The 70290-nt window shown below is 43.5% G+C and overlaps 7 protein-coding genes across 7 annotated transcripts; 1 reads left to right on the forward strand and 6 right to left on the reverse strand.

Moving 5' to 3' along the window:
- Window positions 1-10719: 10719 nt before the first annotated feature.
- LOC6041396 (ubiquitin carboxyl-terminal hydrolase 38) lies at window positions 10720-15145 on the reverse strand. The gene is made up of 7 exons (XM_038255026.1): window positions 14909-15145; window positions 13125-13470; window positions 12853-13058; window positions 12637-12792; window positions 12437-12574; window positions 12185-12369; window positions 10720-12124 (listed from the first exon to the last, which is right to left on the reverse strand). The coding sequence occupies exons 2-7, from the start codon at window positions 13456-13458 to the stop codon at window positions 10822-10824; spliced, it is 2322 nt and encodes a 773-aa protein (XP_038110954.1). The 5' UTR covers window positions 13459-13470; window positions 14909-15145; the 3' UTR covers window positions 10720-10821.
- A 3454-nt stretch (window positions 15146-18599) lies between these two features.
- LOC119766283 lies at window positions 18600-20096 on the reverse strand. Its single transcript, XM_038250733.1, has one exon. The coding sequence runs from the start codon at window positions 20094-20096 to the stop codon at window positions 18600-18602; it is 1497 nt and encodes a 498-aa protein (XP_038106661.1).
- Window positions 20097-20109: 13 nt separating this feature from the next.
- Window positions 20110-21650, reverse strand: LOC119766284. Its single transcript, XM_038250734.1, has 3 exons — window positions 21371-21650; window positions 20890-21315; window positions 20110-20381 (listed from the first exon to the last, which is right to left on the reverse strand). The coding sequence occupies exons 1-3, from the start codon at window positions 21648-21650 to the stop codon at window positions 20110-20112; spliced, it is 978 nt and encodes a 325-aa protein (XP_038106662.1).
- A 21-nt stretch (window positions 21651-21671) lies between these two features.
- LOC119766285 lies at window positions 21672-22100 on the reverse strand. Its single transcript, XM_038250735.1, has one exon. It carries the CDS (start codon window positions 22098-22100, stop codon window positions 21672-21674), a length of 429 nt encoding a protein of 142 aa, XP_038106663.1.
- Window positions 22101-22139: 39 nt separating this feature from the next.
- On the reverse strand, window positions 22140-24052 carry LOC119766286. The gene is made up of 2 exons (XM_038250736.1): window positions 22870-24052; window positions 22140-22807 (listed from the first exon to the last, which is right to left on the reverse strand). Exons 1-2 carry the CDS (start codon window positions 24050-24052, stop codon window positions 22140-22142), a joined length of 1851 nt encoding a protein of 616 aa, XP_038106664.1.
- Window positions 24053-28936: 4884 nt separating this feature from the next.
- Window positions 28937-37673, reverse strand: LOC6041395 (small subunit processome component 20 homolog). The gene is made up of 8 exons (XM_001850607.2): window positions 37500-37673; window positions 37107-37393; window positions 35937-37048; window positions 34551-35881; window positions 33427-34483; window positions 30632-33143; window positions 30404-30569; window positions 28937-30342 (listed from the first exon to the last, which is right to left on the reverse strand). Exons 1-8 carry the CDS (start codon window positions 37542-37544, stop codon window positions 28999-29001), a joined length of 7854 nt encoding a protein of 2617 aa, XP_001850659.2. The 5' UTR covers window positions 37545-37673; the 3' UTR covers window positions 28937-28998.
- Window positions 37674-56312: 18639 nt separating this feature from the next.
- LOC119767481 lies at window positions 56313-57531 on the forward strand. Its single transcript, XM_038256169.1, has 2 exons — window positions 56313-56450; window positions 56516-57531. Exon 2 carries the CDS (start codon window positions 56659-56661, stop codon window positions 57343-57345), a length of 687 nt encoding a protein of 228 aa, XP_038112097.1. The 5' UTR covers window positions 56313-56450; window positions 56516-56658; the 3' UTR covers window positions 57346-57531.
- Window positions 57532-70290: the final 12759 nt, after the last annotated feature.

The raw sequence follows: 70290 nt of genomic DNA on the forward strand, positions 1-70290 counted from the left end.
TGTTACCTGTTGCCGACTGAGCCATCTTCGCATTTTACAAACGAGCGGCTAAAGCGGTATACGCACTTCGGAAGGAACCGCTCAAGAAAAAAATCAAATGGGCAGCAGCGGCAGCGTAAGCAAGTCAGAGAGGGTGAAGAAAAGCCCCAAGAAATCAATCCCTCTCCTTTGTTCTGCTGTTCGTAAAGCTGTTTCGTGACCCCTTTCGTTCCGATCTGCAGACTAGCCTTAAAGCATTATACAGAGAGTGAGTTTACATAAGAAACAGCAATTACGTGGGGAGACTTGATCCCCATTTTTTTGTATCGCACATAACTCTGTCAGTTTCTCACAAAACTTTGAACTTTTTGCATGAATTGAAAGCTTAAACATTTAACTATGTTTGGCTGATAAGGGTATTTCATCAGATAAACTCTTCGAATCATGCCAAGCGTTTTAAAAAAATATTTTAAATAGGCATTTTCTAAATGTTGGGGGTAATTTGATCCCCCTTTCAACATTTTTATGAAATCTTAAGCAAAATATCATCATCCAAACTGTTAATTTTCTATAAGTTACGGCAATTTCACATTAAACCTGTACGTTTGTGTTCAAAATATAACAAGTTTAGCATGTAAAATATTTAAAAACTATACATTTTCTTTATTAGTCCAAAATTGAGCATGTTAACAAAAGTTGGTAATTTTTGTTAACAAAACTTTTGAAAATGGCTCAAACTGCAGTAAGTTATGTACAAAAAAAAAAGACTACACGCCGAGCAAGATGTGTTGCGAATAAAGTGCAAAACAAATAAACATCAAAGTGGAATAAATCCGTTCTCGTCGCGTTCGAATTTGTAACCGACTTAATCCTGAAGTGCCGTCGCGTCCCCGAAAGTGTTATCCAGCTTATCCGTGGTGCTTCCTGACCGGTTCCGGCGTTGAAAAATCTGGGCGCCGTGTGGTGTATCAAGCCGTCATTTTTCGAGGCATCCAAGTGTGAAACAAAAAGTAGCTTTTGCTCGCTCACACAACTACACCCCGTAATGGAACGAACACCTCCTGCCAACCCTACCCACGAAGCCAATGTTTTGAAACGAAGTTGGACGGACGGCGATTCCTCATCGATGGATTCTACCACAAATCTCCTCAACTTCGAAACTCCCGTCCCAAAGCGGGGTAGGATGGAAGGTGCAGATGATGGTGTCTGTGCGAAGCTGGATGCTGCCGTGAAAATGTTTATGGAGCAGTTTACCGAAACCAAAACAATGATTCACGAAATGCGCACCGACCTCAACAAGAAAATCGAAACCATCAAAACTGATCTGGAAGGTAAACTTGAGGCTGTGTCCAAAGACATAACTTCCCTCCGGTCCGATTGCGCTACGAAATTCCTGCAGATCGATGCCAATGTTGACGCCCTAAGCGATCGTCTTGATGGTGTCTCCCACGCGATCGACAGTTTGGAAAGGTGTGACGACATGATTATCAGTGGGGTACCGTTCGTTGAAGGTGAGGATCTGCCAGCTTACTTCACGGCGATGCTGAAGCATGTTGGACTGGACGGTAGTGTCTCCCCGTCGGTAGATATTCGGAGGCTGTACTCGCGGTCACCAAACGGAAGCGACGGAAGTTTCATCAAAATCCAGTTCGCCCTGAGAAACGCCCGTGACGACTTCTACTACGCTTACCTGGGGACACGACTTGAAGCTTTGCCACCTGGGAATCGACTCTACTCGCCGTTTTTTTTTTTTTTTTTTTTTTTTCTTTTTTTTTTTCCATATACATTCATTCAGTTAAAATATTATTGAGTGTCCAATCACAAACGATGACTTTTCACCTCAATTTTAAATACTAGCAACTTTCATTTATTCATGAAATATTGTAGCTTTCGCTATTCAGTGATTTCAAATGTAGGAGGTCCTACATGTACAAAAGGGAAAAGGGATACCTTAAAACTAACTTATAAACTATATAAAGAGCGGATCAATGCAGCTGAAGACTGCAATGATTTTTGTCGAAATGCATCAATTATCTTATTGGACATAACATCCAAAGTGTCAACTTCGGCTAATTGATGAAGTTCACTGGTGCTGAACCAGGAGGAAGTTTCAGAATCATTTTCAGAATTTTGTTCTGAATCCTCTGAAGTTTTTTCTTCCTGGTTAAGCAACAGCTTGTCCAGATCGGCACAGCATAAAGCATGGCAGGTCTGAAAATTTGTTTATAAATTAACAGTTTATTCTTGAGACAAAGTCTAGAATTCCTGTTTATAAGTGGATACAAACATTTGATATATTTGTTACATTTAACCTGGATACTTTCAATGTGATCCTTGTAAGTAAGGTTTTGTCAAAACCAAGTCCAAGATATTTCACTTGATCCTCCCACTTTAAATTTACCTCATTCATCTTTATAATGTGATGACTTTTTGGTTTAAGAAAATCAGCCCTTGGTTTGTGAGGGAAAATAATAAGTTGAGTTTTTGCAGCATTTGGAGTAATTTTCCATTCTTTCAAATAAGAATTGAAAATATCCAAGCTTTTTTGTAATCTTCTTGTGATGACACGAAGGATTCTGCCTTTGGCGGAGATGCTTGTATCATCAGCAAAAAGTGATTTCTGACATCCTGGGGGCAAATCAGGCAAGTCAGAAGTAAAAATATTGTATAAAATTGGACCCAAAATGCTTCCTTGAGGGACGCCAGCACGTACAGGTAGTTGATCAGATTTGCAATTCTGATAACATACCTGCAGAGTACGATCCGTCAAATAATTTTGAATAATTTTCACGATATAAATCGGAAAATTAAACCTTTTTAATTTCGCAATCAAACCTTTATGCCAAACACTGTCAAATGCCTTTTCTATGTCTAGAAGAGCAGCGCCAGTAGAATAGCCCTCAGATTTGTTGCTTCGAATCAAATTTGAAACTCTCAACAACTGATGAGTAGTTGAATGCCCAAGGCGAAATCCAAACTGCTCATCAGCGAAAATTGAATTTTCATTAATGTGCGTCATCATTCTATTAAGAATTATTCTTTCGAATAATTTACTAATAGATGAAAGCAAACTAATGGGCCGATAGCTTGAGGCTTCAGCAGGATTTTTATCCGGTTTCAAAATCGGAATTACTTTGGCATTTTTCCAACTACTGGGAAAATATGCCAAATCAAAACATTTGTTGAAAATTTTGACCAAGCAACTTAAAGTTGCTTCTGGTAATTTTTAATTAAAATGTAAAAATGCCATCCTCACCAGGGGCTTTCATATTTTTAAATTTTTGATAATAGATTTTATTTCATTCAGATCCGTATTAAAAACTTCATCTGATGAAAATTCTTGTTCAACAATATTCTGAAATTCTATTGAAATTTGATTTTCAATAGGACTCAAAACATTCAAGTTGAAATTATGAGCACTCTCAAACTGCTGAGCAAGTTTTTGAGCTTTTTCCCCATTAGTTAATAGAATATTATCACCATCTTTTAAAGAAGGGATTGGTTTTTGAGGTTTCTTAAGAACCTTTGAAAGTTTCCAAAAAGGTTTGGAATAAGGTTTAATTTGTTCGACATCTCTTGCGAACTTTTCATTTCGCAGGAGAGTGAATCTGTGGTCAATAACCTTTTGCAAATCTTTTGAATTCGCTTCAGTGCAGGATCACGAGAACGTTGATACTGTCTTCGGCGAACATTTTTCAGACGAATCAGAAGCTGAAGATCGTCATCAATAATGGGAGAATCAAATTTGACTTGGACTTTAGGAATAGCAATATTCCTAGCATCCAAAATTGCATTAGTTAAAGATTCCAAGGCTGAATCAATATCAGCTTTGGTTTCTAAAACAAAATCATGATTCAAATTATTCTCAATATGATGCTGATACCTGTCCCAATTAGCTTTGTGGTAATTAAACACAGAACTATTGGGTCTGGTAACTGCTTCATGAGAAAGTGAAAAAGTTACTGGAAGATGATCAGAATCAAAATCAGCATGAGTCACTAAAGGACCACAATACTGACTTTGATTTGTCAAAACCAAATCAATTGTTGATGGATTTCTAACAGAAGAAAAGCAAGTTGGTCCATTCGGGTATAAAACCGAATAAAGACCAGAAGTGCAATCTCTGAATAGAATTTTACCGTTGGAATTTACTTTTGAATTATTCCAAGATTGGTGTTTGGCATTAAAATCACCGATGATCAAAAATCGAGATCTATGCCGAGTAAGTTTATTCAAATCCCCTTTGAAATAATTTTTATTTTCCCCAGTGCATTGGAAAGGCAAATATGCAGCTGCAATCATAATTTTCCCAAAAGAAGTTTCAAGTTCAATGCCCAAACTTTCAATAACTTTTAACTTAAAGTCACGTAACGTGCTATAAGTCATACTACGGTGGATAACTATTGCAACTCCACCGCCATTTCGATTCATTCGGTTATTAGTTATAACTTTATAATCTGGATCACTTTTCAAATAAGTGCCAGTTTTTAAAATGTTTCGGTTATAACAGCAACATGCACGTTATGAACTCGTAAAAGTTGAAAAATTCATTTTCTTTCGCTTTTAAAGAGCGAGCATTAAAATTCATAATATTGATGGAATTACTTAGATCCATGATTAAACTTCAGGGTAAGAACAACATCATTCGCAAATTTTAATCCAATCTGGATAGCTTCCATCATGGATGTAGCATTACTCATTGTTTGAATCAAACCAAACAGTGAGTTTTGCAAAAAAGTCATTTTTTCAAACGTAACATCGCCGAGATCAGAAGATCCCAAAGCGTTGCCAGCAGAAAAATTTTCAAATGAGATTTGAGGTACCTGCCCAATTTGAAAATTGGTAGAGGATTTAAAATTCGTGGATGAACCCGAACCCGAAACGACGTTAGCATAAGAAATGCCATTGTTGTTACCTAACTTTTCCACGGTAGGGGTATTTCTAGCATTGTTCGAGTGAGACAGCACGAACGTTTGATTTAAAGATGCAGGTACAACCTGACTTTGAGAAAATTTCGGTTTGGATTTCGGCTGATGCTTAGCACGAGAATCCAAAACCTTTTTCTGATGGGGCAATCCCAAAATTTGATTTGTGATTTCCACCACAATTTGCACATTTAAATTGGGTGACTTCTTTCACGGGACAATTGTCCTTGTCGTGAGAAGAATCCCCGCAAACCATGCATTTTGGAACCATGGCGCAATGATCAGTACCGTGACCGAATGCCTGGCAACGCCGGCACTGGGTCAGATTCTGGCCATTACCGCCATGTTTCTTAAAATGCTCCCACTTTACCCGTACATGGAACAAAAACTGAACTTTGTCCAAAAGTTTCAAATTGTTGATTTCATTTCTGTTGAAATGAATCAGATAAAATTGTGAAGTCAAACCAAAGCGAGAAATATTCCCGTTTGATTTTTTCTTCATTGGTATTACTTGGGATGGGGCAAAGCCAAGCAACACCTTAAGTTCGTTTTTGATCTCATCCACCGACAAGTCGTTGGAGAGACCTTTCAAGACCGCCTTGAATGGCCGAGCATTCTTGGTCTCATACGTGTAGAAATTGTGTTTGTGGTTTTTCAAATAACCAACAAAAGTTTGGTGATCTTGTAAAGATTCCGTCAACAAGCGACATTCTCCTCTTCGACCAAGCTGGAACGAAACTTTCAAATTGCAAGTTTCCTTGCAATTCTTCAGTTGCGTTCGAAAGCTGGCCAAATCGGAGACGGAAGTCACTACAATTGGCGGAGCCTTTACTCGTTTCTCGACGGCAGAAGGCTCAGTACGAGGAGAAGGTTCCATGTCTTCAGTTTCGGATAAAACACCGAAACTGTTTGTCAATGGAATTGGAGTATTGACCTCACATTCAGAATCAGAATCAGACCTCAGAAGAGGCTGTTTTCTTTTTCTGTTTCCAATAGCCGGTTTAGCGTTCAAACGCTTCACCGACGTAACGACCAAATCTTCAGAAGATTTGCGTTTACCTTTGTTTTGACGCATTTTGCAAGCAAAGTTCTCTTAAAAAGATGGCTTCGTTTGCAAAATACAACAAAATTTCAGGCGGGGTTAGTCTTGAAAATACTGTTTAGAATTTTGGAAAAATAACTCAGGTAGTCTTTAAAAAGACTGTGAATTTTGTTTTGAAATAACTCTGAGCTTAGGTAGTACAAAATACCGCAGCTCTAGTGTCCGTTCACCACGAAGGTTCGCAAGACACTGGGACTCTACTCGCCGTGTGTACGTGAACGAGAGCCTCACAGATGCTGCGCGAAAGGTCAGAGCCGCTGCCATACGCTTGAAGAAGGACGGGAAGCTGTCGTCGGTGTACACCAAGCGCGGGGTAGTCCATGTGAAAAAACTTCCAAACGCGAACCCTGTCGCTGTACTGTCGGAGGACCAGCTTCGTCAACTCGCTAGTTAAGTCGAATTTTAACCGTTCCTTTTGATGTTTATTGTAATTGTAATTCTTATTATTGTATTGTGAATTTGTAAAATTTTGAACGAAGATTGTTTATGACAAAAACCAAAAAAGTCTGTTGCTTGTCTTTTCAGCCCTCTAAAAGTTGCTTCCCTCAAAATGCCATTGTCAACAAACCGCACCCTGACGAACATTCCTGCAGCCGTAATGCATGCCGTTCTTGCTCCTGGGAAACTCAACATCTGCCATGGCAATGCACAGAGTTTATGTGCTAGGAAGGGTACTAAGTTGGATGAAATCAAGAGCAACCTACAGGATTCCAAAGTCACCATCGCCTGCTTTACCGAATCCTGGCTGACAACAAAGAACACTGATCGCAGCATCGCTATCCCTGGGTTTGCGTTCCTCCGATGTGACAGGAAGTATCTGTCGAGGTGGCGGAATCGTTATCTACTACAAGGAGCACGTGGGATGTAAAGAAGTTTTCCGGATCGAGCCAACTGAACAATCTGCAGACAAAACAGAATGTTTAGCCTGTGAGCTGCGTTTTGGATCGGAAAAAATTTTTGCTGGTGGCTGTCTACAACCCCCCTGGGAACGACTGCACTGATATTCTGGCTGAGAAATTGGACGCTCTCATCGGCAGCTTTGAGTACGTTGTTCTGATTGGCGACTTCAACACAGACCTGCGCAAACCAAGCAACGAACGCGCCCGACTTCAGTCACTGATGAGTACGTTTGCCCTCGTCTCTGTTGGAGAAGAGCCGACGTTTTACCACCGTCACGGGTGCTCTCAATTGGACCTGCTCCTATCCAGTTGCTGTGAAAAAGTCCTGCGTTTCAACCAAGTCGCCTTGTCCGGACTTTCGACGCACGATCTCATATTTGGTTCGCTGGACTTTGACGTTCTCCCTCCAGTGCGAAGCAATACATACCGGGATTATGTACACTTCAACGCTAACGATGTCGAGAACGAAATAAATTCTGTTGATTGGTCCGAATTCTACAACCTTCACAATCCCAATGCGATGCTCGACTTTTTCAACAGTCATGTCAAACGGATTCATGACCAATGCATTCCACTTCGCACCTGCTCCAACCGTAAGAAACTCAACCCCTGGTACAACAACGAGATTAAAAGGTCGATGCTGGAACGCGACATGGCGTACGACGACTGGCGCAAGGCTCCGCCGGAGCGTAAGACTTTGGCCCACTTACGATACAAGACGCTGAGAAACAAAACTAACGCACTTGTCGACAGAGCCAAATCCCAACACACTACACGATTCCTGGACAGCACACTTCCAGCCAAGACCCTTTGGAAACGTGTGCGCAGCATTGGCGCAGCAAAGGACAAAACGCCAGCCATATGCAGTTTTCATCCAGACGACGTAAATCGCACTTTTCTGTCGAGTTTTACCGCCAAGGACTTTCCAAGACGTTCCGGAGCTGCAACTACTTTCCGTTTCTCGTTCAGGACTGTTCAGCAATGGGAGGTGGTGAACGCCATCTGTGACATCAGCTCCAACGCTACGGGTCTGGACGGTTTACTTATCTGCTTCATAAAAATAATTTTGCCACTTGTGATTGCCAAGTAACGTACCTGTTCAACAAGGTGATTGAGACATCGATTTTTCCCAGTTTTTGGAAGCAAGCAAAGGTGTTACCTCTACGAAAAAAGCCGCACATCAACACCATCCAGAACCTCAGACCGATCAGCATCCTGTGCTCCCTGTCTAAGGCTCTCGAAAAGCTGTTGGAAAAAACAAATGTCGTGCCACCTTAGTGAAAACAATCTGCTTTCACCTGTCCAAGCCGGGTTTCGCAAAGGCCAAGGGATCCACAAACTGCTGCGGTACGCGTGTACGACGAACTAGCGGGGATCTGCTTTTCTGCTGCTGTTGGACTTCTCCAAAGCGTTCGACACGATACCCCATGGCAAACTTTGCGCAAAGTTGGAGACGCAATTTTACTTCTCTTGACCTGCTGTGAACCTTGTTGCGTCATATCTCGATGGACGAACTCAAACCGTTTTTTGCGACGACCAGTGTTCCAACAGCGGCGAAGTTTCATCAGGCGTTGCTCAAGGGTCGGTGATCGGTCCATTGCTGTTTTGCTGTCACGCCAACGATCTCCCCACGGTTTTAAAACACTATTCCATACAAATGTATGCCGATGACGTACAGCTGTTCGTTGGACGGAATTGGCCATGCGCTCGCGAGCTCGTCAGAATGGTGAATGAAGACCTCGCCAGCATTCACGAGTGGTGTGAGCGAAACAAGCTTGTGGTGAACCAAGCAAAAAGCAAGGCGTTATTCGTGAAAGGTGGCCGACGCAACGTTGCTCCCAACAGCTCGCTCCCAAGTCTTCAGTTAGACGGTGAGCGAATAGTATGGACCGAGTCGGCAAGCAATCTGGGCTTTGTTTTTCAAGCGGATCTCCAGTGGGACGGACTTATCCACCAGCAGTGCGGCAAGATATACGCAGGACTACGTACTCTCTACAGTTCCGCGAGAGCCGCGCCTGTAGCAACCAGACTGAAGCTGTTTAAAGCACTCCTTCTCCCACACTTTCTGTTCGGCGACCTTCTTTACGTCAATCCCAGCGCCGGAGCAATGGATAGATTGCGAGTCGCACTCAACAGCTGCGTGCGATTCGTTTACGGCCTGAACCGGTACGCTCGTGTAAGCCACCTCCAGAAATCCTTAGTTGGCTGCCCGCTGGATAGACTGTTCCCTTACCGTTCCTGCCTCTTCATCCGGAAACTGTTCACAACGCGCTCCCCACCACTACTGTACCAGAAACTAGTACCCTTCCGAGGCCGTCGCCAGCAAAACCTGATCCTTCCACGTAACAACACGTTGGCCTACGCGAGTTCGCTGTTCGTCAGGGGTGCGGTATACTGGAACATGCTGCCTGCTGAACTGAAGCGAACAACTTCGGAAGCAACTTTTAAGAGCGGCTGCTTGGCTTTCTGGAACCGATCGCAGCCGTAGTAAACGTGTGTAACCACTGTCGCGCCCGGAGGTCCCCCTAACCACAAGCTATAGGAAGAGTGGCATAGGGACAACCCTCCGGCTCCTCCGGGGTGCCTGGTAGACACGACACGCCAGCTGAAAATCCACGGAGGTGCTCAAGTGACCCGGGGCCCCCCTAACCACAAGTTACATGAAGAGTGGAATAGGGACAACCCCCCGGGCATTTGAGCCCCCTGGATGAGGTCGCATAAGGGGCAAACCCCCATCCCCTCGGACGAACCCTGGACTACGCTGGAATATCAACGCTGAGACGAGAAAAGGCGAGACGACAACGAGAAAGACGACATCACCCTGTGGAGAACCCGTAAATTTAGTGTAGTTTTTCTTTTAATTGTATTTTAAACGTAATGACACCGGAGGTAGCAATTTGAAAAGGTGTAAGCCTTACGCTGCTGTATTTAATAAATAAACAAACAAACAAACAAACAAACAAACTATACTAAAGGAAACTATGTTAGAAAACCCAGCCAAATTATTTAATCTTGAGACTGATTCCAGAGACTGTAAAAATGCAGGGATCAAGTCTCCCTAAACGGACTTTTTTAAACAATTGATTGTAAAAACATTATGACGATAAATTTAACGTCAAATGCGTAAGGGTTTTGGAGTTGATATGTTTATCAAACAATTCACGTATAAAACATATTTTTTTTGAATAATTTTTGAGTGTTTTCTATACTCATCAAAACAAAGAAAAAAGATCTCTTGGAAGTTTTTTGCAGCACTTTTTAGAAAAATGTGTGTAACTCAATCTAAACATTTTTTAATTTTTTTCTTTGTTTTCTACAATGAGTTTTAGTCACGTTTTAGTCAATTTCGCACAACTTTCTAGAACAAAGCTAATTGTTTTACCCACATGCTGACGAGATACAGCCTTGGGATCAAGTGTCCCCACTCTCCCCTACTGTGGTAATTTACTTTTTTTTTCTGTGTAGGTTTGTTAGGTTTGATCTGTCATTGCAGGGCTGGACAAAGGGGCACTCAGTGGAGTGCGCTCAATTACACCACAATAGGGTGATCTACACCACACAGAATTGACTTTATGAATTTGAGGAAGGCACCAACCACCTAAAGGTGGATTAGTAACGTTTTTGTATGGTCACCCTTCGTACATGTTATTTTTGCTACCATTCTAGTGGCTTTTCATGCCAAAAAAAAGCAATTCAAGTATTCAACATGCATATCCAAACTACCTTTAAATTGTAGAGTAGCAACCAAAGGCCGAGAAAGCTAAAACCACATGTTTTTATCTGTTTTTATCATACCAAATAACAAAACATTTTATTTTTTTCAAAAGTTTATTTACCATCTGAATCTTTGTTGAACGACTGCAAAGTAGTACATTTTCAAAACGCTTAAATACTCTTCTGATCGTGAAGTATTCCACTAGTAGATAAAGCGATTACTATAATCGACCGAACTGCCACCGCACGAGCTTGGAGGTGGATCGTCCTTGTCCGAATCGTGGTTCCTGGGTAGCACAAACTTGTTGATGCCAAGTGCCCGTTGTTGAATTTTCTTGCGGCTTTCACTCCGGATTTCTTCATTGTACGATTGATTATCACCATGAACGATTTCACGTAAATGCAGTGGAAGATCTTCTAGTTCTGGGAGCTGACAATCCGTACCAGCTGTTCCAAGACTTACGCTCGGCTCCATATCATCGTCCAAATCCAAACTGTTGGAATTTATGCCACCGCCAGCAGTAGGAATCAACTGATAAAACAGTATGTACGGTGTGTTTGGGCTGGCCAGTGTGTGAAGTTCGTCCACGGAAACTTTGGTGACGAAATTATCGTTGAACTTGTACCAACAGTCGGGCTTGTCTTGTGCATAGGTGTAGTAGTGTCCAGAGTCCATGCTGGTGCCCGCATGCACGACTGCAGCGTAAAGCGAATAACGTACGATCGAGGCCGGTTCCAGCTCCGGAACGACTCGCAGCGAAATTATCTCGTCGTGCAACACCTTGTTCATCAACTTTGCCCGGGTGTGTCTCTGTTGGTCATACTGAAAGTGTTTGAGCGTCAGAATCAAATTTTTCGGCGATTTTATGATCCGAATCGATCGCTCTCCATCGCACAGTTGCTTGCAGTTATCACAGTAGTATTGGTTATCGCCTATCAGCTTCTCGGAGGAACAATAAAAGTCCAGCAGCTTCTGTACAGTGTAATTTGACATGTTGGTCGGCTCTGGAAAGGACAATTCGAACGATCGGAACGCGTCAAGGTTGGTACTTTTCGAACCGCATACTCCACACTGGTATGTAACGAAAAGTTTGCCGTCGAAGGTCTTCTGAATCAATGTTGGTGGGAACGTGGTCTCGCTGGCCTGTGGTATAGCCGTCGGAGGAGGAGAGGGAGGATAGCAGTTTGACTCTTCCCCACTGCTGCTGTTGGTAGTACCACTTGCTTTTCCGGCCATAAGTTTTTGAGCACCTTCGTGCGTGTTCCATGGTTTTTTATCTATGTACATTTTCCTCTCTTGCTCGTGTAATTTCTCCAGCAAATAACCGAGGAACTCTGACGAATCCTGCTGATAGCCGGGCACGAAATCCGGAGGACGTGCTGCCACCAGCAACGCTCGCGGCGTCAACTCCGGTCTGTCCGAGTGTAAAAGCAAAGCCAGCAGTTTCTGAATTTGGTAAAACAACGGCTCGTCAATTCTGGACAGCAGAATTTCTCGGCTGAACCTGGAAGCAAGAAAGTACGGAAGGTGAGATGAGCTTTCGAGGAAGGCAAAACAATCTTACTGTTTCGTCATGACCAATGCCTGCAAAACGCTGTTCATGTAGCACGTGTTTCCCAGGTTTACTAAACCGACTTTGGCGTTTGTCGGTACCACCGCAATGTTCTGGAAACTGTACTGCTTGTATTGGGGAACATCCAACGCCTGGCGAAAATTGTCCGACCGAGGATACTGCTGCAGACATTCTTCCTGTAATGAGAAACAACATAAGATTGTTTCGTCTCTGCACGGGAGCATGTTCGGCTGTGTTACGCACCAGTTCCTTGTAACGGTTATCGTAAACTGGAAAATGAAGCATTAAAGCTGACAGTGTATCCACGAAGCATAGCAATAAATCGTATGAATTGGGGGATTTGTTTAGATCATGAAGTGCCTTCGGTGCCTTAGGTACAATCTGAAATAAATCAAAACAGCGTTATTCTACCCAGTTTGATGCCATTGAACAAATCAGCTTACCAAATGGAATACCGCGGGGGTGTGGCGAATCGACTTCAAAATACATAGGACAACAGGTCCAAGTTTTGGTTGGAAGAGTGGAATCGATAACTTTTTAAAGTACGAGTGGATAATATCCAACGATAGCTCCAGAAATATGTCATTTTTCTGCTGATCCTGGAATTGGCAAATTGTATCAGTGATCATAACAATGTAATACGCTCATCTAAAACATACCCGCAGTCCATTTAAAATCTCAACGACCCACGTTGTTAAATCAGGCGCGTAATCGATGGTCTCCAGCCAGCCCGCAAGAGTCTTGAATATTTTCTTGATCGCGTTCGAATTTTCAGCTTCCTGTAGAATCCATTGGACACCCGGTTTGATTCTTGCCTTGTCGATCAAAACCAGAATTGCCGATCCGTAGTTTGATACCTCATCTTCTATAAGTGGAAAACAAACTCTTTTAATAACGAATTCCCTCCCCCAAATTAAACCGGTCCTTTTACCCGTAATGATGTGCTTGTAAAGCTTCTTCAAACAGGTGCTTACGATGTCGCCGTAGTGTTCCGGGGTGCGATGCTCAAGATCTCGAAAGAATTGACAAATTTTCCCAATTTCCGACTTCATCAGCTTTATTTCCTGTACCTCCCTGCTGGCGGGCGTGTGCGTCAAGTGAAGTACAATCTCCTCGCAAATCGCCTTAAGCGAGGTTGCGTTCGACGGGATCGAGTCTGGATTGGCCTGCAGCATTGCGATCAGCTCTATCATCTTCGACATTGATTCGATGTCGTACTTGGGCTGGCTGTGGCCCAGCTCCGTGACGTGCTGTTTTACTGCCATTTTAAATTAAGTCTAAAATTAAAAAGCAAACGCTTATAAGTAAATTTTACTTTTTAGGCTCTGCTGAATGACGGCATCAAAACATTTGCAGCCAGAGATTCTGCTGATTCGGTTCGATCCGGATCAAGATGGAGCAAGAAGCCACACGCGATCTATCAGTGAGTCTGCCATCCAGGCGATCCATGCCGGGATGTTATCATAGAGCTTTATGACGTTTCGCGTACGCACACTAGCGCACCATTAGATTTTGCTGGCCGGACAAAATTTAACCTCACTTTTTTTCGTGTACGTACACGCAATACATGCGCACGTAGATTACTCTATCGAGCTGTCAAATCGCAACATGGAGTTAAACTTTCTGTGCAGTTGCTGTGAAGCTTAACATGGCTTTTCAAAAAGTTTAACTCCATGTTGCACGCACACACTCTCACTTTTAATTTCTCGATTGGCTGCATCGTGAGTGTCGATGAGTAGCGGGAGGAGAGCGCGTACGACAAGCATCCAGTCAGACGGAATAAGCTGCCCAGGTTTGGCCGGGCGATTACTCCGGCAAAGTTTGCCATCTACTTCGGCGCGTTTGGCCTTTTTTGTTCAGACGGTTAAATGTTAATTCATCTCCGATTGGTAATTATTGAACAGCCAATAAAAGCATGCTGTTTGAATGTTACAAATTAATGTGTTTTTTTTATCATCCAAAAAATATAAAATTTGTTGAAAAATAAAATTCTAATTTATTTATTTACAAGCTTATTCGCGTTGATATCCAATAATCTATACATTTACAAATATTAGAAATACCCATGAAAGTTAAGTGTAATAGCTAATGAAAATGACATGCTAGAAACAATCCAGCATCTAAAAGCCAAACACATAGAATTTATGTGTTAGACAAATTCGGCGGATTGATGTGGGAAACACTTACGTCAAAAGTGTCGATTTTTTTGCAGTGTACACAAAACGTTGACTCCCAGTCACAAAATATTCTAGCAGAGCTGGTTCTTCCAGATCCTGTTACAACGGTGGAACATTTCTGCTACAATACTGTAAGAATATCCAGCTCTGTGAGAACTCTGCTAGAACGTCGTGACTGGAGTGTATCCAGCTCACTCCGATGGACATTGCCATAAGATGTGAAAGGGATAAACTCAATGTTTACATTTGTTTATAGAACCTAATAAAAAAAACCAAAAGTATTCGCATTTCGAGTCAATCGAGCTTTTCCAGCTCTACTTTTAACTATACATTACATTACATTTCATTCATATGACCATTTGGAAAAATATCTCAAGGTTTCCCTTTTACAACACCTTTTGTGGACCCAAACAAAAAACGTTCTTCCCGATTTGCCCTCTTGTCTACCAATAGTGAAAACTGTTTTTTTCAAGCAACTTTTTCCGTAGTACAGAACAATTGGGTATTTTTCATCCAAAATCAAAACAAACATCACCACCTTTTGAACTGCTATTGTTTACGACTGCTGCTCGAAAACTTGCTCCAGTTTAATGCAGACGATTTCCACTCCGTTTGATACTATTAAATAAAAGCTCTACTATGCGAAGAAACACGTTTTCTTCAAGTTATACATGATTTTGGCACTAACTTTTGTGAACTAATGTGGACCAAATTTGCACAAAATTTAAAGAAGTTTTAATTGAGGTTGGCGGATGACACATCAAGGATGCCATAAGTTGCATGGATGCCAGATCTACTGACAAATCTGCAGAACTCAGACTTCCACAGTCACAGATTTTTGTAAGTCGTTAACAAAATAATTATTAGGGTGGCTCGACGTTGTTTGGTAAACCGTAAAAAAAAATCCAATGCCATCTAGTTAGCCCCAGTAATTCACAAAATTTGACTCTAACTTTTGAAATTGAATGAATGCTTTTGTAAGAAATTTGTTACAAATACCATAAGCACCACATGACCTATTAAACAAAAATCTAGAAGTAAACAATTCAAAACAATTCATCGAGCAATATATCTGGAGTTTTTTAAAGGTCCTTTGAGCTTGAGCAAATCAAGGTTTGTTTCAACGCATTTTTTTGGATTATATTTCAATTGTGTTTTTATTAGAATTTAACTGTTCTGCTCCAGGATGTTACATTTGCAATTCAGAGATTTGGAGAACCTTTCAACTGAGATCAAATCATAAGCCTTTGCAGGGAGGATACATAGGGGAAATATACCCATTTTAATCACACTAAGCCGTTCGACCAATTCTCATCACTTTTGCCGTTTTCCGCTATTAAATCAACATTTTCAGATGTATGAACAATGAAGAGTTGCTTCGACGACGTTGCTTGCTCACTTTTATTTAAGCTATTTATTACTCTGGAACTGTCAAAAACACTTTGTTTAAGCTGCAATTCATGATCAAAGTGCTGATAGGCCGATAATAGAAATAGGCTGAGAAAGGGTATAGTTCCCCTATTTCTACGTTTAGATTTTGCTAACTGGGTGTTTTTTTAGGGAAAATAAATTTTGAGAAAAAACCCTAGATCTATGTTTGGCGTAAAAACTAATATCACAGCTGTTGAAGGAGGAGTGCTTCGATGAGCGGATTCGTTGACATCCCACACGAAGTCCTGAAGGTTCTCGTTGTCCTTTCGATGCTTGCGTCGACGATGTCGACGCCGGCCAGCTTGTGTAGATCGTCGGTCGGGTACCACGGGTCCAGGTTGTGCACCATCTTGAGCAGCTTATTCTGCTTCACCTGGAGTCGCTTTCGGTGCGATTTGGCGCAGTTGCCCCAGACCGCAGCAGCGTAGGTCAGCATTGGACGGATGATGCACTTGACCACAAGCGACTTGTTCTTGATGCTCAGCTTCGACCGCCGATTCAGCAGCGAGTAGAGCGCTTTGGTGGACCGATCCACCTTCCCGATGATGTAGGTAATGTGCTTGTCGTACTTCAGCTTCTTGTCATGCACCACGCCCAGGTACCTGACCTCGTCGTTCCACGTCACAGGCTGGCCGTTGACGCTGATCGATCTCGATCTGCGAGGAAGGTGCCGAGCCGCACGCCTCCTGGTGAAGAAGATGGACTGGGGTTTTCCAGCATTTAGCCACTTCCGCTGAAACTCCTCAAGGTTGTTCTGTGCCGCTTGGAGGTGAGTGACGACGATCTTCGGGTCCTTATCCGATGCCAAGTATGCAGTGTCATCCGCAAAGAATGCGTACGACACTCAATCGATCATCGGCACGTCGGAGGTAAGGATGTTGTAGAGAGTCGGGCTCAGCACTGATCCTTGGGGCACGCCGAAGGGGATGTTGTGGACGGAGGAACGCTCGCCATTCACCGTCACCGTAAACGACCGCTTTGTCAGGAACGACTCGACGATCTTGACCAGGAACGGCTGGAGGGTTGAGCGGAAGAGCTTGTAGACCACGGCGTCCTGCCACATGGAGTCGTAGGCCTTTTCGACGTCGAGAAGGATCATGCCGGTCGACTTCCCCGCCAGGAAACCGCGCTTCACCATCTCCGAGATACGGGCGAGTTGGTGCACCGTTGAGTGCCCCGGCTTGAAGCCGAACTGCTCGTGTGGAATGAGTTGCTCCGTCTCCAGGTGACGGTTTATCCGGGCGAGGATCACCCGTTCCAGGAGTTTGCTCAGGCTGCTCAAAGGCTGATCGGGCGGTAGTTACCTGGATTGGTTATGTCCTTGTTCGCCTTTGGGATGGCGATCACGTTCGCGTGTTTCCAGCCGGCCGGAAAGTAGCCCAAGGCCAGGCAAGCGTTGAAGATTTTGGTCAGGACGACCAACCCTTTTCTTGGCAGCTGCTTGAGGCACGTATTTCGGATTCCGTCTTGCCCAGGAGACTTCCGATTTTTGAGCGTGCGGATGATCGCCTTGACCTCTTTCGGCTTGACAAGGGCGGCCGGAGGCACGGGAGGAGTTGTCTCTCGGATGTGGCCAAGCGCGTTCTCCACAGCGGCCGATGTTTCGGGATCACCTGGTTGCTCGTTGTTGTGGGCAGCGGCGAATGCACTCGCGAGCGCTTCGGCTTTCGCTGAAGGGCTCGCTACGAGGTCTCCGTTGACGTTCAGCGGGGGACTGTACTTGACCGTGTTCCGGACGTTGCGGGTAAGCTTCCAGAACTTGTTGCTGCCGTTGTCCAGCGTCCTTAGCAAGGAGCCGAAGTTTTTGTAGTGGTGTTCGGCGCTTTTGGTACTGATGACGTTGTCCAGGTGGGTCACCACCGCTCCGATGAGCGGGTCCCGTCTTCGGATGAACTACCTACGCCGCACGTTCCTCAGCCGGATTAGCAGCTTCAGCTCGTCGGGAATGTCTTTCTTCTGAGGTAGGATCCTACGCGAAGGGACAGCGGATCCCTCAGCAGCTTTCAGGATGGTGGTGAACTTGTCGATGGCGTCGTCGATTTTCTCCGAGCGATCCAAATCGTTGATCCAGCTTGCGTTAAGGTCGACCTCCCGCTCGATCGAGCGAGCAAATGTGCTCCAGTTCGCTCTGTCGAAGCATCGGACGAGTCTTCCAGCCGGGGCGACTGGAACGTCAGCGTCGATCGTAAAAGTGACCGGCAGATGATCCGACGACAGTTCGACGTGCGTTATCGGCTTCGACATCTGCACCAGGTTGTTTGAGATGACCAGGTCCAACGTGGAAGGCCTCCCTCGTCCAGCGGGGCAGCGGGTGGGAGTATCCGGAGCGTGTATGTAGATGTCCTTGGACTCGTACTCTTGGTGCAAGATTTGTCCTGTTTTGTTGGCCCTGGCACAGTTCCACATCCTATGTCGCGCGTGCAGGTCACCCACCAGGAAGACTGACCCATCCATTCTGCTGAGCTGCCGTATTTCGCGTCGGAACTGACAAAGCGTTGCCCTGCGGGTCGAGCCAGGGTAGTAAACAGCAACGATGTTCACTGGTGCGGGATCACATTGATCATGACCCCTGTTCTCCAAAAACTTCGTGAATTTCAAGCGGACTGTATTTTTCAATTCAAATTTTCGTCAGAGAGAAAAAACGCGCGTGCTTTCTGTGCGAGCGACAAGTAAAAACTTAAGGTAGCTTTATTTCAAGGTTATAGTAAAAGGTAGGAACAAAAACAGAAAAGTTGTGTACGCTAAACTGGAAACCCTAATTTTACGACTAACATCCTCCCCCATTGAAATGGTGCATTTCAATCATCCTCGGTCGTCTCCTTGTCCAGCGGAAGCAGGCAAATCTCCGTCACGCCTCGCTTGCATTCGCCCTTCGCCGTCCGTAGTGTCACCACCCTGGTGACGTCGTCCTTACCGGGATGCAGTGCGATAATCCGACCAAGTTGCCACTGCATCGGCGGAGCGTTCGGGTCGCTGATCAGCACCAAAGCGCCCGGTTGAATCTTGGTGGTTTTGAACCACTTCTGGCGGTTCTGCAGCTCCGGCAAATACTCCGCAATCCACCTCTTCCAAAACTGCTGCTGCATTGCCTGCACGTGTTGCCAGCGGGACAACGTCGACTGCTTGAGCTGGAGATACGACGGCTCTGGAACCGTTTGCATTTCTCGTCCGATGAGAAAGTGGGCTGGAGTCACGGCGGTCAAATCGTTCGGGTCGTTGGAGCACGGCGTCAACGGCCGCGAATTCAGCACGGCTTCTATCTGCACCAGCACGGTGGTCAGTTCTTCGAAGGTGAGTTTCTGATTGCCGACTACTCGCTTCAGGTGATGCTTGACCGATTTTACTCCAGCTTCCCAGATCCCACCGAAATGCGGACTGCGCGGCGGGATGAAACTCCAGGTGATTCCGTGACTGCTGCAAAATTCCTCCACCTGCTCGATGTGCTGCTCCTCGGCAAACAGCTTGGCCAGCCGCTCGAGTTCTGTCTCCGATCCAGCGAAATTGGTCGCATTGTCAGAGTACATCTTGTTCACCAGGCCCCGCCGTCCAGTGAAACGCCGCAAGGCAGCGAGAAACCCCTCCGTCGTCAGACTCGAGACCAGCTCCAGGTGTATGGCTCGTGTGCTCATACACACGAAGAGGGACACGTACCCCTTCGTCATCATCGGCCTTCGTGCTGCGGTCAGCGACTTGACCAGGAACGGCCCAGCGAAATCAACTCCAGTGTTGAAGAACGCCGGCGCGGGTTGTACGCGGTACGACGGGAGATCTCCCATCAGCTGAACCGTCTTCGTTGGATCGACTCGAAAGCACGTCACGCATCCCCGAGTCACCTTCCGGATAGTCGTCTTGACGTTCATCGGCCAAAAGCGTTGGCGTATCAGCGCAAGCAAGCCCTTCTGGCCCACGTGGAGGTTCTTTATGTGCTCGTATCGGATGAACGATTCCGTGACAGGATGCTTGGCAGGCATCAGGATCTGGTGCCGGCTGTCGTACGGCACGAAAGCTTGTTTGATCCGACCGCCAACTCTCAGAAGGCCGTCGTCAGGATCGATTAACGGGTTCAGTCCTCGCAGACGGTGCGAGTGGTTCTCCTTCAACGCCAACAGCTCGGTCTGGAACCGCACCACCAGGATCATGCTGCGAAGCAGTCGGCGGAAATCTCCGAGCTTGTCAAAGATCCACAATCGCTGAATCGGCGCCGCCAGTGCCAGACACTTCGAGGATCGCAATCCCGGGAGGTCCGCGCCGTCGAGAAGAGGGGGTTGCACAACCTCGATTGTGTGATTGTTCATCGGCACCGGCCCGTCATTCCAAATGACCCGAGTTTTTGGGCATCACCCCTCTCGAAATCAGGTCGGCAGGATTGTCATCCGTCGGGATGTATCCCCATCGGTACTTACTGGTCAGCTGCTGGATTTTCCTTACCCTGTTGGCCATAAAAAGTTCCAGGTCATCGGGCTTCTTCGCGATCCAGCTCAGCACCACTTGCGAGTCGCACCACAAGTTTACCGAATCGAAGCAAACATCGACAACGTTTACCAGCTTGTCAACCAGTTCAGCGGCCGAGCTCCTGTGGTCTAATGGTTACAGGTTTCGCTTTATGAGCGGAAGGTCGTGGTTTCAAACCCACATGGCTCGGCACATCCTTTCCCCTGTACTCTTCACATGTATAAGGACCAACTGTTCTCTGTATAATTGCCCTGCAGAGCTCCACGGCCCGATCGCAAAAAGTGCTTTGAAGGGACGAGTTTTTCAGAAACCAGAATTTAAGGGCTAGCTGGGTATAAGTAAACGTAAAATGTGCACTTCGGTTCTAGCGATACATTTGGACAGTACAGAGTGGAAAGGCAGAGCCAAAGAGGATTGAAAAACATTCAAACCTCTTCGGCGGCGAAGTTACGGCAGTGGATCGCTCGACACACTCGCTCAACAATAGCGTGTGTGCGTGTCCCATCTGCCTAATAACAGAAGAAGCCTTTGTGATTCTATAAATAGAATTGCAAGTCCGCAATAGATCTAATTCCTGGTCGCAGTGGATAGTGGCATCGAACAAAAAAAAAGCCAGTTCAGCGAGAAGCAGCGCACCCTCAAGTTCGCCTTTTGGGGTGCTGAGTTCTTTCGGGACGTTCTTGACCTTCTTTGGGAGGAGCTTGGACTTGCTGCAAATTAACCGCATCGTGATCTCGCCGTCCGGGTAGATGTTGCGTGCGTACACGCTGGCGCCATACGCATCGTCCGACGCGTCGGAATAACCGTGGAGTTCCACGCGTTCTGCCCCTTCATCGTAGACGCACCGGGAAACCCGAAAGTCATTCAGTGCAGGCAGCTGCTTCCGGAATCGACGCCACTCGTTGGCCACACTCTCCGGGACCGGGTCCAGCCAGCCGATGTTCTTCAACGTGCCGACCTTCCGCAAGATCAGCTTCGCAGTTGTCACCACCAACAGGCCAAGTGGATCAAAGAATTTGGCAATTTCGCTGAGTACTTTCTGCCGCGTCAGCGGCTTCGTTTCTTCCTCAGGTGGTAGCACGGTGAAGGTGAACCAGTCCTGCGACGCGTTCCACGCCACACCCAGCGTCTTCCGGAACTTCTTCGAGAATCGCTGGATCGTTCGCGCACCATTTGTGCGCGTCAAGGCCGCCGGTGTTCAGCAGCTTGCGCAAGTCTCGACACAGCAGTCGGGCTTCTTCTACACTCTGCGCTCCGCAAAGTCCGTCGTCCACGTAGAACGATTTCTTCAGTGCCGCCGAGGCCAACGGGAACTCCTTCTCGCCATCCTCCGCAATCTGGTTCAACGCCATCGTCGCGTGAAACGGAGATGACGCCAGGCCGTAAGTCACCGTCATGAGCTCGAACACCTTCAACAGCTACGATCGGTCGTCACGCCAAAGTATGCGCTGGTACGGCGTGTCTTCGGGGTGAAGCTCAATCTGGCGGAACATCTTCGGGATGTCCGTGGTGAAGACGTACCGGTAGCAGCGGAAGTTCAGCAGGATCGACAGCAGGTCGTTTTGTACCGTGGGGGCAACCTTCAGTGCGTCGTTTATGGACACTCCAGTCGACGTTCTCGCCGAGCCGTCAAACACGACTCTCAACTTCGTTGTTGTACTGCTGGGCCGCAAGACGCAGTGATGCGGCAGGTAGTACGCGGATCCAGGTGGTTCGGACGGTCCGACATCGACTTCCTTCATGTGTCCAAGCTGCTCGTACTCGTGGATAAACTTGGCGTACTCTCGTTTCAGGTCAGGTTGCTGATCCAGCCGCCGCTCAAGGTTCAGGAACCGACGGATCGCCATGTCTCGTGACGCGCCCAGGTCACTCTTGCGCTCGTTGAACTAAAGACGAACAACAATCCTCCCGTCTGGCTTCCGACTGTACGTGCTCCGGAAGTGCTCGAGACTTTCTTCAGCCGTCGACGTCACCGGTCGCCGCAGATCTTCGACTCCTTCGATCTCCCAAAACCGGTTCAGCAGCTTGTTCAGCTCTTCGTCCTCGTGCACGGTGCAAAACGTACGAGCGATCACTGGTGTACATTCTGACATCACACCACCGACCACCCAGCCCAGTTCCGTGTCTCTGAGCGATGGAAGGTTTGCCGCCAGCGTGATTCTCTTCGCCTTCATGAGATCCCAAAATATGCCAGCTCCGAGCAGCATGTCGACTCGGCCACGCTGGTTGAAGTTAGGATCCGCAAGTTCAACCTCTGGTGGCAAGTTCCACCCAGCGATGTCGATCGTCTTCACCGGCACGTCGCCAGTGATCTTCGGGGCCACCAGGAGCTCGAGGTCGGCAGCAAAGTTGCCAACGCTGGACTTGACCTTCGCGCGCACCAGGTGACTGATTCTGGTCGTTCCCCCGTTCAATCCGCTGACCTGGTAATCAGCCCGTTCCTTTTTGCTCGCCAACAGGTTAGCGAAGCGCTCGGTCACGAAATGGTTCTGTGAACACGAGTCAATCAGCGCCCTACACAGGTAGGGTACGCTGCCAGCGCCGTAAACCAGCACTACAGCCGTCGAGAGTAGAGTTTGCTTCCTTGGGCCTAGGATGTGGTGCAGAGTGTCAGACCTTCGCCAGACTGGGACGATCCCGCCGTGGCTGGTGGAACGGATTGAGTGCGGCCTTCTGCGCTGGGATTCTGGGCAACTGTTGACGCCGTGTTGGCAGCCGGTTCCTGCTTCTTTGGCCCGTCGGTGTGAAGCAGGGTATGGTGCCGCTTGCTGCACTTCTGGCACGAGTTCGTCGACGTGCACCCATCGGTGCGGTGCCCCTTCCTCAGACAATTAAAGCACAGGCCATGCTTCCGCAAGTGGCTGTACCTCTCGTTCACACTTTTCAGCTTGAACTGCTCACACTTAATCAATTCGTGATCCTGGTTACACACTGAACACTTTGCTTCGCTGGCCACCACCAGCGTTTTCGTTTTCGTTACCGAACGTTGCGGTTTCACTTTATCACTTTCACTGTTCTGCTCCAGCTTATCCGTGAGTCTGCGCTTCTCCTTCAGGAACGTGATCGTGGCCTCGTACGTCGGCAACACACCCGCCTTCTGGGTTGCTTCCCATGCTCTGCGCGTTTCCTTGTCCATTCTGGAGGCCAGCAGGTTCACGACCATCTGCTCCCCCAGTCCGTCGACCGGGAGGTTCAGTTTCTTCAGGGCTTCAGTGTTCTTCACGCAGATGTCAATGACCTTCCGGAGCTCTGCGGCGTTGTCACGGGTGATCTTCGGCAGCGCGAAGATGTTGTCAATGTGCCGATCGATGATCGCACGTTTGTCCTCGTACAGCTCCTCCAAGACAGCCCACGCCGCGCCATAATCATTATTGTTAATCATTTCCTGATCGATGACGCCAGCTGCCTTGCCGATCAGCGCGTCCCGGAGATGGTACAGCTTGATCGCCGGTGCCTCGTTGGTGTATCGCGCCATGATGTTTTGGAACATGGACTTTAACGAGTACCACGTCTCATAGGTACCGTCAAACTTCGGGAGTGGCACACTCAACGGCGGGAGGTAGTTTTGCAAAGCGGCGTTCGCGGCAGCAACCGGAACCAGGGCAGCATTCGCTACGGGTTTGGACACTTCGTCCAACAAATTGTTGAGCTCGACGACCAACATATTGTGCAGCATCTCGAACTCCTCGTACTGGCTCTCGTGTACCTTTTTCTGATCTTCCGAGAGACCCAGCGCGTAGATCTCGTGCTGGAACCCGTTGTATTCGGAGTAGCAGGCCTGGTCGGTTTCCAGGTGCATCTTGAGGAAGTTCACTTTACGCAAGTTCGGGTTTATCGTCCCGGCACGTTGCGTAAGAGCGGTCTTCAGGCGCGTGAGCTTCCCTTTCAATGCCCTCTCTGCTGAACGAGCACCTTCAACCTTTCCTCCATTTCTCGGATTTTCTGTTTCCGACGCTGCTCTTCCAGTTGCTTCTTCACTGGGGTCACTTCTTTTTTCGTGTCGTCACCGCTTTCGTGTTCTTCCTCTTGCACTTCCGGATTCTTCTTGGGCGTTTTCTTCTTCTTCTTTTTCCCGCTTTTAGGAGTACGCGGCAGAGTCATGCTTTTCCATGCTCTTTTTTTCACAAGAAAGGTGCTACGCCCCAAGCCGGAAGAGTCTTTCTCGTCACGTGGCTACTACGCGCAGCGAACCACTCCGAGTCGTTTTTTCGCACGCGGATCCCAAGGGCCGGTTTTCGCACTTTATTTCTTCCGGAATCGTCAAACGTTTCTTTTCGGACTGCTCTACTGCCGCCCGTCCACTGACTTCCGGAATAAAGCACTTTCTCGCGCGTGGGTGCTACGCTCCGCGCCCCACGCCTTCACTCGCAAACACTTCGCTCGCGAAAGTTCGATTCGGATTTCCCCACCGGTTAATCCGTCACTCCCGGACACTACTTCAGCTATCCGGCCATGAAGGACCAAAATGTTCTCTAAAAACTTCGCGAATTTCAAGCGGACTGTATTTTTCAATTCAAATTTTCGTCAGAGAGAAAAAACGCGCGTGCCTTCTGTGCGAGCGACAAGTAAAAACTTAAGGTAGCTTTATTTCAAGGTTATAGTAAAAGGTAGGAACAAAAACAGAAAAGTTGTGCACGCTAAACTGGAAACCCTAATTTTACGACTAACAACCCCAACGGACTCGATTGCCCGGGTTTCGAGCTTGGAGTACTTTATCCCGTTACGCACCAGAAGTGCAACTCCTCCCCCTCGAGCAACATCCGGTGAGTTACGGTCCGCGCGAACAATGGTGTAGCTTTCGTGGTACACCGAGTTGTTGAGCTGCAGCCAGGTCTCCGTGATTGCTGCGATGTCGATTTCGCGAGCTTCGAGGAAGTGGAAAAATTCCACAACCTTGTTGCGAATGGAACGGCAGTTCCAATTCATCACCTTCAGCGAGCTAAGGTTGGCCATTATAAACAAACTTGATAATGAGCTCGCTGAGGGCGAGGAATTGCATGGCCTTCGACTGGCAATTCGAAAGCCTAGTGAAGAGTTCACTTGCTAGGAACATGAATTCCTCGACGGTGAACAAGGTTGACGACTCGGGCTGGCCCTGCACGGCTTGCGAGTACGAGACCCCAGGATTCGCGATGCTGCCGAGCAGCTGGCTCAAGTCGCCACCCTGTGGCCTGGGGGCAGGCGCAGGAACTGCAGCACCTTCGGAAGGTTGCTTTTGCTGGCGGGACTCGTCTTCTTCTTTGCCTTCAAGTCCTGCAGGTACTTGAGGCGGGTGGGGCAACCCTTGTAGTTCGCTGTGTGGTTTTGGCTGCAGTTAGCACAGCGGATTTGTGAGCGGTCGTCGTTGACCACGACGTCGGCTCGCGCGGGGAGTACGCATGCGGTCGTCTGGTGGCGCTCGCCACACTTTACGCACTTGGCCTCCAGATGGCAGTTTCTCATCCAGTGCCCGTACTGCTGGCACCGGAAACATTGGACAACATCCGACTTCTTCTTGGAGTGGTGCCTCCAGCGAACGATGACGTTGAACAGGGCCTTGATCTGTTGCAGCTCCTGGAGATTCATCGTTCCTTTCTCAAACTGCAGCAGGTACAGCGCGTAGTCGCCGTGTTTCGACTTCCCCATCTGGCGGACGCTGGTGGGGCGCAGAAAAACACTTTCGAGTTCCAGTTTTACGTCTTCGACGGGAAACACAGGCAGCCCGGAAAGAACCATTTTTACCGGTGTTTCGTCGCTGGTTCCATGGGTATAAAACTGGACGTCGGAATTTTTCCATGTACTCACCACAGCAGTGAAGTGAATTTTAGTCGACACCCTGATCTGGATGTAGCCTTTGTTTACCCGCAGGTGGTAGTCGTCGATGCCCAGCTGGGTTGTTGACAAAAGCCGGTTGAGTGTTGGGACACTGGAACCGTAGACAAAGATCGGCGGACATCTCACCTTGGTGGGTACAGGGACCGGGTTTTTCACAACATTACCAACGGCAGCACCACTACCAGCGGCAGCAGTTTCCCCATCGCCGCCATTGTTGTTGTTCTCCTCATCGTCGCCGGAGATGTCGAAGTCGAGCGCCTCGTACTGGTTAAACGTCGGGAAACCACCAGTGCCTCCTCCGGGTTTGGTGAAAGAACGATTGTTGAGCTGGTCCGAAGTCGACGAGATTCCGCCGAGCGAATTCCTTCGATGGCGCCTCGAAAAAGCGGGGTCGTCACGGCGATTTCCTGCTGCTGTTTGCACATTCCCCCTATGTTTACATTCAGTAAAAAAAAAAGCAACATTCCCCCCATGTTTAACAAATCAACTTTATTACTCATTTTTTATAGGGTTCGCAGACCGTCAATATTTATGGCTCATTGGTAAGGTCTGATAAAAAACCTATTCAACGATAGTTCGCATGGAAGTTTCAGACAATGTTTCTATCACAATATCTGAAATCCAGCCTCCAAAAAGTGTATAAATAACACTTAAGTGCTAATATCTTTTGATATGGTTATCAGATCATCGATGTTCTAGGCTTATTTGGAAGGTCTTTCAATTATCTAAGTAACGACAGGTCGCTTGATGGACCCGGACATCATTTTCATTGAAATATATGAGATTCGGCCTCCAAAAAATGTATAAATAACACTTAAGTGCTGATAACTTTTGATAGGGTTGTCAGATCTTCGATGTACAGTAGTTGTTCGGTAACTGGGCTGAGAACGTAGCCCAGTCACCGAATGTTGCTCGTTAACTGGGCTGAACAAAAAAAAACGAGGGGACCACCGATGAATAATATTTCCAGATGAAATATAAAAATAAAAGTTACTCAAATTTATTTAAAATTTTACTTTTCATATTTCTTTACTTGTAACTTGAAAATAAACAAAAGTTTGAAAAAAGTTCTTTTATTTATTGAATATGATTTTTGCATCCATTAACCCTTCGGTCATTTTGGTTTGTTTTGGTTTTTTTTACAATTGCCTGCTTTTTAACTGGGCTACGCTGCCGTTCTACGCATAATTGTCCCATGTCAGTTTTTGACAATTTTGACTTTATGCCATTTTTAAGTTTAGTCTGATGTGTACTTTAAGAAAAACACATAAAATCTGATACTTTGTTCGGAAACTCATCAAAAACAACACCAAGTCTGTTTGTCCCATCGTTAAACTTCTACGCATAATTGTCCCACCAAGTATTTTCTTACACGGAATCATTAGTTTTACTAAGCATTATGCCTTGTTTACCTGTTGTATAGCAAGAGAAACACAAATAATGGTGATAAACTGCTAACTGGGATGATTAGGGACACATAGGGCGAATAGGAACCCACGGGACAATTATGCGTAGAAACAAAGAAATCGGTCGAAAAATTTCAATTGCGTTTTTCTCAGTTGCACTTTTTTGAACATGGGACAATTATGCGTAGAACGGCAGTACGGCCCAGTTAAAAAGCAGCCCAGTTAAACAACGCCCAGTTACCGAACAACTACTGTATTAGGCTCATTTGAAAGGTATATTTAAATTATCTAACTAACGACGGGTTGCATAAGGGACCTAGACATCATTTTCATTGAAATATTTAAGATCCGGGCAAAAACACAGTTAAGTTGATTCAATGCCATTCATGGTAGAATCAACGCAATAATTTTGTTGATATTTCCAAAAGGGTTTGACAAAATACACAGAGTAGATTCAACTCAAAATTTTGAGTTGTTTCAATTGGATTTGAGATCTGTTTCAACAAAAAATCTTCAAGTGTTGTTTCAAACAGGCCTGATTTTTTTCGTGAAGTAATTGTGAAAATGGTTAGCGATTTCGAGCCGGAAACCGTGGTGTAGGGGCGAGCGTGATTGTCTCTCAACCAGTCGGCCGGAGTTTAATCCCAGACGGTCCCGGTGGCATTTTTCGAGACGAGATTTGTCTGATCACGCCTTCCGTCGGACAGGGAAGTAAATGTTGGCCCTGGTCTAACCTAGTCGTTAGTTCAATCCAGGTGTAGGAGTCGTCTCCCTGGGTCCTGTCCAAAGTCCTGTCTCGGTGGAGTCGCTGGCAGGTAGTTGGACTAACAATCCAAAGGTCGTCAGTTCGAATTCCGAGGTGGATGGGGAAGCTTAGGTGTAGGTTTGCAATTCTGCCCATTGCAGTTTTGGACAATTTTGACTTTATGACATTTTTAAGTTTAGTTTGCTGTGTACATACTTTAAGAAAAACACATAAATTCGCAACTCATTAAAAACTTAGTGTTCTGTTTGTCCCATCGTTAAACTTCTACGCATAATTGTTTCAACAAATTTTTTCTTACACGGAATCATAAGTTTTACTAAGCATAATGTCTTGTTTACCAGTTGTATAGCAAGGTGATCACAAATAAGGGTGATATATAATAGCAGTTCAGTTAGGGCGATCAGGGACACATATGGGGCGAGTAGGAACCCACGGGACAATTATGCGTAGAAACACAGGAATCGGTCGAAAAATTTCAATCGCGTTCTTCTCAGTTGCACATTTTTGAACATGGGACAATTATGCGTAGAACGGCAGAAATTCCTCAACAATCAAGCCTGAGGACACCCAGTTTCGAGCAGGAATCTCGCAATCGAGTACGCCAAGGCAAAATGCTGTAGAGCGAACAATTTGATTTGATTTTTTGGTTAGAGATTTAAAATGGAGTTGTGAAATGGAATCAGAAATCCATAAGGCATTCGTTTCAAACATATATTTTATTCACATTAAGAATAAAACAAAACAATGAACCAGACCAGCCTATTTGTCGAAAAGATCCTCAATGCGTCGTTGTTTCGTTTTTCTACTACTCGGTCCTCTGTTGTTCCTATCTCCCGCACCGTTGAAGGTCGCTTCTTGTTTTCGCTTCTTGGTCAGCATCTTTCGCCTTTTACCATCGAACTTGCGCTTTTGAGCGAGCATGGGATTATTGATCTTCTCCAAAGCTATCATCTGCTGGCGCTCGAGCCGTTTCGCCTGCAGTCCTGATTGCACTTTGAGGCGGATCTTGTCGTACCGTTCGTCGCCAATCTTGGCCTTGATTTGCCGTCCCAGCCTGACCACGATCTCCTTGAGGTTCGGATCCAGATGATCCTCGTCGCTAAGCTCGCGTTCCACCGGAGATATTATCGATGGCGTCAGCGCTAGCAGCATGTCCTCGTCAAGCAGCTCAACCAGCGCTTCGATGAAGTGGAACAGATGCTGTCGCAGAGCGCTGCTTTTGGGCGCTTTCGTGATTTCGCTCTGGATTACGTAACGAACTCGTCGTATCAACCAGGGCAGGTTCACTGCTTTGGAGTTGGTGGCCTCAGTCGCCGTCACTGGGACCTCCTTTAAACAGTTTGCGATTAAGAGCATGCTCTCCGTAACAAGGGACGCCGTTTCATCGTCAGTTTCCGCCGGTATCAGCTGGGTGCACAGGTCCAACGTGAGTGATTTCAGTTCCTTGATGGGGTTGCAGTAGATAAATTGTCGAGAGCCGGAGTGCTCGTCGCCGTTCAAAATTTGGCCCACCAGTTCAGAATCGAGCGATCGTAGTATTACGACGAGCAGTTTCAACGAGCCACATCGAACCCACTGATGATCGTGGCTTAGCAGAAGCTGGAGGTTGTACGCAAGTTCGTCAAGGGAGTTGTCGTATTTTTCGTTGGACAACAACTCTGGACACGTTTCGACAATTTTGATGAAGGCGTTTAGGGTTTGCACCAGCGAGTGATCCTTGAGTTTCTGCTTGCTGCCTTGCGTATCATCCTCGGCTGTCGACAGTTTCATCCGAACAAATTTCCCCACTCCAGCCGATTCGACGTCGGAAACCGAAAGAAGCAAGGCGGGAAGTAGTTTGTCTAACCTCTCGTTGAAAGCTTTTTGCTCCACGTTTACCATCCGGATGGTGAGCTGAGCGGCCAGTTCGCGGTGCTGAAGTTTTCTGTCGGCGAGCATTTCCAACGCAAGGCTGAACAGTTCATCCCGGTGCGCTTTTGGGACTCGCGCGAGCAAGACTTCAATACATTGCGCGACCAAGGCACGAACCTCGGAGAATTCCTCGTTCACCAACCGGATGCCAACGGTCAGGAACAGGAAGGTGGCCTTTTTGTTGAGGACGTTCTGAAAAGACGAGATGGCAACTAGAAAAAAGGCAGTTGATAACGCGTGAGTTGTCGTTTACCATTGGGAAGGACTTGATCGCCATCAGCAGCATCTGTACGGCCGACTCTCGTCCCCCAACTTCTTCGTAGTCAAGCTGGCTGACGAAAAACTGAACCGTTTGCTCGACGTTATTTCCGAGTGGATAGTTCATCAGATATTCAAGCACAACCTGTCGGCATTCTTCCCTGTAATCAATTAAAACTTATTAGCAAAAAAAGACGACGTTGAAATGCTTCAAACCTCCTACCTTATCTTAGCATTGGAATTTGTGATGCTAAGTGTGGAAACCTGCTTGATGACCGAGGACATTTCGCGCGCAATCAGCTTTCTGGCCAGAATGGACCGCAGCAAGATCAGCGTCATCGTTTGCCGGTCCGGATGGTGCAGATCTTGCTCGACGTACAGCAGCAGTGTTTTGAGTTGATCCTCGCTGAGCGTGAAATATTTTACAAACTTTAGCAACGCCACAACGGCTTTGAAGCTGCATTTTACGAGCTGGAAGTTTTCGTCGTTCTTGGCCACGACGGCCGTCGCGTATTTGTGCAGCAGCAGGAACACGCTGTCGGTTATTTTGGCAACGCTTTGCTGCACGCTGGACAAATCGAGCTTGCTTGCCCAAATGGAGGAAAAAATTTTCAGCGAAAGGACGGTGACTTTGGTGTGGTTGCTGTTCAGCGATTCCACCAGAATGGGTACCAACGGTTCCAGGTACGACCTGTAGCCATCGACGAGCGTTTGTTTCTGTTTGATAAGCGTGAGCAGAATATCGAGTCCCATTTCCACAAACACGTGAGCGTTCGTCTTTGAGCTTGTGACGAGCGCGATTTGGTTGAACGCGCCGCGTCGTTTCGGTTCGGCCGGTATGATGTAAATGTCCGGTCCTCTAAATTTGGCCTTGTCCTTTGACTTTGGCGTCCTAGATCCTTTCTCTTCGCCATTGGCTAGCGTTGGAATGCTCTCTGACGTGACTCCATGCACAAATATCAGCAACGATTCGACACTTATGTTTTCATTGGCGTTCATTCCTTCGGATATTTTGCCCAGCGCTTCTTCAATTTTGGATACAACCTTTCGCGAGATTGCTTTGGCGATTATATCTTTGAACGGGAGGATCAAATCGAGAGTCGACTTTTCACTCATGCGTTTTGCCAAGATGTTCAAAATGAGAAAACTTTTCTTGCTCGGTTTTGCCTCCGGCGTTTTTCCCTTGACGGATCCAAGTTCCTTCTCCTCGGCAAGCGTTCCAAAAATATCGTTGATACACAGACTCACCACTTTTTGCAGGATGTTGTCCACCATTTCCGTTGTCAACGCATCCTTTAGGGCGTCCAGGATGGTGTGCACCGTGGCCATCAGTACGTGCACTTGGAAGCCTCGTTTCAGGATTGCGGCAAGGTTATCAAGCGCCATCGGCAGGAACGTCGGCCCCACTGATTGCAGCATGCTTCGTAGCGTTTCGCGGGCCACATTTCGTACCTGTTTCAGTCGTGACTTAAGAAAATTAATCACACGAATCAACAATTTGGGCAAGTTGCGCTCTATCATCCAGGTGGGCAGCTTCTGGAGCAGTTTCACAATGGCAATCGCAACCGGAATCTTCAACATTTCCTCCTTTTCACGCTTGTAACGGTCTTTTCGCTCATTCAACTTGATACCATCTGGAATCTCGCTGTAGTTGATTGCCGAAAACAGATCCGGAATCAAAAACGAAGAAATATCCCTGACAATCGTTCCTGTCACTTCTTTTGCGGCTTCCTTTTCCGGCATTTGTTCTTCCACTGCCTCATCTTCGCCATCCTCGTCATCGCTTTCCTCGTTCTTTTCAGCAGCCACCTGCACGGTTCCGTTCATATCGCATACGTCTGCGGCGTCCATCGTGGACAAATCAAAGTGAAAATTGTCCAACAGTCCAGTCACCACTTTGATCAACTGCTTCCGGTACTCCAGCGAGTGTTTCATCTTGTACAAGTTTTGCTTCAGCAATGCTTTGTAGCTCGGCCACGGCAGAAACCGGGCCACGGTGGCCACACAGTTACCGGCGGCCTCCGTAAGCTTCGACTTTTTCCGGTACTTTTCGTTGCCCAGGTACGACGACACGATCGGCAGCACAAAGTTCACTAACGTGTGCGTAGAAGGCGGTACGGCAAATTTGGGAACCACCTTGCAGAACCGGTTCAGCGCACGCCTATGGCGATGGATTTGCAGATGGGTAATATTATCAAAGAAGTCAATCTCGCGATCTTCTCGGCTTGTCAACTGGTGTAAATCGGCAAAGACGCCACAAACAGTGGAGCATTCCCGTGCCAAATCTCCCAACAGCTGGATGCTTTCGTTCCGAGTCGTATCATTCTTGTCCTTAATGCCTTTCATCAACGCAGCCAAAATCACCCGATCGATCAGATAGCGCAAATCGTCCTTCCAATCTGACTCCCCCTCGTACCGTTTGATCGCCCCAATCACAATCTTCCGCAGGCACTGATTTGCGTTGTCCCGGATTGCCAAGTCCTTGTCGGTTTTCAGAAAGAAAAAGCATTGATGCACCAGCAGAATTGTCTGCTCAAGGTCGACCACGTGACCTGCCTGGATGGATTTATCGATCGCGCGGAACGTGTTCAGTCGACGCTCAAAGTCGGGCTGGTCGAGCCACCGGCGGTCCATTGCGTTCATATTCGCAACGTGCTGGGCGCATTCGATTGTTGCGGCACGGCCTGATTTTTTGGCGCTCAGCTCGATCAACCGGCAGATGATCTTTCGGACCTCTGTAATAGAAAACATGGGATCGTTGAATCTCCAATGTTTTGCTGTTGGGCTGAATATCACATGTAGGCAACTCGTAAAAGCATAAGCATGAAACTATTTGGCAACTATTTTCGAAACAACTGATAACTAATTATCAAAACCCACGGCATCGAAAGGTTCCACTTCTTACTTGTGTTGTTCGATTGTTCCCATATGCCTAAACGTGTTGTTCGAAGTCTCCCTACCTACATGTGATGATCAATAAGACCAACAAAATAAAGTTTAATTTTCTTTTTCACTTACCCAAATCCCTCACCCTCTCCAGCAGTATTCCCAGCTGACGCAGGTACCTTTCCGGCCGCGAGATTTGCCCCATCAGTGCGTACAGTGCCGTGTGCATCTGCAGCACGACTTCGGCGTCCACGTTCGGGACGGCTATCTTTTTGACGGTCATCGGAAGCAGCAAACTCGTCAGCGTATCGCACAACATGAGGTCCTCTTTGGCGTGTTTCGCCACGTGTGACAGTATCAGCAGCAGGTCCTTGTTGATTGAACGTTTGCGCTTCATGACCCGTTCGACGTGCGCAAGTAGAAGCGTAAAGTAAGGCTGAAGTAATTGCGAACCTTGATCTGCGTCGGGCGCCGTGTCGGCGGCGATCATGGAGACGGCCATTCGGCACACCTCTTGGCAAATGGTATCGCTGGCCTTTTCCCCGGAAAGGAGGTTCGTAACGCGCATGAGCGGGGAAGATTCGGAGTCTTTAGTTTTGACTAACAACGGGTAGTAACGCGAATGTTTGCTCCAAACCATGAACAACTTCAGCAGCGGGGTTGGCGAATGAATGCAATCGCTCTCGAACCGTTCCAGCTGTGGCCATACGTACACGTGGAAGACCGTTTCCGTTTCCGCATCCGTCCATTCGTGGCTAACAAAATGGTCATAAAAGTGTACCAAATTAAGCAAAGCTTGCGATTTGAGCTGTTTCACGGCGGAATGATCCATGCGCAGAAGAATTGTGTCCATGCATAGCTTGATGTGCAGCAAGTACTGGACAAAGTTTGCATCCTTCAGCCCGGCAAACTGATCGCGTATGCTGTCGATCATCTTCATGAGGACCTGGATCCGGTGCACGGGAAGGTCGTCTTCGAAGCACCGATCGCTCGCCTCGATGAATTTGTACGTCTCGAGGGGATCTTTTTGGAGCAGCTTCTCAAAGTATTCAAAAGACATGCTGATGAAATGTTTGATTTCGTCTTCGCGGAAATTTCCAACGAACCGCAGCAAAACGCTCTTCAACTCCGGTGGCGTTACTTTCTGTGTGATTTTCGTGTGAACAATCTTCATTAGCAGCGGTACCACCTGAAATGTACAATAATCTTATTAGAATTTGTTTCACTTTCACAGCTAGATGGCGTCGCATATGAACCTCCGCTCTATGTTCATCCTGAACGACACACCGCAGCCCGCCGACATCATCCCTGAAAAAAGTCTGAATCTCCTGCTTCACCGTCTTGTCCGCGGTCAGGCGGTACAGGTTGTCTTTGTACGGCGTCAGCGCCGGATTGCTGTAGGTAAAGATACAATCCAGGGCAAGTTTCTGCACCTCAAAGCAACGATGGACGACCAGTTCCTCGTAGAAGGCGTACAGTTGCTTGGATCTGAAGATTGTTTTGGGGTTTCTGATTTTGGCAAAGATGTTCAGATATGCGATGAGGATTTTTTGAGTGGCCTTTGGCGTGGCGGCATTCTGTTGTTCAGACTGGGTCTGCTTGACACGATATTCGCTCCCGACAAAGTTGAAGAAAGCGCCCACAATGTCACGGTTCTTCGCTTCGAATATCCGGTTGAATTTTGAGAGTGCATCAAGCAGCTTGACGCGGTAGTTTACGAAATCGATTTTCACCGCGGAACTGTTCCAAAATTGACACTCCAGTTCGTACAGAAGCCTTGGTTGGTCCTGGTCCACGTTGGACGAGTGCACTTCGCCCGATTTTACAACAATTTCCAGTACATCGTCCAGTTGCGTCTTGTACGGCACCCAAAAATCTCCCACGGCAAATTCATCCGCGTAGGTTTGCAACACTTCGCATGAGGGTTCCCAAAGTAGCTTGAAATTCACTGAAAACAGTGCTAAAACGTAACGCAACGCATCGATACGGAACGCTTCGTCGCCGTTGAGCTTCTGGAAAAGGTCGGTATTGAACTCGAGCTTCTTCAACAACATCACTTGCTCTCGGTAAGTGTGGATCGTTGACTCTTCGCTTTCTATCGCGTGCAACAACTCGAACAGGTTGTGGCTTTCACCGGCAATGGTCAGCCGGTCAAGATGATTGAACAGCGTGAAGCAGTGTGTCACCAGCAGGCGGATTTTGTGTTGAACCGATGCGAGGAATGGCCGTAAGCTAGCGTGGACAGCGCTGAACAACGAATCGCTCAGCAGTTGTTGTTTGGACGCGTGGAGTTTTGCGAGGCACAAATTAACGATGTTTATCAGTGATTCCTTTTGAGGAGTTATGATCGGTAACAGCTGATAGATAGTCTCCAGGAGAATGTCTGTAATGCCATTGTCAAGGTTAACCAAGCACTGGATCAGCAAGCTCAACATAAAATACTGATGATCATCCGGATTATTCCGCAGATTGCTCAACACAGCTCGAACGTGACTCTTGAGACTACGTTCAATCACGACGTCACATTCCCAATCCACCAAGTGCGGCAAAAGTATCAAAGCCATGGAAAACTCACTTCCCGTCTTATCTGAAAAGATGTTTGTTCATTAGATAGAATCGTTATAAATCTGAAACCATCTCACCATTCAAGCTGCTAGTAATAAAGTCTCTAGCTTCGCTCGACCTCAGCTTTATTGGAAACTGTTTCCAATCGGCCAGCGACATTCCGTGGATGCAAACGGGTGATTTCTTCATGACGACTTGAGTCAGCAGGTGCAAGCTGTCCGTGTCGAGATGTTTTTCGAAATATTTCAGATAATCTGGCCAAATGAGAACCTCAAACATCGGATATTCGGCGACGCCCAGCACAAACTGTTCAAACACGGCGCGAGACGCGGATCCGATGGTCATGATATTCTTCGATAGCCGGCTCGCATCTAGTTGAGTAAGTTTGGCATGCTTCGAGAGCATCAGCAGGATAACGATTTTGCTAACGCTAGCCAAAACTTGCTCCGACTTGGTGCGGTTAATAATCTTCACCAGATGTCCTACTAGCGTTGAAGTGTTGGCCACGCATCTTCCGTGCTGATATTCCACGACAATTCCCATCAGCTGTAGAATATGATCGAGAGCGCTTTCGTTGCTTACGGCTCCATCTTCCGGTACTAAATTATCAATTGCTTGATAGACGGTAGTCCAGAATGGTTGCAGATGTGCACTGGAAATTGCTTCCAGCATATCGGTCACGGTTTGCACCAAAACTTCAAACAGAATATCCGGATCAAATCCGGCCTTTCCATCCGCTGGTTCTTGCATCGCCTCCAGCAACAGCAACTGCCAGCACTTTTGTGCACAGCTATGAAATGCCTGATTGACGCCTCGCATTATCTCAAACAGCAGCCTTCCGCACCCGTTGGTCGTTGAGGGATCTCGCTTGACCGCCGCCGTAATCATGTTGAGCAGCTCACGCTTGTTTTTCACATCACGTGCAATGAAGCTGAAGCATTCGGCAGCGAAATTCGTTATATGAAGTGGGCTCGATTCACCCAACAGTTTCACAACGCGCTCAAACACCAAGTCGAGCTTTTTTCGCAGAAATCCTCGCAGGACTTTGAACAGAAACGCCAAACACATCAACGTCCACTCGAGCTGGTCGGGATCCTTGCTGTCTAGTCTCATAATCAACTTGTCGAAAAAGCGCAGGAAATATGGACAAAACTCCTCCCTCAAATCTTTAGCCAGCACGACTACGAACCTAAAATAAGCAAATCGTTAGTAAAAGGCCTTAAACAAAACCTATCTCATCCATTTACTCCAGCAAAGCCTGCAAGGAATGGTTCGTGGCGTTGTCCAGGCACTGTAGCACGTGTTCCAGGACAAACTCTTTGCGGTGCAGCAACTGGGGTAAGGTTATCAACCCCCGGACCGGCGCCTGGAACCGCTGTTGGTACTCTTCCGTCAGGTTCAGGGAACTCCAATTCTGGATCGTTTGATGGAAGCACGACTGATTTTCGTCAAGTGCTTCGTTCTCATGCTCTACGTAGTACAACGCGGACCGCCGGATGTCCACTTCCGAAATCCGCTCGGCGAAGGTTTTGAACTGAAATGATAAAAACATTCCGCACACACATAACCTCAGTTTGTTCCGGCGCTGCAAAACGTGCCCTCATTTCTGAAAATCAATTTGCTCTGGTAAAGCAACTCACCTGAAAATCATTTTTAGCCTTGTGCTTCAAAGGTCGGTTCTTCATTGTGTTTCTTGTTTTAACATGAATCTATGTCCCAAATAATAGACTATTCTGGTAAATTTTCACGCACGTCTCACTAGCGACATGACGAACGTGGAGACGAATCAACATAAATGTTTTTGTTTTTGACAGTTTTTGACGCAGCACTCGGTTTTGGTTACACGCTAACGAGGAACCAAATAACTTTTTATACACGTGAAAATTTGAGTACACGCTCAATTATCTTTACTTATTTTCGTGTGAGTGTGCACTAGAGACCCTAAATAGGGAGACTGGTCTAAGCTGGCTAAATCGATCTGGCAACGTATGTTTTGAGCTTGGCAATTTTTTGTTGCACGACTTTGGCAATAGAGTTATCTACGTGCGCATGTATTGCGTGTTTGTACACGAAGGGTTTTTAGGATAAAATTTGTACCCGCCAGCAAAAACAAATGGTAACCCGCATAGTCAACAACCATACAGTCACCATTTGTCGAATGATTTTTCCTAAATGATCTTGATAATACACCAAATAGGGTGCAACCGTACATTTTCCATTCCCCAAACAATCTTACAATTTATTAAATAGGTCGTTAGGTTATGTTACAATACATTTTTACAAGGGATTTTTTTCGTGGATCATAGTCATACCGTACCCCAAACTGTTCAATTTTTATTTTATGTGAACCGTACCACAAATTAATAAAATATGATTTTAAATGGTAAACTGCTTTACCGACACTTACCGACACCATTTGAAAAGGAGGAGCCAAAAATAAACTCTACAAATGTTCTGGGAACTATGGATTTAACGGGAATGGTAAGTATATGATTATTAATGGTTAGCGTTTTTTTGTAATGTCCGGGATTTGTTACCGCTTGATGATGATGTCTCCTGTTGATTCTTCCGTTGTGCTGCCGCCTTATCTAATTGAGCTATCTCAGTTACATTACGTTTGGCGGTTTAAAATGCATTTTATTATGAAATGTGGCCTCAAAATTTATCATAAATATATCGTAACATGTATGGTAGAACCATACAAATAAATTATAGACCAATCACATGGCGAACAGTTATCGTTCTGATAATGGTCAATCAATTGTTTAAATTATTTGGACTTATAAAAATTATCACGAAAATAAATTAGCTTTACATACAAATTATATGGCAAACAGGTATATCGTTCCATGAATTGTTGAACAATGGTTTGAATTGTTGAGACTTAGGAAAATTTTCGCTGAATTCAGGTATATCGTTCCATGAATTGTTGAACAATGGTTTGAATTGTTGAGACTTAGGAAAATTTTCACTGAATTCAGGTATATCGTTCCATGAATTGTTGAACAATGGTTTGAATTGTTGGGACTTAGGAAAATTTTCGCCATAATTCAGGTATATCGTTCCATGAATTGTTAAAGTATTATTTGAATCATTCGGACTTAAGATTTTTTTTTTTTGCTGTAGTTCATTTGGCTCAATCATACAATACCTGTTTCAAATAATCCTAAGCGTTAGGCGAACAGTTATATCGTTCCATGAATTGTTGTACAATTGTTTGGATTATTGGGACTTAAGAGTTTTTCGCTGAGCTTCAAGTTGAAAATACTACGTCGGCTATGGTACCCTTATGTTTTAACAATAGCTGTTCCGAAAAATCCTTACCATATGGCGAAAAGTTATATTTCTCCATGAATTGTTGAACAATTGTTTGAATCATCGGGACCTAAGGAAATTTTCGCTAAAATTCATTTTTGGCTCAATCATACAAAAACTGTTTGAAATAATACCAAACATATGAGGAATAATTATATCGTACCATTAATTGTTGTGCAATTGTTTCAATTATTAGGACTTAGGAAATTTAGGAAATTTTCCGCTTAAGTTTCTTTGACTAAATCATACCGAGTATCATAACTTTTATCATACCGGCTACAGTACTATTATGTTCTAACAATAGCTGTTTCGAACCATCCTAATCGTATGACGAATAGATACCGTTCATTAAATTGTAGGAAAAAAATCAACCATTCGAATATGTCAAGATAAGTGTAACAATTCGGGAAATAGTACCATTTTAATTTTGTTATATGGTTGTGACATTATATCAACAATATCACAAATGGTAACCATACCAGAAATAATTTTCTTATGATTTCGACAGTTTCACCTTTGGTATTTGATTATGCGGGAAGCTAGTGTGCGTGAGATCGGGCTTAGATAGCTCTATGGAGCATTTCCATTCGAGCAGTTTTTGCTTTTTTCTACTACACTCAACCCCCGGTGGTTGGTCACTTTTTCGTTTGACACTTTTTTAGTTTGTACCCCGCTGGTTGGTCAAAGTCAAACTAAAAAGTGACGAACTGTCACTTTTTACACGGCGCTCAAGCACACTATCAAAACAAACGTTTGATAGTGTGTGTGAACTCCGTATAAAAGGGGTGTCAAACTAAAAAGTGACCCCGTTCGTTTGACAACAGTTTGTGTCAAACCATCGGGGTTTGAGTGTATGTATTTCTTATGGAGCGAACTGTCAAAAACTGCTCGACTGCGGGTGCTCCATTACGCAAAAACTTACCATTCTATTGAAACAATCGATTTAAGTTTTTGCGTAATGGAGCACCCGCAGTCGAGCAGTTTTTGACAGTTCGCTCCATAAGAAATACATTGTAGAAAAAAGCAAAAACTGCTCGAATGGAAATGCTCCATTTGAGGAAGCTCAATTTAATTGAGTTTGCTTTGCATTTTCCTGAGCCCACGACAAAGTTTTAGAAATCCTTGGATAGCATTCAAACACGCCTGCTGCTCTGACCTCCTAGATCGAATGACCCCGGATGAGTGGAGCGGGGAACAGCCGTTGGCCACTGCCATCATCAACCACAAGGCGAAGATATTTTGGTTGGAAAACCGAAGAAGCTGTGTAAGAAAATAACTTCGGGGGAAACGTTCTCGGGAAGCGCAAAACGACGGAGTCTCGTAAGTTTAAAAAAAACCGATCGAAACATGGAATCCGCTCAAGGTGCGCCGTCACCGTTTCTACAAGGGCTGGCATGTGAGCACGAAGAAGGCCTCCAAGAAGTCGACCGATGAAGCAAGAAGTGAATGGAATGGAGGACAACTTCAATAAGATGAACAATGGAGCACTTCCATTCGAACAGTTTTTGCTTTTTTCTACAATGTATTTCTTATGGAGCGAACTGTCAAATACTGCTCGACTGCGGGTGCTCCATTAGTGCAAGTCCGTGGTGCAAGGTCATCGAGGATCGAGCTCAATGGAGCATTTCCATTCGAGCAGTTTTTGCTTTTTTCTATAATGTATTCCTTATGGGAGAACTGTCATTTCTACCACTCGTACACTGAAAAAACCCAACATAGCAAAATCAAATGTTTTTTCACGTGAGCTACTCCAAAAACCAACACGATAACTTCACGTGATTTTCCTTTGACTCTGACATGCTTTTCATTTCAAATGAATGTGAAAATCATTCAGCTCCAGCTGATCATTAGGAAAAAAACATTCACTCATCTGTTGCATGGTGTTCACGCGGGATTCAAATGAATTTCACTTTGATTTGCCCCAATCGGCTTGTCCTTTGGTTTTGAAGTGGAAGTCACGTGAGATTCAAATGAATTTCATTCTGATTTGCCCTAATCGACTTGTCCATTGATTTCCAAGTGAAATTCACGTTAGTTTCAAATGTTATCGATGATGAAAATTAATCCTAAAGCAAGATGGCAATTTTCAATGGGTACGAGTTGGAGCTCGCACTTTTAATTTTAATTTGCTCCCGGAAAAAGTGGTTTTTATATTTTAAGTATTTTAGGATTATGTGGTAATTATTTTCATATATTTTTTTTGCAAAGTTGAATACTAAGTAGACAATTTTATGCCATTTTCCAGGAAATCACGGATAGGCTAATTTCCAGCGAAACTTAGGGATTTCCATGGAAGAGATTTTTCCAGGACCTCCGTGAGGTGAGAGCTCCGGTGTTTGGCCAAGGAGTCACGGATCGCTGATCGTCCAGAATGTGCGTACATCTTATTTTTAAGTGTGAATTGTTAAAGTTAAATTTCTCGAAAAAGTTAAGTTTGTGTATACGTTTAAAAGTTTGTTAAGTTTTATTTATATTTTAAAAATAAAAGGCAAAACTCAAAAACATATGAAACGTATTTTAATAATATGCTACATAAAATATTCACTTGAAACTGAAAAGAAAATCATTTGATATTAATGTGCAATCCATTTCATTCCCATAAACATTTCATGTGATAATCATGTGCAATGACACGTGAGGTTAACGTGATTTGCCTTTGAATCTACCACGTCGTGCGATGAATTTTGTTCAAGTGATTTGCACATGACATTCCCATGTAAAGTCGTATGGGGCAGAATCACGTGTGAAAAACATGTGATATTGCTATGTGTCTTTCTTTCAGTGTATCCGGTGCTCCATTGGGTTTTGAACACCTGGACAGCCCGTGCCAGTGACACCACGGCTACGTCACGACCTGGGTGATGAATAGAGAGAATGCGTAACGTGATTTTCGAATGATCCCACTTTGTTTACATCTACAAAGTAGCAGGCTGTTCAAGCACAAGCATGACTTTTTTCTTACTGGTAAATGAGCAGTTTTATAATCAGTAGTATGTGTTTTATTTTGACTAGTTTTGACTAGTTGCCGGAAAATTGTGTGTGTTTTAAAGTTTCGATCAGTTAGAAGGAGTTTTTCTTTTTAACGGGTGACGAAGAGCTGCGGCGAGATTGTCATTCTGCGATGTCGCAGATGAATTCCCTGGCTGATTTTGGAATCCTGCAGTTCTTCCTGGTCCAGCGAAAAAAAAAACATAGCTATTTCTAGCGAAGTTGATCCAACAAACAGGGAAGATTTTCACTGAACAAGAAGGATTTCAAACGGAATCAAACAATAAAGACATCTTCTGGATGGATACAACCGTATCGACTCCATAAACAACTTCCATTCATAATTTAAAAAAATGACTATCTCGCCTTCAACTTTCTTCAGTTTTCATGACTTCAACTCCAGGTCCTCAAAAGCCACACATTTTTCATTCTTGCACAAAAAAAAATCAATTTTTAATTATCGATAGCAATACTCTCAACTTTTGGCGAACAGTAAATTGGTTCCACTTTGGCATTTCAAAATTGAGGCTGTTTTGCGAACCACTATTCAGCACCCAGGTCACGACTGTCATCCACATACAAGGCGAGTGAAGTCAAAATCGAACCAAGATCGAACCAAGATCGAACCAAGTTTTTTGCGCGTAGCGTTTGAAAAGGTCGTTCATAATTTACCAACAAATAAAAAAAAATTTCATTTTATTTTTTTTTTCTTCAAAAAGATTTACATTTAATCTCGGACTTGAGCTTGGGGATCAGCCGAGGTTAAAACTGCTGTCCCAATTCGCCCCAGTTGACGGTACCTTAGTATTCCCCTTATTAACGTTTTGGCATAAAAAATAAGAAAATTGCATTTATTTTTGACTCATATTTTATTTTGTGTTTCAGATTTCCTATGTACTACAAGAGCTGTGTATTGCCGTACGCTAGGAGTCGCTCCATCAAGTGGTTCATCGGTGGGAATAGGGTCTCCTTCCGGAATGAGAAAATCATAGGATTGAAGAAGCGTGGTGATAAAAAGGAACAAGTTTGCTTTTCCCATCATTTCGCCCATACAGCGATGTCTGCCAACGCCAAATGGATGAAATTGTGGCGGTATAGCGATTTTGCCATCTTTCAGAAACCTTTCCGGCTTGAAACTGCTTGGGTTGTCCCATTCGTTTAACATCATGCCGCGGAACATTCCTACCATCATTGTATCCTGTAAAAGAAGTGTGAATAGTGAGAAAATTATTTTGCTTGTGCATTAGAGGCGGGTTTTAACACAATCTCCACAAGATGGCGCATATTTCAGTAAATACAGTAGCGACATCTTATAGGTAGCACTGACATTGCATATCCCCAATATTTCAATGAGAACTTTCATTCATGCTCTCTTTCTAGCAAACGCGACTTAAAGGTAGTTTGTGTTTGTCGACAAAGACATTGCGGTTTTGCTAATTCCAATTAGATGTTGACGTTCATTATATTGACGTTAATAGTCAGGAGTAGGACCCGGTGCCTGCTATTCCCGTTACAGTTTATATGGAAATCCAATAAGAATGTAAAAGAAAAATCAGGTATCGTATCCACACTGTTAATTATATTTATTGTTTGACTTATCTATTTATGACCGTAACTAATATATTCATTAAAGTAGATTCACTCCATTGCTGAGCTCTGCGCCCAAGATATTGCAACGTAAAAGTTTTTCTGGTTGTTGGAAAAGGTTGCAACATGGAGGGCATTATAAACGGTTTCCATACAAGTTAGGTTAGATGAAATTTTGTGACGCATGCTTATAAGCGTTATAAAGATCTTCAACATTGTCAGGAACATTAGATTGTATGGATCTAAATATTTAAAAAAAATCCAGATCACTAAAAAGAGAAACATTTACTTTTTGTATGGACCTCCCCCTTAAGGGGCCATCCATAAACCACGTGGACACTTCAGGGTGCTTCAGGGTAGAGATCCTTAATAGGGAGACTGGTCGAAGTGAATTTGACGTACCCAAACAGACACGAGTTTGACGTATCCAAACGAGCATTTGCCTTTACGCCCAGCAAAACTTATCAGTGTTGCCAAGCTAAAAAAATACGATGCCAGATCGATTTAGCCAGCTTAGACCAGTCTCCCCATTCAGGGTCTCTACTTCAGGGGAAATGGCGATTGTCCAACTGTTCACGAAGGGGGAGGGGGTTTGAGATATCAACTTAGTTTATGGATGGTCCCTAAGGGCCAATACGCACCTCCCAAGAAATGGCTTTACGAACAGCAGAACAAAGAATTAGGGAACGACTTTTTAGGGCTTTTCTTCAACCTTTTTGGCTTGCTTTCTTTGCCGCTGCTACCCATTTGAAATTTTTCTTGACCGTTTCCTTCCGAAGTGCGTATACCGCTTAAAAGGCTACGTGCTGATAAATAATGTTTTTTTTCGCATATTAAACACGCATTAAACTTTGAAGGTGAAACAGTTTTTTTCAGTTTTCTTTTCATGTACATTCATTCAGTTAAAATATTATTGAGTGTCCAATCACAATCGATGACTTTTCACCTCAATTTTAAATACTAGCAACTTTTATTTATTAATGAAATATTGTAGCTTTCGCTATTCAGTGATTTCAAAGTAGGAGGTCCTACATGTACAAAAGGGAAAAGGGATACCTTAAAACTAACTTATAAACTATATAATGAGCGGATCAATGCAGCTGAAGACTGAAATGATTTTTGTCGAAATGCATCAATGATCCTATTGGACATAACATCCAAAGTGTCAACTTCGGCTAGAGTTCTAGTGACATTATTTTCGGTGAAACTCGATGAAGTGAAAAACGGTCAGTCGATTACAGCGCCACGTTGTATTGAAATGGGAAAACCAATCCAATAAAAGAACTCCATCTACCGAAGAAAAATCCTTTGCAGGAAATGTTTCAATATATTTTTAGATTGGGAAAACCAATCCAATAAAAGAACTCCATCTACCGAAGAAAAATCCTTTGCAGGAAATGTTTCAATATATTTTTAGATTTCCCCTTTCAATGTTTCCGTAAACGGTAAGCTTCGCAGCAAAGCTTCGAAAGTATATAAGTATATAAGTATATAAGAAAGAGAGGTATTCTAAAAAGCGACCTTCGCAAAGAACTTGCTTTAATTTGACCCCAGGGATCGTAAGATCAGTACACCCGGTACACCCCACAAAACAGAAATGTTTTGAGGAGCACGCCATGGCGGAAGGCAACTCGCGACAAAATTTTGAGGCCAGGAATTTTTAAAGGTACACCCAAAGGAAAAATATATCTCAAAATCTGCAACAGTGGATTTTCTGCAGAAAATGTCACATTTTATAACATTTTTTAGCAGCAAGCCCGTAGATCATTTTTGCCCGCGTGTAAACATTTCTGCGATCTGCAGTTCTCACCAACACATATAATGCTCGCCCGTCTCTGAGCAACACTTAAGAGAGAAGATTATGTTGGTGCTCTTTCAATCTCATTTCATCAAGCGTCCATGGCGCGGTGGTAACGTGTGAAGTTGGTGGTTCAATCCTCGTTCTGTTAAGGTTTTTTTTTGTGAAATACAATCAAAAAGCTGTCGGTAATGTCGATAATTGTCGGTAACGGGCAAAAATGTCATACCCCTATATCGTAAAAAATGCATGAGGACAGTTTTTCACTTTTCAATTCGGTTTTATTGGTGAATAATCAAGATACAATAAGTTCTTTTGAGGTACATAACAGAGTTTTGGAGTTCCTTACAGCTGTGTGTTACATTATGATCCATTTTGGAACAGTTATTGCTTGTAAATAAAGGTGTCACCAAGAGTAAGAAAAAATAATAAAAAACTTACTAAAATTGCAAGAGAAAGGGGATAGAAATAGAAAAAGCTTAAAACTAGATCACAGTTTTTTATCCTTTATAGATGTGCTTGTACGGCAGATCCGAAACCGCGTCGTCATCTCCCCTGCGAGTGCAAAGAACTCTGGCAGGGTAAAGAGATCTTCTCCGGTAACTTCTTGCTGGGCCGTATTGCCACTGCCGGCAGCGACCACGCTGGCGAACGATTGCTCCCATCCAGGAGGGAACGCTGAGTTGTCCGCTGGAACCGTACGATGACCAGCTGTCGGCACGGTTTCGCTCGTACTTCGCTGAGGAGGGTGGGACGCTGCTGCTTTCTTCTTCCTCTTTTCCTGCTCCTCGAGGTAGTGTTTCCGTGCGCTGCATCCACGGTAGTTGCTGGTATGGTTGCTCTGCCTTGTCCCCCAAGTCCGCTTTGCACGGCAGTGCACACGCCTCAGAGAGGTGTGATTCACCGCACTTCACTCAGCGGGGCGGGAGGTTGCAGTTCCGCGAGCCGTGGCCGAATTTCTGGCAACGGTGGCATCACAGAGTAACCCAGAGGGAGCACTGGCATTTAATTTATGGTTGCGTTACGCAGTACATCGTGGTACATCCCCCCTTCAGCAACACTGTTGATTGTCTCCGAGAAAGATGACGTTTAAAGCGTTACATTTTTTTCGCAGCAACCAGGTTCTAAATTTAGCTGTCAAAATTTTTCACAATCTCTCAATCAATCCAATCAATAATGTGGATTTTCTGACGACTATCGCGGACCACATCTGGTATATCCAAAGTTTGGTGGAAGTTTTGGAAAAGGACCAACTTGGAGCTGTCTAGGAACCACCTCCTCTCACTTGTGGGTCAAGTTCCGCCAAAGAATCACTTGTGTTGGAAGTTTCATGCTGGCAACGCTGTGAATCGAACTGACCAAGTTCTCACTGGAGATGTGGTTTCGAGTAATAAATTCCAATTCCAACGGAATTCCAGAGGAATTTTTTGAAAACTAAGCTTTAAAGTGAAAAATTGTGCGAAATTTTTTGGGACAGTTTTCGTAGCTGTAACATTTGTGGCTTGGTCATAACAATTTCTCAGGACAGTTTTTGGGAAACGACGTAACATACTACTAGAAAAATTGGATAAGTAGATGGAATCTTCTTATTTCTATGTTTAATTTTCATTTATAGTCTTAATCTTGGGACTATGACTAACCTACGTGCTGTAAGGTTCAGAGACCCCCACCCCCCTTTCTTGACCTCCTACCTTCTTCCTTGCTAACACATTCATTTTCCTTCACAAACACATATATTTGTATGGAGTACTCATAAAACCTCAACGCTCATGGATCCCCTGGACGTTGGGCAACCTGCCTTGGGTAGGCAATAAGAATTTGCCTGATCCACGGGCGGCAATTTGAGATAGCGAAACAAATACCCGGAAGGAAGCATAGTTTTCGTCCCACCGCCAAATCATTTGGGTAGTCCTGAGGGCACGCCTGAGGGACACTTCAGGCATAAACTGGATTTTAACTCTTAACTGCTTCCCAAGCTCCTTAAAAAATATAAAACTTGAAAGGAACAAAATTACAAATCAGTCATCAAAACATGGCACTTGTCAAAACAAAAAAAAAATCTGAAAAATCCTGAGTTTACTATGATGAAAATTTTTCTTCATCAACCCCGTAACGCTCAAAACATAACGCTGAAAGCCGCTACCTTTCCAAAGGGTATACAAGTAACGGAGCCACAAAATTTGACTGCTTTTGTTTGGACTGTTCTCTCTGGATTACTCTGTGGTGGCATTGTGCTGCGTCCGACGGGTTCTTTGAGTAGAACCGGCAGTTTACCCAAAACCCGTCCAACGCCTTAGTTCGCCGCAGGTCTTGAAAATTGACGGTGCCGCGGTCGAAGTACAAAAGGTACAGGGTGTGTGTACCTGTTACTGTTGTCTTCCGCGAGAGGACTTTTATGTCACGCGGCGTTATGCCAGCACCCGAGAGGTCCTTCTTGAGGTCGGAGATCGGGCGGTCTTGGTACCCCTGCAAGACGACCTTAACGGCAGTCTTCTGCATGGGGTCGAATGTGTAAAACTTGAAGTTTTGACGCTTCAATTTCTCCACAACCAGGTCGAAGTTCTTTTCGTCAAAAGTGTAAACTTGCACTGACGACTTACCGATTTTCAGACAATATCCGAGACCTTCCAGCAACTCGTGAACATCGTCCGCCAACGTGTCCAAAACAAAAATTGGAGGTGGTCTACGTTCCTTTGGAGAATTGTTCTTTTTTGGCGTCGACACTTTCTTCCGTGCACGCCCGTCATCGTCGTCGTCGTCGGTAGTGCTGCTACCGTCGGTGTTGTTGTTTTCTTCGTCGTCGCTCAGCATCTGGAACTCGTTCCTGATGGGGATGTTGGCGGATGTTGATGTGCCACTGGTCGTGGCACCGGAAGTACCGGAACGGGTTCGCACTGGTGATCTCGGAACGTAACCGGGATGTAGATACTTTTTGTCGATTCCATCTGCGCTCACGCTCCCCTGCGCGATGGCGGCCGATACGGCGTTTGTTAGTTTACCTTTTTGCACACGGCCGGTAGACGAACTTCGCTGGTTTTTCGAGGCCGCACTCGAACTGCCACGGCCACGGCCGGCCTTTGGCATGCTGGAGAAGCAAACTCGCGGGTAATCACAATCAGCTACGGCGAAAAATTTCGAAAAAACGGTAGAGCACAGAGCACTTGACTGCTGCTTGTTCTCGTGCGTACACGGAGGTGTTGGTGAGCAAGTTGGTGAGGACAGTTTTCATGCAGATAATGATATACTTTCATGCCGCCACGTATCACAATCATGCGACCGCCGGTTAGGTGTATGATTTTCATAAAGTATTCGCCTCCTTTTCTCTCCCGCAGAAAACTGGGGACAATGTAGCTGTCAAACTAGGCCAAACTGTTAAGGTAAGAACAAGATTGTCCGTCAGACCTGGACGCAAACGCAAAATTTTGCGCCTGTCATCATAGCCTGCCAGTCATCGACCATTGAACAAAGCAACCCCTATAGATTGTTCGACTGACAGTTGTTGGAAAAATCGAACTGGCACAGCGTTCTGCGTTCACCACTGCGTCGAATGGACAATCTTGTTCTTAGCTTTAAAGTCACTCACAAATTGAACTTTGAGTGATTTGAGTTCAGTTCTAACGTCACGATTTTCTCCTCTATTATTATTAAAATTGAATGTACCTAAGGTCAAAGGGGTCGTCTATATTCCATAATATTTAAGGCCCCAACCACCTTCACAACACCCCCCCCCCCCCCCCTAAATTATTTAACAGAGATAATAACATTATTTTTAATATGAAGCGTCATCCACAAAGTATGCTACCTTTCCTAATCTAATCTAATCTAATCAGACCCTAGCGCAGCCAATCTTTTGAAGGGATCCTGGAGAGTGCATTAGGTTAAATGACGCCTAGCACTCTTCTTGTCATTTATTAACATTTGTAGTGCGCCATTGCATTAGAATGCATTGAAACATCACAAGCGTTAAAGCGGCCAGGCCTACTACGTAAAGCCGTATCGCAGAGATGACTCGTAATTGGGTTGAGTTTGGGACACACCACCATACGCTCCGAGATTTGGTTGTATTCGTTGGGAGCACCATGCTAAGAAGGTTTGGTACTCCGGGACCCTTTGGGATGGGACATTGTATTTCCACGAATGCCCTGGACACTATTTGCCGTGGTTATAGCGCCACAACTCGCTTTCTGTAACAGTATTCCTTATTCCAGTCCACGTTCACCAAGTCGTCATGGCTGAGTGGTTAGGATTTTTGCTTACCAATCCAAAGGACGGAGGATCGAACCCCGTCTCGAGCGACTTTGATTTTTCGTTCATATTCATGATTTCAAATTTATGTGTTCTTAACTTTCTCGTTGGGAGCAGATGGGAATCGAACCCAGAACCATTCGCTTACAAAGCGAACACCGTAACCACCATAAAGTATCTTTCCATGAAAAAAAAAAACATTTTAGGTACTTTCAATTTCTATAATAATTGCCTTCCACCATGGCGTGAGGAGCTGTTCAAGCGCTGTCGGCAGGACGCTCCAGGTTTTCGGGCCAACATGATGGTGGCAGATGCTCTGCTGGTATGCACCAAGTGCATTTTCGACCATCAGCGGAAAAACTTTTTAGTATGGATCGTGGACAATCGCCATAATCCCCTCCAAACACCCCCATCCAAGTGTCCCCGTGGTTTATGGATAGTTCCTTGCATGTTTTATAGGAGAAATTTGAGTCGTAAAATTCGTCGTAATTTTTGTCGCATGAAGAAGCGACACAGTAGGAGACACGTGACAAAAATAGGATTTCAAACAAACGCTTGCTGCGTGTTAAAGAAAAACGCCTAAAAATATGTACAGACGGAAGATTTTGAACAACGCGGCGAAAAGTCCGAACGCATGATGCGAAGCAATCTACGCAGGAGTTAAAAGAGCAAAAATTGTAGCGCATGCGTCTTGGCTTAAGCTGAAAGGAAAATAGGCCCCCAAAACCAAAGCTAAAAACTCTATTCGCCACCTACATTCGAGTAGGAGAACTTTGGTGCAAGGTTACGTTTACGTTTTTGCGCGATAAGTGCAAAGGGGAGTGAAAACTATTTTAAGGTTTTTTAAAAGAAAATTGATCTTTTGGAATAAAATAAAGTTAACAGGAGGTAAGAAATAAAAACTTTTATCGACTGACCATTTGATTTTTTTGCCAAGTTGCCTTTTTCATTGAAAATTCTGAGATCCGGATTGAAAACGCGAGAATGAGGTTAGATTGCTAATTTTGAAAATCAATCCAATTATCATTTTTCAAGCAGATCTTTGCTTTTATGGTAGAAGTGACTTTAAAAAATATTTGTCCACTTGAATAATCTACATTCTCAATTGATTAGTTAGGTTTTGCTTGATTAAAATATTCCCTTATTTTGAATCAGATAATGAACAGGTTAAATCGGCCATCACAAAAATATTTTCGTTTATATCAATTAAGCTATTTATTTCTTACCTGAAAATGGTATAATTTGCTATTAATGTCGATTTTATGATGAAATAACACAATTTCAAATTTCAAATCAATTTACTCGCTGTAGGTTATAATGAAAACATCACCCCAAGATTGAGCGCCATCTAGTGGGGGGTAATTTTGACGTTTGATTGCCTATAGGAGATGAAAATTCCACATTTGAGGTTTTGCAGCACGACTGTGTATCAAATGTAGGTGGCGCCAAAATCGTATTCCTTTCTGCTGGATTGAAGAACAAAATTGGCTATTTCTCATGATTTCCAGCATCAATCTTAATGAACTGGTTGCAAAAGACGAGAATTTTTTTTTGCTTTAAAATAATGAACATCGATTTTTGGGCGCGCATATTTTCGAACTATTTCTTAAAAAAAAACATGTTTTGGAACACAAAAAATTAGTTGCCCGGTAAATATCATGAAATAAACAGTTATTTAGTTGATAACAGATGTGTTAACGTATATTCAACAATTTTTAATGATTTTTGACAGGCTTTCTTGCCAAATAATCCAAATTACTATCTTCTTCTGTATTTACAATTTTCTCATAGAAAAATCAAACAAATATTGGAATGTTGTACACCAAATTGTTGGAAATAATTTTTCTCATCTGAATCCGGCATAAATTTTGTAAAAATGTTGATTATGAAGGAAAAAACACATTTAAAAAAAACATGGGTTTACGCTATTTGTTCATAAAACTTATGCCGGATTCGGATGACAGAAAATATTTCCAACAATTTGGTGTACAACTTTCCAATATTTGTTCGATATTTCTATGAGAAATTGAGAAAAAGATAGTAATTTGGACAATTTGGTAAGAAAGTCTGTCAAAAATGAATAAAAACTGTAGAATATACGTTAACACATCTGTTATCAACTATATAACTATTTATTTCATTGATATATACGGGGAAAGTCATTTTTTCGTGTTCCAAAACATGTTTTTTAAAGAAAAAGTTAACAATTTTTTGCGCGCTCAAAAATTGCTATACAATATTTTAAAGCAAAAATTTTTCTCGTCTTTTGCAACCAGTTTCTATAAGATTGATGTAGGCAGTCATGAGAAATAAGCGATTTTGTTCTTCAATCCAGCCGAAAGGAATAAGATTTTTGGCAAGTAACCTCATTTTGGCGCCACCTACATTTGAAACACAGTCGCGAAACTCATGCCAAACATTTTGCTACAAAAAGCTCATGAAAAGATGTTTTCTCTAAAAAGTTATATAACAAATACTATTACAAAAATAAAAAAGGTGCAAAAAAGGTTTGTACACATTCCGAAAAATTAACATAAATAAAGTTTTTTATTGATAAATCACCATGAATCCTGTCTCCCAACTCCAAATAGGTATCCTTGACTGATTAAAAAAATAATAATTTGGATTGAATAAAAGTTTACTAACTACTTAGTATAAAATTTTATATAACTCTGGAAATTCACTTCACTACTTTTAATTTAACTAAATGTCAATATATTACCATAGAATTGCTAAATAAACATTTTTGTGTCGGTATAACCCCCAGTCTTTGTATCGATAGAATAGATTGTTCGTTTTCGTTGGAATTTCGTACCAACCCGGAATTACGTCGTCGGAAAATCCGCCGGCATCCAAACCGGTCCACGATTTACAAGTCAACCTAAGTGGCATCGGAAAGGGCATAAAATTTCCTATCTTTTGATACTGTAACCGTTGTTACAGGTTTCCTTAATTTATAAATATTTAAATACGAACGTTCACGATCTTTGAGGTTATGGTTAGTAGGGAAACAGGGAAATGAAAAATATTATAAACCAGCTAGTAGGGATTTGATGCAAAAAGGATTGAAATAACACAATTTGTTAACACACTGATACAACACAACAACAAGGTGGGACCAATATCAACAAGAATAACAAACTACAGAATCCATCTCCGGTGGGTGGAAAATGGAACGACTCCAGAGGGTGGTGTGACCTCCCTCTGTGACGTCATGCTGTGACTGGCATCGGAGGCTTGAAGGAATCTGGGGAAGGCCACCATCGGTCTATTCCCTTCAGGCAAGTGTGCGATCAAGACGTTAATTCGTAGAGCTAAAATTAGTAGTGAGTGCAAGGTGGAAATTGTGCGCGAAGCACCCTACATCGCCCAGGTATGTCAACGCCCTGCTGTACGGCTCTGCAGAAAGGACGATGTACTAGCTAACTTACGCTAAAAAGTACGGCTAGAAATCCACTCACTACTCCCCGTCCACAGGACCTTTTGTGTTGCCGTTTAACGGCCATTTTGTCGGTCAGCAGGAAGCTGGTCCGACACCCCGATCGCACACTCTCGGCCTAGCAGCAGTAAGAGCGGAGGAGCCAGCTGCTACGTCTAACCCGTCAAGGATTGTCGTTTTGCTCTGGCCAGGGTGGCCATCATCACCGAGGAGCACGCTCGGATCGGAACTGGTCCTAATTCCCAAGGAGCGTTATTCCCCTCTCGGGTTGGCCAGGTTGGGCAGGTCCCAGGTCGCCCGATTGCGCCAAAGAGGGAAGGCCTGTGATTCCAGCCGTGCTCTACACCACCACCACCGTCGACACTGTTCCGGAGAACCGGTGTCCACCAGAACGCGAGCGCTCGCCGGCCGAAAGGATTCGGCCAAGAAGTCGTCGTCGTCATCAAGGTAGCAGCGGTACGTACCGGCAGCGTACCCCCCCCCCCCCTTTTTCCTACACACACGTACACTTACAATAAAACACTTTAAAACTGATTTTGGAATTTATTAAATTATTGAACCCGACCTGTAAAGAAAGTGAACGTTTTAGTCCCTTGTCCGCGATCTCCTTTGTTGACCACCGTAGCGCAGCCGACCCTTAGATTATCCCTCAAGTGCCTCATGCCCTTAACCTGAGTTAGTCGTTGGCCTAGTCATATAATAGTTACAATACCCAAACATCTAGGTTTTCTGTAAAACCCACGTTTTTAAATACCTGAGCAAAAAGTAAGTTTGATCCACGAGAACAAAAATTACGAAATTTCATACAGTTTTGACAGGTTGCTCAAACGAAACCATGACAACGTTTTGCCTTCCTCACCTTACTGAGGAAAGGCTATAAAATCACTTGAAAAATGAACTTCTTAATTCGACCTCGTAGACCCACCTTCACATATACCTATCGAATCAGAATCATGTTCTGAGCAAATGTCTGTGTGGATGTGTGTAGGTGGGTGGACAAAAAAATTGTCACTCGATTATCTCCGGACTGGATCGTAGAAAGGGTGGTTTTTGCAAGAAACCCTATCATGTTATACATTTTCAGAAAGGTATTAAAAAGACCTTTCCAAGCAACATTTAAGATCTGACAACCCTATCAAAAGTTATTAGCACTTAAGTGTTACTTACCGGGACCGTGGTGTAGGGGTAAGCGTGATTGCCTCTCACCCAGTCGGCCTGGGTTCGATCCCAGACGGTCCCGGTGGCATTTTTCGAGACGAGATTTGTCTGATCACGTTTTCCGTCGGAAGGGAAGTAAATGTTGGTCCCGGACTAACCTAAAAAAAGTTAGGTCGTTAGCTCAGTCCAGGTGTAGGAGTCGTCTCCCTGGGTCCTGCCTCGGTGGAGTTGCTGGTAGGCAGTTGGACTAACAATCCAAAGGTCGTCAGTTCGAATCCCGGGGTGGATGGAAGCTAAGGTGTAAAAAGAGGTTTGCAATTGCCTCAACAATCAAGCCTTCGAACACCTAGTTTCGAGTAGGAATTTCGCAATCGAGAACGCCAAGGCAATGCTGTAGAGCGAATAATTTGATTTTTGATTTTTGTTACTTATACACTTTTTGGAGGCCGGATCTCAGATATTTCAATGAAAATGATGTCCGGGTTCATACCCATCGTTAGTTAGATAATCGAAAGACCTTTCAAATGAGCCTAAAACATCAATGATCTGACAACCCTATCAAAAGTTATGAGCACTTAAGTGTTATTTATACACTTTTTGGAGGCCGGATCTCAGATATTTCATTAAAAATGATGTCCGGGTCCATCATGCGACCCATCGTTAGATAGATAATCGAAAGACCTTTCAAATGAGCCTAAAACATCAAGGATTTACAACCCTATTAAAAGTTATTGGCACTTAAGTGTTATTTATACACTTTTTGGAGGCCGGATCTCAGATATTTCAATAAAAATATTGTCTGAATCTTCCATGCGAACTATCGTTGGATAGGTTTTTTTTATCAGACCTTGCCGATGAGCCAGAAATATTGAAGGTCTGCAAACCATATCAAAAGAAAAGAGTAATAAAGTTGATTTGTTAAACATGTTAAGGGGGAATGTTGCTATTTTTACTAAATGTATTGACTTTTTGAATATGAGGAAGGCACCAACCACCTAAAGGTGGATTAAGTAACGTTTTACCTAGGTATTTAAAAACGGGGGTTTTAAAGAAAACCTAGATGTTTGGGTATCAAAAGATCGGAAATTTTATGCCCTTTCCGATTCCACATAGGGGAAATATACCCTTTCTAATCAAACACCTATCTTCGTCATATGGAGAGTTTGATGCTCAATTAAAGCACAGAGAACAGATGTATATTATTGAACAAACAGCATTGAAAAACGTGTGTAAAAATTCAAACCAAAATACGTTGAAAAGAGCTAGGGTGTGCACCATCCGCCTAGATAGCGCCACTTCCAAAATCATGATGGCCTACAGTAGCAGAACGTTGGACCATATAATCACTGCATAAAACATTCCGTACGAACGACATCAGACCAATGTCTGACTGCCCTTCATCAGAGGGTTGTAATTTTACGCGCCAAAGAAGGTAAACAAAACGAAATCGGACATAACATGTGTACAGGGACTATTTTAAGTTGTCGCTTGAAAAATAATTTTGAATGAATTTTCTGTTATGTTTTCGTTAATGTTAATGCATTTTTGCATTATTTTTAGTCAACTGGAATTATACAGAAGTGAATTTTATATTTAAACGAGATTAACATTTATTTTCTTTCGAAATTATTGAGCCTTTTTCATTGTTAAGTCAAGTATTCTCAGCCGCGACGGTGGCGCTGCCAAGCGTATCCTCCCCAATCAAATCGTTTTCCGCATGACGGGTTCATTCCGCTTCGAATTCCGCTTCGAAAATTGCTTCGAAATTTTCTAAGCGGAATCTCCGGTTGGACTCCGTTTCGATTCCGTTTAATCGTTTTTGCACTAGGGCGACACCTGGCGGTGTACAGCGGAGCCTCGATGACATTTCGCCGCGTTTCGTCGAATCGGTTTTGTTGTTGTCTGTTTAACCAAACGTCATGATTTTGCTTAATGAAAATGGATTGTGACATGTTAGATCCTGTTTAATTTTTTTTCGTTCTTGCGTCCACGTGCAATCGCGGTAGGCCTTTTTGATTGAAATTTGCGTGGCAGTCGTAAATTTTGTGAATAGCTAGACAGGTAGGAGAAAAAAATGTTCCACTTTTTTCGTTATTGAATAACACTTTTTTTTTGTCTTCCGACAGAGACGGAAGCTGAGAGGCTGTTCAGGCCGGGAGCTGCTACGACGGTTGGAGGATAGAGCTCAGGCCGCAGAAAATCCGGTAGTTTTCAAAAACTGCGGCACCATCGGCCAAGAGCAAAACGACGAAGAATTTGAACCCCGTGGATGCTCTGGTCACACTTGCAAGGGACCGAAGGTAAAGGAGCGCAAACCTGCCGCAGTCGGATCCGGAAGTGGGGACGCGGGTCAAATGTCAACGTGCACGTGCGGCAGCAGCCGTGGAATGTCCTTGAGGAACCAGTACCGACGGAAGGAGGATCAAACTATTCCACCGCCATCAAGCCCTCTCCGTTGTCGTCCAGATTGAGACAGATGCCGTTCACGTCGACGTCGATGGCCTGTGTGACGGAGGGTGAAAGCGACGGGGATAACGATACGCCGAAGCATCATGCTGTAAAGTACGATCCGCAGGATCGTCCTCGCACCGCTGCAGTGACAATAAGCAGGAATCGTCCGGCATCATTAGCGTCCGCAGCAGACATGAGCATGATGGAAAGTAGCGGCAGCAAGTCGGAAGCAACCGAAGTAGACGCCCCGCCTCACGCTCACGCCAAGAACACGCCAACCTGCGTTGCGGGAGGAAATTCGTCATCTTCGTCGTGGAAAGCAGCGGTCTACCTCTACCCAGCTACACGTTTTGGGAAATTCACCGGGAGTTTTGCTGCCCCCGCAGGACGCCACCCAGGGCGGTCGGCCGTGTTTGTGACGTACCAGACGTACAACCGGGTGGTGCCACCGCCGGTCCACAATGTTTCCAGCAGGCAGATTCCAACATCCAGTTTGTTTCGCTAAATCCGATCCAGGTTGCCAACAAGCCGCTTCGATCTGGTCAAGCTGATGGAGCTGCAGGGCGATGGCAGTGGTAAGAGATCCGAAGGATTGACCGGGGCCATCAAGAATCACGACGTTTTGGATTGCCACGGGGAATACAAACTGTCAGTGCTTTGTTTATTTTAAATGGTTAATAAAAAATTTGAGGACTGGGGGTCTGGGTTCGGGTGGGTCGTTTATTTAACAAGGAATTTGAATAAAATTTATGCAAAAATTTATCGTGCAAAAAACATTAATCAACCTCTCTGGTTGAATTCCAATTAACTTTGGATTCAACCGAAACAAAAAAAAACCAACAAGTAAAAACAAGAAGAAGAAGAAGCTGTCAAAACCAACCCGTCAATTCCGCTTCGATTCCGTTTCAACTCCACTTGAACCGATTTGCGGCGAAAACTCAAACGGAACCGGTTGTTGCGTTTGAAACGGAATGCGGTTTAGAATCTAAAACGAACACTGTTTAGAATTCGAATCGAACTTTTTTCGCTCAAGTGGAATTCTAAACGGAATTCAAACGGAACGCGCTGAGTGGGTCCACACTCTAATTTCTTTGATGCAAGATTGTATGCAACGCATTTTTTTAGTTTACACGGTTTACACACAAGTTAGAACCAAGATGTACATCTGTTCTCTGTGGTATACTTAAACATTGATTCAGCGTTACAGGTTAATGTAAGGTATGCACTTCGGAAGAAACCGGTCAAGAAAAATTTCAAGTGGGCAGCAGCGGCAGCGAAAGCAAGCCAGAGAGGGTGAAGAAAAGCCCCAAGAAATCGCTCCCTCTCATTTGTTCTGCTGTTCGTAAAGCTGTTTCTTGACCCCTTTCCTTCCGATCTGCGTAATAGCCTTAAAACAAAACAGTAACGTGTTGCGAGCCAAAAAATCCCGTGTTATGGCGATTTTTTTTACTAATTTCGTAAAAATTAGAACGAGTTCACCTGATGGTCCGGGCAGGGCTGTCTTAGATAACGCTGGTGCGGGTGGTATGCTATGTCCTCTTTCCTCTGGTCAGCACTTGAGGTGGTTCCAAGTCGGTTTGCAGTTGTAGGATGTTTCTTTTGAGCACTAGGACAGGAACACAGCTACCAGCCAGTTTCTTGTTCTTTCTTTTTGCATATTGACATTAAGTTAAATTAAAAATTTGCAAAATTAAGTTTAGATAAGTTTTATATAGAATTTCCAGAGTTATATAAACTTTTATACTAAGTAGTTAGTAAACTTTATATTCAATCCAAACTATTTTTTTTAATCAGTCAAGGATGCCTCTTTGGAGTTGTGAGACGGGATTCATGGTGATTTGGCAATAAATTACTTTATCTAATCTAATCGAACACAAGCGCAGCCAGTCCGAAGAAAGCATTCAGCATTCTTGTCAATATTAATGATTACAGTACATCCGAGTTACCCCGAAAATGTATAGCAAAAATTACTGCGTTGCATTAACCGCAGAGACAGATTCTGTGAACCGATCACATTTCACAGAATCATTAGGGGAGGAAGGATGCGTGGACATACCGTACCAAACGCTCCGAATCAGTTGTGGTGTGGTGTGAAAGTGTAAATTTGGCAGATAATAATATTTAGGGGCGAGGGGAGGGGAGGGGGGGGGGGTAATGGGGATAGGAGAAAGGGAATTCACAAAATTTTATATTACAGAAAATTTATTAAATCCACTAAAATAATGATTTCGAATAATCCTGAAAGTTTCATGATGATATTTCATGATTAAACTGAGTAAGAGACGATTTAAGCTCAAAGTTTTGCTATGCGTAAAGCGAAGTGTCAAACTTTGAGGGCGTTTTTTCTCTAAACACCGTGTTGATTTACGGGTGCCACGATATCTCGAGATGAGATAGACCGAATTGGCTGAAATTTCAGGTGAAGACTCTCAAGACATACTACGTGTGCATGACGAAACCCGATTTTGAAATTTTGTTTCAAAAAAAAAATCAAAGATCAAAAACTAATGATTTTTTACATGAAAAACAGAAAAAATATTTTTATCTTTTTAAAAAATAAGCTTTTTGAAAATCGGCCTTCGTCATGCACCAGAAACAGTTTGACGAGTCTTCACCAAAATTTTGAACCGATTTGGTCAAAGCAGTGAATTTGTTCAAATTTATTTCATTGATAGATGAAAATGTATATTTTAATGCCCTGAAAACAGATTTGAAAAAAAGTTTAAGCGTGTGCTCAAACCAACATCTGAAATTTATGCCGATTTACATGTATGTAACCCCTTAAGACGCGGAAATAGACTGACGATTAGGGTGACAATAAAAAAAATCGACATCAGAGATACCCTCTGACTCGATTCCTAATGCAAAAATAAGTATCTGTGCCAATTTTGAGCCAAATCGGTTGAGGCTAAGGGGTCGCTTTTCATCGTTGAAGCTTATATGGGGAAAATCACGAAAATGTATGGGGAAAAACATCGTTTCAGTAATTTTCTGCTGTGAGAGATTCTTGTAGGAAATTTAATTCTCTACAACTTTGTCGAAGGGTGCAAAACGATCCGAGTTGATGCAGCAGGTGGCAAAAATCCTGAAGCGATGTTTTTCGCCATACATTTTTGCGATTTTCCCCATATAAACTTCAACGATGAAAAGCGACCCCTTATCCTTAAGAGCGAGTTTTTCACCAATGTGTAACAGGTCGTATCGAGGTGCTCCGATTTGGATGAAACTTTCAGCGTTTGTTTATCTATACATGAGATGAACTCATGCCAAATATGAGCCCTCTACGACAAAGGGAAGTGGGGTAAAACGGGCTTTGAAGTTTGTGGTCGAAAAAAAAAATCCTATAATTGCTCGCATTTCCGTAAAACTTCATCAATTCCAATTCTCTTAGATGCATTCGAAAGGTTTGAAGCATTTCAAAATGAGCCATAGACAACCAGGATTGGTTTGACTTTTTCTCTTAGCTTTTGCAAATTACTGTCAAAAATTGATTTTATTAAAACCTTAATATCTTTTTGCAACAGCGTCCAACACCCATACTCTCATAGGTAAAAAGTTAGGTAATTTCATGGACTATGAGCCTACGGTAATAACTTTTTGGCCAATCGCAGTTTTTCTCATAGTTTTTTCGGTTTTTCTATAACAAACTTTTTACAACGTTAGTTTTTGCCCTGTATGCTCCCATAGCGGCACTTTTTGGTCTCAATTTTGTCATATTCGGCAACCCAGCAGGAGGAGTAGCAGCTGGAAGAAGGGTTTTAAGATTCTGATGATGGCCGAAAGGAGAAAAGTAGGCCGAAACCTAAGAAAAAACGTTTAAAAATTGTGTTATTATTCGCCGAAAAATATCAATCTAAACAAAGAAACTAAACAAAGAAAGTAAATTTGATTGGAAAAATTGCTATTTAGAATGAATTAAATTTTTTTTTAACAATTTGTTGGATTAGGGGTAAAACAGGTTTTCGCCTACTTGATACAGCATTTTACCTATTGATCAAAAGGAAATAAGATCTTTTTCTTTTTTAAAAATGTTTTATTTTATTATTTTTCAAATCAAAATTTCAACTCCAATACTTCTAACTAACGTAAAATTTTCCGAGGATTCCGAATGTGACAAAATTGAGACCAAAAAGTGCCGCTATGGGAGCATACAGGGCAAAAACTAACGTTGTAAAAAGTTTGTTATAGAAAAATCGAAAAACTATGAGAAAAACTACGATTGTCCAAAAAGTTATTACCGTAGGCTTATATTCCATGAAATTACCTAACTTTTGACCTATGGGAGTATGGGTGTTGGAGGCTGTTGCAAAAAGATATTAAGGTTTTAAAAAAATCAATTTTTAACAGTAATTTGCAAAAGCTATGAGAAAAAGTTAAACCAATCCTGAATGTCTACGGCTCATTTTGAAATGCTTCAAAAGACCTGTCGAATGCATCTAAGAGAGTTGAAAATGATGAAGTTTTACTTAAATGCGAGCAATTTTAAGATTTTTTTTATGTTTTTTGTACCTCAAACTTCAAAGCCCGTTTTACCCCACTTCCCTTTGTCGTAGAGGGCTCATATTTGGCATGAGTTCATCTCATGTATAGATAAACAAACGCTGAAAGTTTCATCCAAATCTGAAAGTTTCATCGTAGCACCTCGATACGACCTCTAGAACAAACCGAGCAATATTTACAAATACTGCCTCTTAACCGATTTGGCTCAAAATTGGCACAGTTACATTATTTTGCCAAAAGAATCGATCCAGGGGGTATCTCTTGCGATTTTCCGAAATTTTCAATTTTTCTTGTCACGATGGCACAACAATAATTTTGACAGCACTCTCTCGTCAGCTCTTGAAGTGAGCGGTCGTCTTTCGAGTTTTTAGCGCGTGTTTCTGACGGTGTTTTGTTTAACTTCGCCGACGGCCATGGCGGCGGCCGCGAAGGCGGATAGTGATTGGACGGTCCACAAAACCAAGGACGGCAAGCCATTTTACTGGAACAAAGTTACGCAGGAGAGTGTGTGGAAGAAACCGGACGGGTTTCAGGAGGAGAAGCAGCCGTTGACGGACAAGGAGGTGGAGAATTCGGATCCACCAACCCCGCGCGTGCGTAAGTACCAGGACGCTCCCGGGGAGCGTTGGCAGGTTTTCTTCCGGCCGAAGCACAAGCCACTGCAGACAATGCGGATTTCGGAGGAACTGTGGAAACACTACCCCGGAGTGACGGATGTCACCAAACTCCACCAGAACAAGCTCCGCGCTACTGTCAACAACCCGAAGGAAGCCAACGCAATCGTCTGCGATCCGCGGTTCTGCATTGAATACCGGGTCTGGATTCCGGCGCGTTCCGTGGAGATCGACGGCGTAGTGAGCGAAAACGGACTGACGGTGCAGCAGGTGTTGACGGCGGTAGGCCACTTCAAGAGGAGGAGTTTACCAACAATTCCGGTCATCGAGGCTCGACAGATGGGTACGGCCGAAGGTGAGGGCGCGTCCAAACGCTTTGTCCCATCGAGCTCGTACCGAGTGACGTTTGCGGGGACAGCTCTACCAGATTACCTGGTGGTGGACAACATACTCCGTCTTCCGGTACGCATGTACCACCCGCGCGTTATGAGTTGCTCTAACTGCAAAAAGCTGGGACATACAAAGGCGTTCTGCAGCAACAAGACGGTCTGTGGCAAATGCGGAGAGAAACATCCGGACGAGCAGTGCCAGAAAGAGGTAGAGAAGTGCCTGCTCTGTGGAGGACAACCCCACGAAGTTCGTTCTTGTCCCAAATACAAGACGCGTGAGGGCAAGTTGAAACTCGAACTGGAGAGGCGGTCGAAGCGCTCATTCGCAGATATGTTGAAGACGGTCACGACGAGTGCCGGCAGCGAGAACCCCTTTTCCGTCCTTTCAGAGGAAGAGGATGATTCATCTGAGGACGGAACTGAAGATGAGCTGATAATCAACGCAAAAGGCGGAACCTCCAAAAGGAAGAGAAAAACAAAGAAAAAGAGCAACAGTGACAAGTCTCGGAGCAGCACCCTTCCACAGCCAGGTTCGGAAAAGTTCAACAAAGCGTTCCCGGGGGTGAGCTCAACAAAAACATCGCCAAAAGATCCAACCAACCCAGCAGCAGTCGTGCCTCAGAAGGACCATGGTAAAGACAACCGAATTCCGTTTTCGCTTTTGTTGGAAGCGGTGTTGTCAGCAGTGAGCGGATCTACAAGAACCCTGCTGGAACCTCTGATCCCCTTCTTCAAAGAACTCGGCAAGAATTCAGTAATTCAGTGAGAACTCGGCACTTAATGCCATTATCTCTTTTGATTAAACTGTTAATTTACTATAGCCTTAAGTTAAAATGTAAATTACAAGTAAAACCCGGTCCGAACCAGTTAACGTACAGCTAAGGGGACCTAAATAAACAATTTCATGAATAAAAAAAAAAAAATTTTTTTGACAGCAAACATAAAAAAACATCGACGCGCTGTTCTGCGTCACAAAGTGGCAGACTGGCAGCTGCTTGTGAGCCAGCGACGTGCGGAAGGTGGGGGCAATCCGCACACTGGTTCTATCCACAACAATATTCGAAACTACAAAAGTTGGAATAAAAAAAACAATTCCTTTGACACGGTATTGTTGAAATTACCTTGGGAATGTCGTAGCCGCACAGCTTCGTGTCTCGTAAAGCTCGATGAGGAATACCAAAAGTATTGGACATGAACATTCGGAGGCCTTCCATCACAACTGCTTCACAGTATGGCATGCTGGAAGACGAATCGATTATTGTTAATGGAGTGATTTAAGCAACTGCATACTGAGCAACTTTACTTAATTCGATCCTCCAGAGTTGGTAGACGCTCTCGACCAACGACCATGTCGATCTCAGATTGTACTTTCTTTTGCAGTTCTGGCTGCCGGATGAGATAAAGGAAAGCAAATCCTAAGGTTTTCGTTGTGGTTTCAGAGCCAGCTATAAACATATCAAGACAGACGGCGAGCAGTTGTTCCTGCGAAAAACTTTCAGGTTTGGACTGGTTCGACTGCAGAATCTTTAGATAAACTTCCATTAAGTCACGTGGCTCGTCTTCTATGTTGAAGGTTTTCTTGTGATTTTCTACTTCATCGCCGATGAATTTATGCATGTGCTCGTGAATTTCCACAAACTTTTTGTAGCCGGAAAGGTTAGGCGCCACAAACCTCATGAATGGAAAGTGAGAGAACAGGGCACCCATCATATCGATGCTGGCGAAAAGATCGTGCAGTAATGTTTGGAGATATTTGAGATCCTTGTTGTTGGAATTGTACCGAATGCCTGCCATCATAAGCCACAACGTGTTCAGAACATAAACTGAGAAAACCGTTTGCATTCGTAGCAAAGCTTTTCCATTTCCATTTTTGATGAGTGCGGCAAAGTCTTGTTGGCAATGTGCAGCTTCATTTTCGATGATTTCGGCCATGCCTTTACGAGCAAACCCAAATTCCTTCAGATGCCGGACGATGAATCTTCGCTGTTCTTGCCAAAACTCTTCATCGGTCAACAGAATACCTTGAATGAAACATTATTGTAACAATTATTTCAACTCAGAATTAGTTCAGTTACTGCTTACCTCGTCTTAAACCCCACGTTCTTGTCTCATAAAAAGGCCCTGTCGGACGTCCGTCAAGTTCTTCGTTGTTCATCATCTCACGCAGGGAATCGGCCGAAATCGCCATCACAGTTTTATCTTTGCCAATTTTAAATCCAATCACTCCTCTGTGGTTATCGTAGCGCGACGCTATCAGCTCGATGGCCTTGCACAACATACCGGTCTTTTCTCTGAATTTGGCCAGCTCTAACGCGCTTCCTATTATCGGGTACCATTTTGGTCCTGGTGGGAAGTTGGCTGGTTTGCGGCAATCGAGGTACAAGAATATAAGGAAAACTATGACGAAGCAAATCAGATAGTACCAAAACATTGAGCACAAGATGTCACAGAATGGAAGGAAGAAAGAATCTGAAATAAAAAAGGTTGTTATCTTCGTTTCTTCAATAATTTAACAACATGTCATCCACAATATCCTAATTCCAATATTAACTGTTACTTTTTTTTAAAAAGGACCTATAAACTATTGTCTTTCATATGTTTATAGGACCTATTCAAAATAAACTCAAGATATCCACTTTACTGCACCTGATCGCATAAATGTCCCATATGCATTTTCATCACTTTTGAGTTATTGATGAAGGTTTTGAGCCCGTGTGCTCTTTTAGAAAAGCCTCATCCAGTACTTTGCTCTAGAAATCTGGAGGAAATCCAGATTTTTCACGAAAACTTAACACGTAGCCTTATGTGTGGGACAAATTTCTTCAGCTGGCTGTTGGATTCCATATGGGACATTTATGCGAACATGGGCAGTTTAGCGAATCATCAATGGCTTTTGAAGCAACCCCTCCATTGCATAATGGCATAATAGGATGGCAGACACATTTTCCAGAAACAAGTTTTGCAACTGAAGCCACCACGTGCTAGTTTGCTGCACTGGGGCACTGGGTGAGTGCGCGCGTACTGCATTTATGCTTGCATTTTTTTAAAGCTTGGTTCGTCGTTGTTACACCGGAGTAGAAGAAAAACAAAATACAGAAAAAAGCACACACAGATTAAACGGCGCGGCGGCTGACCACCGGTTGGTGAAGCAGGTTACGTAGGAGTAAGATATGGGTACCAAGTACCAAGACCGTTTGCAATAATTTTCAACCAAATGGGCATTCTGTATAGGATCAACTGAAAAGTAGTCAAGCCGTTCAGAACAGGTGCTGATATATGGCAAGATAATGATCACACTTCGATATTGTCAAGTTTAACTATCCGGCATTTCATTGGGCAACCTAAATCACACAACAATAATGTTGAACGAGTTTGTTCATTTCAGGAAATGAATTGATGATGGAAAAAAAACATAATTTTAAATTAACAGTCAAATTTCGAAAACGTTGGGGCAAAACATAGCAAATAATGCTCAAGACATCATACAGCAATGCGAAAAATTCTCCAAATATCAACGAATGTGTGAACATATTGTTTTGTACTTTATAATAGTGTGGTCCAACTGGTTATTGGGAGAGAGAGAGAAAATTAAATAAATATTCAGAAAGGCCTGAATATGCATTACCGGTTGCTCGGGATTAAAAAAGTTCAGCGTTAGTAGGCATATAGACTGTAGTGTCTTATTTGAAATACTGTTCAAAAAATTAAGATAGATAATATCGTTTTAAAGATTCGCTATCTCTAATTTCTATGGCGATATCTGAAAAACTTGAGATTATAACAAATCATCAATTGTGTGTCAAACAAGGAAGTCTAGGAAAAAAATTTTCTGATGTTGTTGCTATTTGTAAGAAATATATACAGTATGTAAAAAAAGTATTTACACCCCTTGGGCACTTTGCATATTTTGTGATGAAACATGTAAAATTTTTTAAGTTTGACAGGAACCTAGTACTACGTTTTGTTCAGAAACTCATGCCAAACATTTTGCTACAAAAAGCTCATGAAAAGATGATTTCTATAAAAAGTTATATAACAAATATTATTACGAAAATAAAAATGGTGCAAAAAAAGTTTGACTTGACTGATTAAAACAATAATTTGGATTGAATATACAGTTTACTAACTACTTAGTATAAAAGTTTATATAACTCTGGAAATTCTATATAAAACTTATCTAAACTTAATTTTGCAAATATTTAATTCAACTAAATGTCAATAAATTACCATAGAATTGCTAAATAAACATTTTGGAGTGGGTAAAACACCATTTTGGGGGTATTTGTATCGATAGAATAGATTTTTCGTTGGAATTTCGTACCAACCCAGAATTACGTCGTAGGAAAATCCGCCGGCATCCGAACCGGTCCACAATTCACAAGTCAACCTATATGGAATCGGAAAGGGCATAAAATTTCCGATCTTTTGATAACCATACATCTAGGTTGTCTTTGAAACCTACGTTTTTAAATACCTGGGCAAAAAGTAAGTTTAATCCACGAGAACAAAAATTACGAAATTCCATACATTTTTGGCAGGTTGCTCAAACGAAACCATAACAACGTTTTTGCTTAGGTATTAAAAAACGTGGGTTTTATAGAAAACCTGGATGTATGGGTATCAAAAGATCGGAAATTTTATGCCCTTTCTGATGCCACATAGGTTGACTTGTGAATTGTGGAATTGTGGAGTTCAGATGCCGGCGGATTTTCCGACGACGTAATTCCGGGTTGGTACGAAATTCCAACGAAAAATCTATTCTATCGATACAAATACCCCCTAAACGGTGTTATACCCACTCCAAAATGTTTATTTAGTAATTCTATGGTAATATATTGACATTTAGTTGAATTAAAAGTTTGCAAAATTAAGTTTAGATAAGTTTTATATAGAATTTCCAGAGTTATATAAACTTTTATACTAAGTAGTTAGTAAACTTTATATTCAATCCAAATTATTTTTTTAATCAGCCAAGGATGCCTATTTGGAGTTGGGAGACTGGATTTATGGTGATTTGTCAACAAATAACATTATTTATGTTAATTTTTCGAAAGGTGCACAAACTTTTTTTGCACCTTTTTTATTTTCGTAATAGTATTTGTTATATAACTTTTTATAGAAATCATCTTTTCATGAGCTTTTTGTAGCAAAATGTTTGGCATAAGTTTCTGAACAAAACGTAGTACTAGGTTGTTTGCTGAACATTGGATCATGGATTCTACGTTAAGGCCATTTTTAATTTTATTTCAGGTTTTTGTACACAAGTCAAACTTCCAAACTTAAAAATTTCAACAATCTTAAGAGTTCTTCTTTTCAATGTGTTTTCAAGATTGATGGCCCATGTAGTCCAGCCGTTAACGTTTCCAGCTCGCATGCGGAAGCTCGGGAGTTCAAACCCCGGCATGAATCAACAAAACTGGTGATCGTTATTTTCTGGATAAGTATCGCTGAATACGGAAGGTATATCATCACAAGCTTTAACCTTATTTGGACTGGGCCCATGCAATATTAACATTAACATGGACGTTTTAACACCTGTCAGATATTCACACTGTATTTGAATTCAAATCATCATAGCCGTGATGAATAAAATGCATAATATAAAATACATGAGCTTACGTTCTATTGAATTTCAATTAACAGTAACATCACCACCGGGCATAGTTCAACGTAAAAACATTGTAAAATAACCGTATACAATATAGTATTGTGTAATCCCCATACAGTTCTGATTCGGTTCTCCGTAATGTGATTGTCCGGACTCAAATTCTTTTGTGAAATGTTTTGCACTTTTTATTGATTTTTCACAACTTTGTGAAAGAATCCATATCAAAAATGTTATCACACTATTTCTCTTATTAGTACACATGATGCATTGTCTTTAAGGCCACCTTTTTCACTTTTTTCGTTATTTTAAATATCCCATAGCAAATTCCTTCTCATTTTGTGAACTATTTCTTACGTACGAGTTGCTTATATAACGCGTTCGTTGACTGTTCTGCTTGATATCTAATACTGGATATTCATGTTCAGCATATTTCTTAATCCTTTCATTTGAGTGAAATTGAACAACACAGGGAGCAATTCAAATTTCCACCTTTGTAAATATCGAAATGCTTCAAAAAGTCACTTGCTGTTTTTCGTAAGACGGCTTGCATCACTCACTTTTTCGCGCACGTTGTAATTTCGCACGGTTTCCACCAGTTCCAACGGTTTTCAAATATAGACTAAGCTAGACCACTGGGCTGTTTCTTCTAATATAACGATTTCCCCACTTTTACTTTCGTATAGATGTGCTGCATGAAAGTACTAAAGCTTGCACAGACAAGTTCTTTCTGCCGAACGCTTGACTGACGATCGAGCTGGATTTCCGAAGACATTTTCATGTTCACGAAGCGACCAAAGTCTATAGCAGGAACCTTACTCATCATATCATTTCAATCGGGCATGGGAAAATTCTTGAATGGAAGCGGAAAAAATTGGTGCAGATTATACGCTGTCAAATATACTTGATTAAAATGAAAGATTCAGGTTATTGTAAAAATAGCAAGATTTGGATTGTATTGCATTCATGTTATTTTTATAATAAGTTTTTGAAGAATCAACTTAAGAACACAAGACTATTACGTGCACCCCATGAGATCTTCACTAGTTGAGGTCAACATTATGCGTTTTCTGTTCGTCGTTGATTGTTACTGTTGACGACAAAGGCAAAGTGCATTTCACTGGTTAGTTTGCAATAAATTCTATCTGCTATAAGCTATCACGACTTCCAGTACTCATTTGCATGTTTCTCGAAAACTTATTTAATTTGCATTGTTTTTATGGGACCATCCATAAACCACGTGGACACTTTTAGGGGGGGGGGGGGTATGGCGATTGTCCATGCTCCATACAAAAAAGATTTTTTTGTATGGACAATTGTCCACGAGGGGGTTCGAGATTACCAAAAAAGTGTCCACGTGGTTTATGAATGGTCCCTATGTGGAATGCATTTAAAGGACATGCAGATGAATAATTTAAAGCATTAAAAAAATATAAACTATCGACAACTGATCGAAAAACTGCCTTGTTTGACAAAGGCGCATAGGATTTTTTGTTAACTTAGACTGGTTGCAACGCGGCTCTACTTTGTTCTAGCTGTTTCATTTTTCAAATAGGGGAAAGTGGGGCAAGTGTAACAAGCTAAGGAAATGATCGTTGTAACCCATAAAAAACGTTAAAAATCAGTCGGATTTTATAATAATCATCTTATTCCAGGTCTTGACTAAGACTTTGATAGAACAAGTTTTCAAAAAATCCTGTTTTTTAATGCAAAAAATGATTTTAATTTTTTTATTTTCCGTATGTTCTACTCAACTAGTGGGGCAAGACGAACAACCCGTTGGGGCAAGAGGAACAAAGCATGAAAAACATGTTAATTTGCTGACAATTGAACTGTTATCACTTAGATACATCAGATTAGGATGTATTTGAAACGTTTCTTTAATTTTTAGATTAAAGAATATTATTTTACTAAAAATTTGATTGTTTTTACGAAAAAGATTATTACTTAGATGAAAAAAAGGAAATTTTCATAATATCACTATATTTTGTATGGACATTTTTTTAAACAATTGTTTATCAGTTATTAAGTACGTTTATGTATTTATTTCCCAATAAAATATGTTGTTGCAGCAATTCGTATTTTTTTCCATACCAAAAATCCGTATGGTACACTTGCCCCACCTGAACAATTTTTTTTAAAAGCTCTCAACAAATATAACCAAAAGTTAAATCATACTTTATAATAGGTGCAAGTCATTGGTTGGGACACTACTGATCTAGGAAAAATTGCATTTTGATAAAATGAGCCTTAAAACGAACCCAAAGTCTTATTTTGTACTTTCCAAATATTATAAGAAAATAAAGGTTTGTAAAAAAACTTCATTAAATCTTATGCTCCGT

Source organism: Culex quinquefasciatus, chromosome 2, assembly GCF_015732765.1.
Source record: "Culex quinquefasciatus strain JHB chromosome 2, VPISU_Cqui_1.0_pri_paternal, whole genome shotgun sequence".
In the NCBI taxonomy this organism is placed as follows: Eukaryota; Metazoa; Arthropoda; class Insecta; order Diptera; family Culicidae; genus Culex; species Culex quinquefasciatus.

What these genes read in the sequence shown, in the direction of transcription:
- LOC6041396 (XM_038255026.1), bottom strand. Translation starts at nt 13,458, where the DNA reads ATGGCAGTAAAACAGCACGTCACGGAGCTGGGCCACAGCCAGCCCAAG. An exon ending in CCCCCGCGGTATTCCATTTG is followed by an intron (nt 12,575 to 12,636) that starts GTAAGCTGATTT and finishes GATTTATTTCAG; the next exon opens with ATTGTACCTAAGGCACCGAA. An exon ending in ATAACCGTTACAAGGAACTG is followed by an intron (nt 12,370 to 12,436) that starts GTGCGTAACACA and finishes TTCTCATTACAG; the next exon opens with GAAGAATGTCTGCAGCAGTA.
- LOC119766283 (XM_038250733.1), bottom strand. Translation starts at nt 20,096, where the DNA reads ATGAACAATCACACAATCGAGGTTGTGCAACCCCCTCTTCTCGACGGC.
- LOC119766284 (XM_038250734.1), bottom strand. Translation starts at nt 21,650, where the DNA reads ATGACGGTGACTTACGGCCTGGCGTCATCTCCGTTTCACGCGACGATG. An exon ending in TCCGGAAGACGCTGGGTGTG is followed by an intron (nt 21,316 to 21,370) that starts GCGTGGAACGCG and finishes CACCTGAGGAAG; the next exon opens with AAACGAAGCCGCTGACGCGG. An exon ending in CCCAAAAGGCGAACTTGAGG is followed by an intron (nt 20,382 to 20,889) that starts GTGCGCTGCTTC and finishes TGTAACCATTAG; the next exon opens with ACCACAGGAGCTCGGCCGCT.
- LOC119766285 (XM_038250735.1), bottom strand. Translation starts at nt 22,100, where the DNA reads ATGGCGATCCGTCGGTTCCTGAACCTTGAGCGGCGGCTGGATCAGCAA.
- LOC119766286 (XM_038250736.1), bottom strand. Translation starts at nt 24,052, where the DNA reads ATGCACCTGGAAACCGACCAGGCCTGCTACTCCGAATACAACGGGTTC. An exon ending in ATCGTCCCAGTCTGGCGAAG is followed by an intron (nt 22,808 to 22,869) that starts GTCTGACACTCT and finishes CGACGGCTGTAG; the next exon opens with TGCTGGTTTACGGCGCTGGC.
- LOC6041395 (XM_001850607.2), bottom strand. Translation starts at nt 37,544, where the DNA reads ATGAAGAACCGACCTTTGAAGCACAAGGCTAAAAATGATTTTCAG. An exon ending in AGGATGAACATAGAGCGGAG is followed by an intron (nt 34,484 to 34,550) that starts GTTCATATGCGA and finishes TGTACATTTCAG; the next exon opens with GTGGTACCGCTGCTAATGAA. An exon ending in AATTCCAATGCTAAGATAAG is followed by an intron (nt 30,570 to 30,631) that starts GTAGGAGGTTTG and finishes AATTGATTACAG; the next exon opens with GGAAGAATGCCGACAGGTTG.
- LOC119767481 (XM_038256169.1), top strand. Translation starts at nt 56,659, where the DNA reads ATGCTCTGGTCACACTTGCAAGGGACCGAAGGTAAAGGAGCGCAAACC.